Source organism: Peromyscus eremicus, chromosome 16_21 (genome assembly GCF_949786415.1).
Source record: "Peromyscus eremicus chromosome 16_21, PerEre_H2_v1, whole genome shotgun sequence".
Lineage (NCBI taxonomy): Eukaryota > Metazoa > Chordata > Mammalia > Rodentia > Cricetidae > Peromyscus > Peromyscus eremicus.
The window spans coordinates 34421177-34493265 of record NC_081432.1 but is presented as its reverse complement, the minus strand read 5'-3'; the positions used below and the strand labels follow the sequence as shown (position 1 = coordinate 34493265).

General features: G+C 46.3%; 1 protein-coding gene and 1 pseudogene across 1 annotated transcript; both read right to left on the bottom strand.

Moving 5' to 3' along the window:
* Nucleotides 1-1123: 1123 nt before the first annotated feature.
* On the bottom strand, nucleotides 1124-4511 carry LOC131926116 (histone-lysine N-methyltransferase EHMT2-like; annotated as a pseudogene).
* Nucleotides 4512-25542: 21031 nt separating this feature from the next.
* Chst10 (carbohydrate sulfotransferase 10) lies at nucleotides 25543-54628 on the bottom strand. Its single transcript, XM_059281579.1, has 7 exons — nucleotides 54452-54628; nucleotides 52424-52530; nucleotides 42218-42349; nucleotides 35366-35457; nucleotides 33042-33276; nucleotides 29624-29729; nucleotides 25543-27717 (listed from the first exon to the last, which is right to left on the bottom strand). Exons 2-7 carry the CDS (start codon nucleotides 52443-52445, stop codon nucleotides 27180-27182), a joined length of 1125 nt encoding a protein of 374 aa, XP_059137562.1. The 5' UTR covers nucleotides 52446-52530; nucleotides 54452-54628; the 3' UTR covers nucleotides 25543-27179.
* Nucleotides 54629-72089: the final 17461 nt, after the last annotated feature.

Sequence of the window (72089 nt, the reverse complement as noted above, 5' to 3'; positions counted from 1 at the left end):
CATACACAAAGACATTCCACAGCAGTTAGCATTAGTTGGCATGGCCTTTATCTTATGAAGATATGTTTTGTAATTTTCAGAAAAAAAGGTAACCATGAACTCTTGGTGGAAATCTTAAAATGGGGCCTGGAAAGATGACTTAGTGTTTAAGAGAACTTGTTGCTCTTGCAGAAGACCTGAGTTTGGTTCCTAACACCCGCACTGGCTGGCTCATAGCCATCTGTAACTACATCTTCAGAGACCCTGTCATCCTCCTCTGGCTTCCACAGATAGCTGCACTCACGTGCACATATCCTCACACAGATACACAAAATTAAAAAAATAAATTAAAAATATAAAAGATGTGTTAACCTAATGTTTTGCTAATGTATTTATGACTGAATGCACATGGCCAGTGGGTCTTGCCCCACCGGGAACTTAGGTCACCTCTGAAGAGGTGGCCTGGAACGGAGGAAAGGTAAGTGCTCAGCTGGCCAGTTTTCCCAGCCTTCCTCTTACCTGGAGACCATCAGACACAGCGGTGAGTCAATTCAAGCAAGAACTCCTTTATTATTAGGCAGTAAGCCTCTTTTATAGCAGAAAACCTCAGACCCCTTGGAGGGGGTAGAAGGAACCAACCAATCGTTTTAAAGGTCACCCTATGGTCATTTCTTTGTTTACGAGCTGTGTATGCACTGACATCATCTCCTGATCTTTGTATCTAATCTCAGCGTAAACAACTTGGGCTCCATTTGTCTGACTTCCTCTCTGTACCATCTTTGCAGCCCATGTATGCCCACAGATTCCCCCTTTTTGTTTTTAAACAAGCCCACCTTATTTTAAGGTTCAGGCTCAGGGCACTTCTTTACAAAATTTACCCATTTGGCATCCCCTTCTTCTTCTTCTTTTCCCCCCCCCATGTCAAACCCAACATTTATTGAGAACACAGAGAATCAGTTGGCAGAAGCCCAACTTCAATTCAGCAAACTGAGGCCTGGCTCAGTGGAGTGTGGCCAGCCCTGGAATCACACTCCCAGTGAGAAACCAGCTCTGGGAGAAGGGCTGTGGACCTTCCAGGCCTAACTGGGGTCTCTGAGGGAGGAATGTCTGAAAGGCAGTGCCCCAGCCTGGATTTTAAGAGTCCTCAGGTGTTTATGTGGGGAGGGGGGAAAGAACTGAGCTTAGGCAACAGCTCAGGGTGGGGGTCCCGACAAGCCAGGCGACTCTGCTCCAGGGCAATGGCCTCAGCTGAGTGCTTGCACTTTTTGGAGCCACACTGGCAGGTGAAATACTTGCTCTTGATATCCCAGAATCGGTCACCATAGTCAAACCCCAACTCTTCCCCAGTCCAGATGTCCCTGGAACTGAAGAAGACAGTGTGTGGAAACCGCAGGTCTTGGTGTAGTATGAAAACCCGGACAGGAATGATGTTGGGGTCACATAGGTGGTTCACATTGATGAAGTGGCTGATGTTGCCATAGTAATGGGCATCAATGCCATAAACCTCTCTGTCCTTGTTGTCCAAGTCGAAGAGATAAGAATCATCCTCTCTCACATCGGCCTCAGCGTCAGAGATCAGCTCTCCAACATACTCGCAGATGAACGTGCCCTGGAGAATGGTCTGCAGGGCACGGACACCGCGCCCCCCCCCCCCCCCCATCTTGACTGTTTGGTAGAGCGGCAGCTGTACCTTGATGCCGCTCTGCACCACGCGGTTCTTGCAGCTTCTCCAGCAGGAGCATGCCTGGTTACACTCAAAGATGGGGGGAGGGGGGGAGAGGAGGGTTAATCTTATTAAACTCTTGAAGCAACGGGTGCTGAGTGCTGAGCTGGCCACACAGACAGTTGGAACTGGAGCAGTCATCCACACACGTGCAGCGTTGCAGGTGAGTGATGTTTCGGTCAGTGTTCATTGTGGATGTCTCGCAGGGTCAGTGTTCATTGTGGATGTCTCGTAGTTCTCGGAGATGTACTTATAATCCTCGGGGCATGGCTTGCCATCCACACCACTGACGCAGGGGATGGCACATTCTCATAGCCTCTAGCTACATCCCGACAGATGATCTTGGTGCAGACAGCCCGGTTCCCTACCCCGAGCCTAAGCCTGTGGTTGAGCTGCAGTGCAAACCACACGTCAGAACGTTCTGGAGTCAGGTCCCATGCTATGTTTCCTTCCTTGTTCAGAAGCTCAGGGTTGGCTCCACGAGACAGGAACAATAGAACGCAGTCATGGTAGCTCTCCCTGGCAGAGATGTGTAGGGGTACGCCCCCATGGTAGTTGACAGCATGGAGGTCGCACCGGGCATTCAGGAGGACCTCGGCAATGGCAGCACTGCCCTTAAAGGAGGCCCAGTGCAGGCAGATGTTTTCCTCATTGTCAGTTAGGGTGATATCGGCACCCCAGGTCAGCAGCATCTGGATCATGTCAATGTGTTTGTGCTCGGCTGCCCAGATGATGGGCATCCAGCCCCCACTGTCCTGCGCATTCACGTCCACTTGCCTTGTGCTCAGCAGCAGGCTAACCATCTCCAAGTTCCCAGTTTTGGCTGCATGATGGAGACAGGTGCAGCCATCCTTTTCCTTGTTGTAGACACAGCCACCTAGCTGCACCATGTAACGCGCCACCTCCAGGTGGTTGTTCACCATGGCCTCCATCAGTGGCGTGCATTGTGGCTTATTTACTGCATTGATGTTGGCTCCTGCCTGCAGCCGCACATGCCAGATCTCCACGGACCCCTTCTGCGCTACTGCATGCCGGGGCATGTGCTTGCTCTGCTGGTCACTCTGGAAGTTGGGATCCAGGTTGTCTAGCAGCATAAGGATCACCTTCTGCAGCTCTCCCTGCTTCGATGATAAGTACAGCTGCTGTGGGTAGAAATGGAGCTTCTTCCGCCTCTCTGACTCCTGAATGACCAAGGCCTTCTCCAGGGCTTCACGGCCCAGCCCTGAGGGCAGACCCACAGCTGAGAGGTAGCCATTAGGCAGGGTTAGTGAAAGCCCTGAGCTGTCAGATGGTGTCTCAGGGGATCACAGGGCAGGCGCTGGGGCTCTCCATGTCCTCACATTTGAACACTGGGCTGGGAGGTATCGCCCTGGGGTCTCTCTGAACTGCAGGGGGCTGAGGGAAGTGTGGGTCTCCAAGGAAAAGAAATCGAGGGAACCATTAAGCGGAGCAGCTACAATCCTCCTGTCCAGGAAGACAAGGGCTGTGATGCCTGAGGAGACCTTCTCGTTGCTGCAGCAGAGCACCCCTTTAATGGTGTCCCACACCTCCAGCTGGCCGCTGCCTCCCCCAACCATGATGAGGTTGTCCTGCAGCTCTAAGCTCCAGATAGAGCTGGCTGTGCTGGAGGCCCAGGCCAGAGGAGGGGAGGGTGAGTGCAGGGCTAGCATGTGCACGGCAGTCAGGCCCTCCTCCTGGTACACACGCTGCACCAGTCGGCTGATGTCATAGCCAGAGTCTCTAGAACGGCTTGGGCTGAGTAGGCTCTGGGGGCAGCTATACCGAGATGTTGGTGTCAATGAAGCAGGTATGGTCTGGCTGGTCCCCGAAGAGGGAAGGCGGTGGAGGCCCTCGGGGTGGTGTCGCAGCAAGGGCTGTCTCCAGACTCCTCGGGGCTCAGTTTTGCTGCCATCTGACAAGTTTTTTTCCAGTTCTCCCGAGCTTCAAAAGCTCCGTCTCCCTGTCCTGGCGTGGCCTGGGCGCGGGATGCAAGCTCCGTCTCCCTGTCCTGGCGTGGCCTGGGCGCGGGATGCGCGTGAGGCAGTCCCTGGTCTGTGTGTCCCACACGCAGACTTGGCCTGCCAGGCAGCAGCTCACTAGCAGCATCCCATCGCTAGCCAGACACTGGATGTCCATAAGGTGGCCTCACAGCACCAGCTGCACGGTCTCCATCTCAGGCAGTGCATAACCGTAGTTATCACAGCAGGGCAGCTCTTAGTGCCTCCACCTGCTGGGACCACCACGGGGCTGTCCATATTCTAGCGGCAGGGCACCCAGTAGAGGCAGAGCAACAGCAGCGTGAGGCCAATTGCCTGCTGCCTGGCCAAGCGCGGCCACCTTGTACAAGGTAATGTAGCTATGGGCTTGTGCTCCACCTGGCCCCTTAGGTCTGGCCTCCCATGGGTACCATTCTTGTGGCCTATTAGGGCCAGGGACCAGATTAACAGGAAATGTCGGGGAGGGGGGATCTGTTCTGGGGGCCCATGCCTTTCCTCCCTTGGGGCCCTATCTGGGTAATATAGGCCTCTGCATGAGTCAGTTCACTGGCTCCTCGATCCCCGGCTAATGGCCGGTCATAGGTACCCCTGTTACGTAGGTCCCTTCTAAGGGTAGTTTATGGCCAGAAGCATTCCCTTGTTTCAGGGATGGGGGGGGGGGGCTAGTCCTTTGGGGTGTATGGCTCACAAGGTACAGAGAAGGTGACTTTCACTTTTGTGTCAAACTTGGTTTCTTCACCCTCCTGCTCCTCTTTGTCTTCTTTGGCCTCCCCTGGCTCCTGGAGATCTTTCGGAAAAATTGCTTTACCCATACTGAGGGTTTCACTTACCTTGGAAGACTGCTTGGCTCCCGCGGGGAGTCAACTCAAGCAAGAACTCATTTATTATTAGGCAGTAAGCCTCTTTTATAGCAGAAAACCTCAGACCCCTTGGAGGGCATGGAAGGAACCAACCAATAGTTTTAAAGGTCACCCTATGGTCATTTCTTTGTTTACCAGCTGTTTATGCACTGACATCATCTCCTGAACTTTGTATCTAATCTCAGCATAAACAACTTGGGCTCCATTTGTCTAACTTCCTCTCTGTATCATCTTTGCAGCCCATGTATGCCTGACAATCAAGAGGAGGGCTGAAAAATCCTCCTTTCCCTGCTTGAGGCCTGTTGGACTAAAACAGAGAAATATAAAGGATAAAATCTACCTCTAGAGCAGTGGTTCTCAACCTTCCTAATGCTATGACCCTTTGATGCAGTTCCTTATGTCGTGGTGACCCCCACAATTACTTTGTTGCTACTTCATAACTGTAATTTTGCTACTATTATGAATCATAATGTAAGTATCTGATACGGAGGATATCTGATATGAGATCCCCAAAGGGGATCAGGCTTCTTGGAATCCGTTCTTTGTCCTCAAGCTTCTGTGTGTGTCCATTCTTTTTGTTATCAAAACTAAGTACCCCAAGAGTGGAGCCCCGCTCCCCAGGTATCACATGGTGGCTCAATTGGAACTCCCCAGGATTTCTAGTAACACTTCTCTCCTGTCTCTTCACCCGTTTTCCTGCACCCCTAGCCAGCATCAGAACATGGGCTCCGTCATGACTGTGCCCATTACTATGTGACTAGAGACACTGATGGAGGAGCAATGACAGGACTCTACCCAATACCCAGGATTTTTTTCAGGATCAAAAGAAGCTGTAGGCACGGTATGATCTGTAAAGTATAAAGGGCCAGGTAGAAGGGGTGTCGTTTCTAGGGTAGCCAAGATGATATGGTGTTTGAGTATCATCAGATTAGGGGGTGGAGCGTAGGCAGCAAGCTAGATTGTACCTCATGAACACGCTGGGGCTAGCAGGGTGACGGCTCCATATAGATCATCAGGGTAGAGTTGTGGGTCAGCACCTGGAAGTCAGTTGGCAGGAGCCTTCATCTTGTCATGATGGGAGCCTCAAGGGCCCACTTCGATTTATTATACTAAATGCCAGCTCTGTGCTATGTTGGAGTTCATCCGTGGTAGGTTAACTACTTTGAGTTTCCACAGGATGGGAAGGTGCCATGGGTAGACTCAAGACCAGCTCCAGCTCCTCCTGGAGCAGCCTAGGCTGGCTGGGCTCTAGGTCCTCCCTTTTATCGTCCCCTCTTGGCTCCTTGAGACGAGTCTCTCCTTTGACTCCTCGCCCAACCAGCTGGCTTTCTTTTTCTGTACTGTGACACTTAGCAATCCATTGTAATTAACTTCTGCCTAATTACCAACCCAATTAGGAGATTCTTTCCAGGCTCCTTTTTACCTGCCATAGTTAATTTATGTCTTAGTCCGTTTTCTGCGGCTATAATTAAATACCTAAAATTGAGTAATTCATAAAGAACAGAGGTTTATCTGGCTTACAGTTCTGGAGGCTGAGAAGTCCAAGAGCACAGTGCTGGGGGAAGGGCAAGCATGCATTTATGTGACAGAGAGCAAGAAAGGAGGGACACTCACCACCATGACATGGATCTTGATCTGTCACCAGGGGTGACACTCTAATTGTCTAATGGCCTTTAAAGGCCCCAGATTTTAATACTGTTACAACTGAAACAAATCACCAGTGTGAGTTCAAGTGGGGACATCCCAGCCACAGCAACTGGCACCTGGGGAATCAGAACTGTTTTTTAATTTATTTTTATTTTATTTGAGTTACATACATAATGTGTCTATGCACATGTCAGTGTAGGGACCTTAAGAGGATGTTGGGTCCTCTGGAACTAGAGTTACAGGCAGTTGTGAGCCACCCAACATGGATCCAAACTCAGGTCCTCTGAAAGAAGAATGCAGATTCTTAACCATTGAGCAGCCATCTCTCTAGCCCAGGACTGTGTTCTTGTATTAATCATACTGGATATCTTTAAGTCAGCTCCTTCTTGGTCACCTGGGGTCATCAGGTAGAACCTGTGCTATAGGGTCCAGCAGGAACAGGAAGGCGAATTCCTTATATCTCGCTGCTCAAAGGGGATCTACTAACTAGCAGCACTTCGACCTATCGAGTGGGAATATGCATTTGAACCTGAGCCATAGGCAGTTTGCATTTTCATGGGGTTGCTACTCCATCTCCACAGCCCACCAAGCCTTGTTAGTAAACACTAAAGGTACGCTCAGTAGTACAGTTTCTATGTTCTGGATAATTATACTTTCAAATATCAACATTCATCTAAACATATTGAAACCTGTCCAAAGTGGACAAGTCAGAAGGAACCCTAAGGATTTATGTCAAAACCCCAAGTGAGAATCAAATGGAGGCTAAAGCAAATTAAGGAAGTGGTACTTATATATTTCATGGTGAAGAGTTTGCTATGAGAGATGGAAAGGACCAGAAGATGCCATCCAGAGAGAGCATGAGATAAAGAATTAGAAGACCTAAATTTGAATTCTGGTTCCACCTTAACACACAACAATTTCAAAGCTTTAAACCTGTTAATAATCTCTGATAAAAACAAAGCTCTCAAGGACTCTTTGGAGACTTAGCTAGGATAACTGCATAACCCCCTTTCTTGGCTGATCCCTGAGTCATGGAATGGAGTATTAGTTATTCTTCATTTCTTAACCCAAGGTGGTGTACAGGTTCTGGCGGGGTGTAGCTACACACTTCAGCCATACATGGAGATTAACCATGCATGAGCTCTCGGGTAGGAGAGGGCTGGAGGACCAAAGTGCTCCTCTCTTGCAAAACAGCTTTCTCACCCAGACAGAAATCCCTCATGGGACCTCTGAGTGATGCTCTGGTGCATGTGCCCAAGCGTGGGAACCCATCTCAACTCTCATACTGGCCAAAAAGATGCAAGGGAAAAGTGAAAAATCACCTCACCCAGTCAATTCTGAAAGGGACCGCACTGTGTTTATATGCTTTGTGGACTTCTGCTTGATGTACAGACCTTTATTTCAATTAACCCAGCTAAGCCTAGATACCCAGCAGAGGGAACGGGGTAGAGGCGCTAGAATCCCTTCAGCTGTTGTAAAAGAAGAAATAGAAAGCACTCTACTGTGGCTGTGTATGACTCTATAATTCTCAGGTCTTCAAAGGAAGTTCTTGTAGTTTGAATGTGAAAGGTTCCCCCATATGTGTTTGAACCCTTGGTCCCCGGCTGGTGACACTATTTAGGGATGTTATACAACCTTTAGGAGGTGGAGCCTGGATGGAGGAGATGTCACTGGGTGTGGGTCTCGAGGTTTTATAACCTGGCACCACTTCCTGCCCTTTCTCTGCTTCTGGTTCACCAATGCAATGTGACTGGCCAGCATCATGCTCCGGCCACCATGCCTTCCCCACTATAATGGACTGTCTCCCCTTGGAACTGTAGCCCACAATAACCTTTTTCTCCCTTAAGGTGTTTCTGTCCTGGTATTTTTATCACAGCAACCAAAAAGGAACTAAGACAGAAGTTTGCCAAGCACTCTAGGCTATCAGTGGCTACAGGGGGCATGTACACCCGAATGATAGACACTCATTAACTGAAGGGACACACACACACACACACACACACACACACACACACACACACACACTAAGCACTATGGAATACTCATCAGCTACACGGCATGGGACCCCTCCTCCCCTAAGAAACCCCAAATAGGGAATCCCTGCTTAGACCCAGAGGCCTGAACTCTCCTAGGAGTCCCTGCCATGCTGTCTTTCCATAGCATTGACTCCTAACAGATCTCTTACCAAAAGACAAGTCTGCCTCGGTGTCTCCCTCGAAAACCAGAGACCTCTTAATGTAATATTGCCATAATTTCTTCTCTCAAATCTTCAACCACAGTCCTCATTAGTACTTGAACATATTTTAAATGAGTATTTGGAAATCTCTCCCTGCAAAATCCGACGTGCAATCACAATCACAGCCATTTTTTTTTTTTTTTGCCTGTTTCCAATGTCACTTTTCGTTGTTTTGTTAGAAACTGGTCATTGCACGCCGTAGTAACTCTGCTACTAGCCCCCCCCCCCATACACACACTTTTTTTTTTAATTGTTACTCGTTTAGTGACTGGCTGAATTATTTTCGTGAGATCTATTCCTGTCACTGTCCAGCAAGTGTGACACCTCCAATGCTGCTCGATAGAGATTCAGGCTTGGGTATGGTCATGGCCACTTTAGGTCAATGGTGATTATTTCTGGTAGAGCTCTCTTTGTTTGCTTTATTCCACCCAGCTGTGAAGCTTCACTAATTGCCAGTTGCTTTCTCTACTGGATTCATCAATGCCTAGCACACAAATTGCTTCACGGACTAATTGAATCAACTTTAGGATCCCTTAAAAAGACATTTCTTTCAGCCAGTTTTTGAAGTTAGTTCTGGCTCATTCTGTTTTGTGCTCTCTTGAAAACAGCTGATCCACAGCTGACCTATATATGCAGTAAATGCATCTTCTTCTCCCAGATGCCTTTCACCATAACTTGTACCCTCAGCTTCAACTTCACTCTGTTGCTCAGGACATCAATCTTTCTGGAAGCCTTTGCAGCTTCCCACCATAGATATATGAGCAGGATATATATATATATATATATATATATATATATATATATATATATATATACATATATATACATATACATTATATATACATATATAAACACACACATATATGTATATATAATATATGTTCACATATATATTTACACACACACACACACACACACACACACACACACACACCTCCTGCTCATATTCTTGGCAAAATCTCCAAGCCACTGTTCTGGACCTGGGTGTGAGGATGTTGTATGACAGATATGAACGAACATCTTCTCACTCCAGAGAACCAATGACTTACCAAAGTAAGGATACCACCAAAGTCCAATGTGGTAACCCAACAAGTTTTATTGGAGTTGCTTGCTGGAGCAGAAATGATGGAAAGACAGCTGCACCAACAAATGCCAGCATGAGTGACAGCTCACCACAGCTCATACACTGCATGACTTGCAGGCAGTTCAACAGGTCAGAGTGTGTCTTCTAGACAGCTCAGGTGGGCTGAGCCTTTTCCAGGTATGTTGGCTAGTCTCTGTCTCTTTAAGACAGCTTGACTGATCCAGACTTTTTCTAGGCACTTCACCTTCTCTGAGCGTACCTCTCAGCAGTTCTTACTGATTATATAACCTTGTTGAAGAAGGGGGGGGGGTCTAGTGAATCTGATCAGTTTCAAGGACTTCCTGAAGCTACTGTGTTGTGTACTTCCTGAGTTTACAAAGTTTCCCTGCAGGATGGGAAACTGTTTCACTTCCCTTTAGAACTGTCTTGTGTCTTAACAGCTTTCCTCCAAGATGAAATATTTTTGTCTCAGAGGAAACTGCTAGGCAGTTGAAGATAATGGCAAGTTTTACTCTGAGAAAGCTTTAGTGGTTGAGCACATGGCCTCATCTTCTTTAGAGGACAATTTAGATCACTGTTTCCAGTCTTCCTTCTAATTACCTATATGTGCTTTTAAAGCTGTACGTTGTATACCCATTGAAAGGAGCATGGCAAACATGGCTCTGGCAGGTCTTGCCCTTCCTCCATTGCCCTTGCCTTGCTAAAAACAGATTGCATTTCTAAAGCTAGCTCTCATATTTATCTACTTCCTCCTTCTGAGGCTGACTACCAAGGTCCAGCTATCAAAGTATTGAAATCCAGCAATCAAAATCCTCCCTTTGGCCACCTTAATTAACATGCCGGATCAAAATTAACCAACTCATGCTAACACAGAGTTTCTCCTTTCACCTTTCTACACTGCCATTTGCCTATGGGTCATGTCTGTCGCCCTCTCTATCCAGAGGCAATCCTTTGTCTGTCTGAAACAAATATCCCTTTCCCTTTCCCCTCTTTTCCTTCTCCCTCATCCTCTATCTCCTGTCTTTGTCTCTTATTTCCTGCTCTTTGTCCCTCTGGGACAAAGAGATCTCCTTTGTGCTGAGGACTTGGTCTTTGGGTGTTTTGCATCGAATACTGGTCCCTTCAGCAGTGGTGAGAATGAGGGAAGAGGGACAGTGGCTGCTGTAGGTGAGGATGGCCTGAGTCACCCCAGCCCAAACTCAATATGAAGTATAGAGTTCAGTGAGTATAGAGTTATACAAGTACAGACTTCAGTAAGTGTGAGATATAGAGTTCAGTAGGTATAGAGTTATATAAGTACAGAATTCAGTAAGTGTAAAGTATAGAATTCAGTAAGAAGATGGAAACACACACTCACATGTAGAACTTACGGCACTGGAAGGCAAAACCAATGAGCACCTCCCACAGAGCCTGAGCAGTAGATTTGAACTGGCAGAGAAAAGAATCTGAAGAAGGGAGGAAAAATGAAGGGAAGGAAAGAGACCTCAGAGAAACATAGGCTGCCATTAATCACGCCAACATACACTCAATAAAAGAAGCAGAGGGCACAGAACAAACAGCAGGACGTGTATGTGAAGAGATAAAGAATGCAACCCGTCCAAAAGTGATGAAAGTCTTCAGTGTATGAATCCAGGCAGCTCACTGGACTATAAGTGGGGTAAACACAAGGATATCCAAGAATGCACATATCATAGTAAAACTGCTGGAAACAAAGACTGTCCCAAAAGCAGCCAGAGAGAGAGAACTTACCTGGAAATCACAATAAGACTGACAGCAGACTCTTCAGCAAACAGTGGAAGCCAAAGATGGTAGGGTAAGGTATTTAAAGGGCTCAGAGGCAAACAAGATCAGCTGCCAACTCCTATATCCAACGAAGCTATAACTCAACTATTACTCAAAAATGCAGGGGAGGCAAAGTTGGGGACTTCCAGGAAGTTCATGTTATTATAAAATATTGGATAAATACATATTTCACTTTTATTTTCTTTTTAAAAAAGTAGTCGTAGAAGATAATGTATGTGGGATATATTGCTGAGTCCTCTGCAGCATGCAGGAATACTCACCAACAACACAGTCACTAATCTCATAACAAGCAAATAGTGATAGGGATAGGAATTGGGATCCTGTGGATCACAGAATTACTGCTACACAAAACAACGTTTCTAACAAAACAGCCAGTGAATGCAGTAAGAGGAGAGTTGAGTTTAGTGGAGAAAATGATGCCAGATCAATCAAATGCAGAGAAATATTTGAGGAGAACCAGAAGTGAAGAGTAAACATATGGATACAACAGGACACTTTCTTCTTTCTGTCCTTAACTTCTATGTCTGTCTCTCAAGGCACCGCAACAAAGTATCACAAAGTAGGGGACATAAAATCAGAAGTCTCCCTCTTCTGGAAGCCGAAGTCTGAAAGCCAGGTGCTTTCATTCACCCTGGAGGTCTCTGAAAGACAGAGTGGTCCATGTTTCTCTCTTAGCTTTTGGGACTTGGTAATCGTTGACATGATTTGTTTTATTACAATATAATTTTAATTACTTACATTTGAAAACTTAGATAACTCATAGGGTTATAAAAGTGTCCCCAAATTGGTTTAAAGCAATGTAGAAAAATTGCATAGGCTAATATCTGTAGGAAGAGTTTTTTAAAAAGCATTCTAAATGCTTACTCTTTGCCAATATTTTCAGCTTGTAGATAGTTTAAGGTTTGTTTTCCTAAGTTTCTGGAGAATGAATAACTCCATGAACTTCCAGGACGTGGGAAAGGAGAAAAGTAGTGATGGTGGAGCTAGGCAACTCACAGTGAACCCACGTACCCTACGCTGAGATGAGACAGGGGGCCCCATAGCCTTTCTCGCTCTCATGTGCTGGTTAAGTACGCTGGCAGGCTGCTGCACACCCTTGTGATGCTCTGTTCCTTCTTCATGTTGGGGGGCGTGGCGCTTCTGTCTCATTGTGCTGTCTCCCACAGTGCCTGTGGCCTCTTGATCCTGTGTAGATTTATCACTAGGTTTGGGGGCTGTCCTTCTCCATCTGAGGTGTTCTTTGTTCCAGGGAAAGAAGGAAAAGAGGGACTTCCTCTCAAGTCAGGGATGGACTGGCTCATCTCCTTGGAGTGACGCTCCTTGTTCCTTCTCAGGGTCCATGAGTTGTGACATCTGTACACCATGGGCAACCCGGGTATCACTCCAGGCTGACAGCCAAGTCATCTGCTGTGTCTACCTGTCACAAGCTGGGCAGAGGGCCAGCCCCACCAGGCTACTCTGAGTGTTGCCCGAATTCCCGTTGCTCCTCTGTCTGATGCCCTTGAACCTGGAGCATCCCCTCAAGAGTGCACACCCTCTGCCACACTTCTTGGTGTGCGTGGGGACTATCGTTGCCTTCCTTTGTCTCATTTCATCTGTTTTCAGTGGTTACTCAGAACCTATGGCCATCTGATAATAAGCTCTCCTCTCTCAGCTTTGCTATGGGGCTGCTCCGTAAAGGTAATTTTCTGTTATTACTAGGGAATTATCTTTCTGCGCCATTACCGGTGATGCTCTTTTATCATCGTGAGGTTTGGTGTGCCCTTTTCACACAACAGTAGCTGCTGTTCTTATTTGTTATGTTGATGGGATAATGGGAGGTGTTACTGAATGGGAAGGCGAGAAGGAAACAAATGGAAAGAGGTAATGAAAGCAGATGGAAGGAGGTGTGTGTGTGTGTGTGTGTGTGTGTGTGTGTGTGTGTGTGTGCTCAGCCTTCTCTCTTTATCCAATTTTTACATCATCTAATTTCAGCTACCTTTGCCATTTCAGACGCTGCACTGCTCCTGATCATGCATTACATGTCTCGCTAAGCAAATTGGGAAATTTATGGATTAGTAAAATAAGTCCTATGCTAGTATTTAGTGAGTTTTGTTTTGTTTTGTCCCAAGACAGGGTTTCTCTGTGTAGTTTTGGTGCCTGTCCTGGAACTCACTCTGTAAACCAAGCTGGCCTTGAACTCACAGAGATCCGCCTGGCTCCGCCTCCCGAGTGCTGGGATTAAAGATGTGCATCACCGCTATGTATTTAAATATGCTAGTATTTAAATAATAATAACACAAGTAATATTATTACTGCTTGTTGGCTATCACAGCTGTCGGTTGGGCTCATCTTACTCGTTTCAAAACTGCCCATCTCTTTCTTCTCCCCGTTCAGTGCTCTCGACCTCTGCAGTGAGATTCCAGTTGTTGTACAACTCACTCATCAAGACCCTCAGCTGAACACGGCCGCTCTCAAATGAATTCCCAGTCTGACCTCTTACTCCTTACGTAGCCACGGATGACTTTGAACTCTTGAGTCCCAGTGCTGGGACTGCCGGTGTGGGCCACCATACCCAGCTTAAAGGAAAACATTGAGAGGTTGGTTTCAGAGTGTGTATTCTATTCCCAGAATATAGAAACTTCCTGTCACAAGCTACCAGCTCTCCATGGCTCATGTGTTGACCCTTGAACAAGTTCTTGCCTAATGGTGGTATTGTCCTTTATTTATCACATCCTTCTTTCTTACAGGTGTGCTGCTTTTGAAGACCCAGTTGTACCCACTTACCATCCACAAAATGGAGAAGGAAACCACACTATTTTACTGCCATCATTGAATCTATAGCCTTATTATTTACTAAGACACCCAAGGTCTTTTGGTGATAGGGGGATATTTCTTCTTTTTTTTTTTTTTTTTAAAAAAAATGTAGTTATTATTTATTCTTCTGTCATATAGTACAGCCTGACTACAGTTTCTTCTCCCTCCTCACCTCCCAGTCCCTCCCTCCCCTCTCCCCCAGATCCATGCCTCATCTGTTTCCCTTCAGAAAAGAGCAGGAAGAGTACTAGAAGAGACATCTGGAACTGGGGGGCATTTAGGGGGTAAGGTAGAAGCCTAGTGCAATGGAAACTCCCCGGAATCGACGAGGGTGACCCTAGCAAAGATTCCTAGTAATGGGGGACATGGAGCCTGAACCGACCTGATCATCTTTTGTAATCAGGCAATGCTGTGGGATGGGCTGTATGTCAAGTGTGTTGCTGATTGGTCAATAAATAAATCACTGATTGGCCAGTGGCCAGGCAGGAAGTATAGGCGGGACAAGGAGGAGAATAAAGCTGGGAAGTGGAAGGCTGAGTGAGAGACACTGCCAGCCACCATGATGACAAACAGCATGTGAAGATACCGGTAAGCCACGAGCCATGTGGCAAGGTATAGATTTATAGAAATGGATTAATTTAAGCTGTAAGAACAGTTAGCAAGAAGCCTGCCACGGCCATACAGTTTGTAACCAATATAAGTCTCTGTGTTTACTTGGTCGGGTCTGAGCGGCTGTGGGACTGGCAGGTGAGAAAGATTTGTCCTGACTGTGGGCCAGGCAGGAAAACTCTAGCTACAAGGCAAGGCTTCCAGTGGAGAGATTGGGACACTAACCCTGGGCACAAAACCTTCTACCTACAATTTGTCCTGCCTGCAAGATGTGCTGGGGTAATGATGGCACAGAACTTGTGGGAGTTGCCAACTAATTACTGGTTCAACTTGAGATCCATGCCAGGAGAGGAATCCCACCCTGACATTACCTGGAGGGCCAAGACCCAGAGCTGGATAGTCCAGAGACCTAGGATAGAACCAAACATGATAGGCAAAAAAAAGAAAAAAAAAAAAAAGAAAAAAAAAGGCAATGAAATGATTCCTAATGATATTCTGCTATACTCACTGATGGGAGCCTAGCACAATTGTCATCAGAGAGGCTTCATCTAGCAACTGATGGAAACAGATGCAGAGACCCACAGCCAAACATTAGGTGGAGGTTGGGCAAGCCTCTGGAAGATGGGGAGGAAAGATTGTAGGAGCCAGACACCACATGAACACATCCTACAGAATCAACTAATTAGGGTCCATAGGAGCTCACAGAGACTGAACTGGCAATTAGGGAGCCTGTATGGGTCTGATCTAGGTCTTCTGTGTATATGTTATGGTTGTATAGCTTGATGTTCCTGTGGGACTCCTAACAGTGGGAGCAGGAGCTGTCTCTGACTCTTTTGCCTGCTCTGGGGACTCTTTCCTCCCACGGTGTTGCCTTGCACAAGATCTCAAGAGCATTTTTAGCTTATGACATTTCATAAACACTGAAATTTAAGGAAATATCATTGGTTCTGTAGTACAGCATCTCAAGCTAGCAGGCAGTGTTGCTGTGCCTACAGAAAAGCCACCGGAGCACACCAGAGAGAAGAGATTAGTCACCTGTCAAGACAGTGAAAGAACAGAGAAGCTATGTCCTGTTGTATGAGTCAGCTCCTGTTGCTATGACAACATACAGAGAAATGAGCATAAAGGAGTAAAGGTTGTGTTTGAAGTCTAAGAGGGTTTCAGTCTATAGCTGATTGGTGTTTGGTTTTGGGGCTTACAATAAGACAAAAATATGGCAAAATATTTGGCTGTGATGTCAGGAAAGAGGAAGAGGAGACTGCAGGAGGAGGAAGAAGAGGAGAGATGTGCATGGAAAGGGAAGCGATAAGAAGAGACAGAAAAGAAAGAAAGATATGAAGGGGGATGGAGGAGAGATACACATAGACATAGCTGAATCTGTAAATGGATTGATCCGTTGGTATGGTCTGAGCCATCATAATCTAATTACCTCCCAAAGGCCCCATCTCTGAACACTGTTGCATTGGACCCTAATGTCTACCCATGAGCCTTTGGGGTCATTTAAGATCTACCCCTAATAGCCTTTAGACAATGATGTAATCCATTGGTGGTGCTTCTTAATTTTGCAATTGTTTCTGTATCACTATTTTGTCAAGGAAACACACTGATGCCCAAACCAAGCATCAACAGTGGATGGACAAGGAGCCCCGTTGGAGGACGATGAGAATACCATTGTAATCACTTCCTCTACTGAGTGGCCTTTGGCAGACACTTTTTTAAAATTCAGGTGTGGAGTTCACAGGACTGAGAGCACATAAAAAACCAACTCTAGAGAACACTCTGACCACCTAACACATGCACTGTACGTGGAAGAGTGTCGCTGTCTGTGCGAAGCGATCGCTAGTCACTCTCTGTGCTCAGAACTTGTTGCAGGAGCCGATCTTGGCCTTTATTAGGGGCAGATAAAGTAATCTTGGCTGAGTGGTAATGAGGCTATAAGTCAAAGCTCCTTGGCCTCCTCTTACCTTTAGACTCTCCCAGTCTGAGCCTGTACAGCATCACAGAGGGACACACGCTTATGACCCTAGTACATTTTCATTGCAAAGTAGCTCAGACCTCAGCTTCAGAGACTTCCTAGACTTTGGTTTCCATTCTCCAGAACCATCTGGCGATGAAGCAAGCAGGCAGGCACACACACACACACACACACACACACAAAGTAGACACAAAGTAGTCCTACTCACACCTACTCTACACACACACACACACAAAGTAGACACAAAGTAGTCCTACTCACACCTACTCTACACACACACACACACACACACACACACACACACACACACACACACGGTCCTTTCTGAACCTAGCTAGGACTTTTTCTAAGTTTTCCTCATCATTCATTTTTCTTGTATTATTGTACCTACCAAGGTCCCTCCAGCTCATCTCCCATGGGGATTTTCAAGTCACCTGTCATTAAGATTGTAAAAGCAGAATCAGGAGGCTTCTCTATGTAGGTGACCAAAAGCTCAGGTGGTTCAGGCTGAGGGTTATTAGTAAATGCCATTCCAATAATAAGGGGAAGCAAGAAAATGATCTCTACAGAGTGCACAGGGTTTAAAGGGGGAAAAACACAAAGACAAAGGGTCCATGCGTTTTATATCTCTTTGCCATGAATGGAAGCTGCTGGCTTACTGATATCACAGACACATACAGATACGTACACACATGAAGCTTTTTAAAGACATCTTGATTTTTCTGTTTACTGCGTTCCCCCCCCCCCCCCCGTAAAATAATTATCCACAACTTGAATAGAAAAATTGCTCACTAGTGCAAAATGCTTAATCATAGTCCTGGTTGGGAGGCTTTTGTGTGACTCTGTTGAATATGCAATTCCAGATGGGTACAGAGAGACCACTTTTCCTGACTCTCCTCCAAAATCCTGGGAAGATCCGTTCAGGCTGAGAAAGGCTGAGCACTGCATGCGGGAAGACTGTTTGCCGGGAGACCATTCTTCCCTAACAGAACAGCTGCTACGAGCCCACAGCTTGCCTCTGTTCCTTTCAGAGCAAGATACGGAGTGTTTGTGACTCAGCCCGGTTGTTTCTGGGCTGCTCCACGAGGGCTGTGAAAACAGAGTAAAATTGTATAAAGACCAATGATACCCCGCCATCATCCCCGACAAAATCCTGCAGGTGCTGCCTGCCTTGTGCTGGGGATTACCTTGTGAGAAGGGAAGCTTTCTGCTGTTTGCTTTAGGAATTTGCGATCCGATAAACAGACGGAATTCCCACTCTCACAGCTCAGAGATTTTCAGCCATCACTGTAAACTTGGCTTCCTTTCTATTTCTACCTTCCCTTAAGCAAAGAAATTCTAACCCCACAGATCCTGGGCCTAATCTCAAATAGCGGTGTTTTCTTACTGTTATCCTTAGAGCTTTCAACAAGATCTTAGTGATTTTTCCCCCAAAGAGAGTGAATTTACAGAGGGAGCCAGGGTTTAATAGGAGCCAGCTAAGGAAGAGCAGCGCCCCCTGGAGGAAAATGGGGGCATGCAGCTGGCTGGGAAACTGACCATTCACAGGTTGTAAGCTTGAGGACTCCGTTAACAAAATACCCCGAGGAGTAAGAAGATGGAATCTAATATAATGTACAGATTTGAAATCCTCAACCACTTTTATCTAAAACTGTATGAGTGTCCATATTTGGCTTGGTTCTTTATATGACCAGTGAGAACTAGTGGGGACACTGGAATTGTGAAACACTATGTAATTAAAACGAATCACAGCGGGTTATATAGGCTTTATGGGGAGAAAAGAAGGGGTGTCACTCTCTCGTCACATAGAGCAGTTGTCTCTGGGTCTTCCTGGCCCTTCTGTGAAATGGCCTCTGGCCTAATTGCTTACAACCTTGGAGTACCTACCAAATAACTGAAAACTAGAAAATGTGTCCCTGAAATTTTTAATGATACTCATATTTTAAGTTTTCAAGGTATGGTAATACTTACTTTATTTTCATTAGTTTTTTTCTTTAATTTTTTTTATGTGTATGGGTATTTTGCCTGCATGTATGTCTGTGTGTGCAGTGCCTTCACTGGGACTGGAGTCACAGCAGATGGTTGTGAGCTGCCATGTGGGTGCTGGGAATCAAACCTGGGTCCTTTACAGGAGCAGCCAGTGCTCTTTAATTGCTGAACCATCTCTCCAGCCCTTATTTTTATTAGTTTTTTAAAAGCACACAAAGTAACGGGCTTCACTGTAGCATGATAATTTTTATACCAGTTCCCAGAGAATTTATTCATGTAATTTGCCTATATCCAACTCTTTTTTTAATCCTCTGTGTAATATTGATGTTGCTTCTAGTTTTGTACATTAGTAATTTCCTCCAAGTCATAATATTGATTTTTTTTCTTTCCATCCAAAAATATCTAGAGCTGGAGTGCAGTGAGTGGTAAAAGGCTTGGCTAGCATGTGGTAGCCCTGGGCTCAATCTCCAGCACCACATACATAGAATAAAAATCTATGACCCAGCAGCTAGCATAATATGATAACCTATTATCCACACAAAGATTTGTACGTGTAATCACAACCACGTTAGCCACTGGAATAAAGCCCAACACTGGAAACACCTGAAATATTTATCAAGGACTGAATGGATAAGCAAAATGAAATACCCAACTATCTTTAGATGCACAACACGAGTGACCCTAAGGGACTATGAATATGAAGGGAGAGTCCGTTCTCAGAATTTATAACCCTAGGTACATGAAATTTCTGGAAAAGACAAGATTCCACACACTGAAAGGTATGTGATTTTTGGGGGGAAGGGTGCTGATGTTTATGGGAATCAGATAGGATTCTGCCTAGAGGGGAGGAGGGAATACAGAGGGTAACAGATGGTACGCATCTCTAGAGAAAGCAGGGAAATCCCAGGTGGCAGAAAAACCTAGAGCCAGGAAAGATAGATAATGTTGGTAACCCACTTCCCATCTGAACCCCAGGTCTGGAGGCTGAGGGTGAACCTTCAGAACCTGCTGGAGCTCTGAGAAAGGCAAGATCCAGATGACACGTGCCTGGGCAACAAGAAGCCAGAGGTCCATCCACAGAGCTAGCTCCATAGAAAAGGAGAATGCTAGGTTTATGATGACTCTGTCTCAGTCAGTTGAAGCATTTATCTAATTATTCTTCGTCCATAAAACCTTGGGAGTCAGATATCTCGGTAAGAACCTGATTGATCAGAGAAGTGGCAGGGAAGCCACCTGTGACCTTCTCCTCGCTCTCTCTTGTTCCTTGATCCAAAAGGGTCAAGACCCTCTCTAAGCCCCGCCCTACTACTTCCTGAGTCTCTCCATCTGTTCTCAGTCCTCTGAAACTGTCTACAGTTAATTGTGGTCAGCTAGTAGCTAGCTCCACCCTCTGATTTAAAGCAAATTTTATTGGCGGTCTTGGGAGCATCAGAATGCGATCAAAATACCACATAACAGTCAGTGTCCCATTGCTATGAAGAGACACCAGGACCACGGCAACTCTTATAAAGGAAAGCATTTAATTGGGGCTGGCTTACAGTTTCAGAGGTTTGGTCTGTGGTCATGGTGGGGAGCATGGTGGTACACAGGCAGCCATGGTGCTGGAGAAGGAGCTGAGAGTTCTACACCCAGATCCGCAGGCAGCAGGAAGAGAGAGCTACAGGGCCTGGCTTGAGCATTTGAAACCCCAAGGCCCACCCCCAGTGACATACTTCCTCCAACAAGGCCACACCTACACCAACAAGGCCACACCTCCTAATCCCTCTCAAGTAGCTCTACTTACCAATAACCAAATGTTTAAATACATGAACCTGTAGTGGGTAGCCATTCCAACCTTGATCTGGAAGTTCCAACCCCCATTGAGGCTTCGGTAACTGTCACGCCTACAAGGCGGGGCCAAGAGAGGACCCTGAAGACCTGAGATCCAGATGCGCTCTCTTGGTTCCTGGACCCTGGACGCTGGAGGTAGACTGAGCAGAGTTCTCCAGAGAACACCACCGGACTGCACTACATCTTTCCCAGACCCTGCAACCTACCTATCCCTTCATTTGCAAGTTACGCCACTAAATAAACCTCCCTTTTAACTACGTGGAGTGGCCTTAATAATTTCACCAATATGAGCCTATGGGGGTCATCCTTATTCAAACCACTATAGAACATGGTTGAAATGTCCAAATTTCAGCAAATTATAGTCTGTTATTGTCTGTGAATATACAAATCCATGTGGGTTCTTGAGGAGTGTGAATTGACTCCTGTATTGATATGAAGCTGTTCTGTTTGAGTCAGGCACTGCAAATCTGTTTATCATGTGCAAACCAAGGAGGAACCCAGAAGGGATACTTTCCTCAGGCAACTAGATATTCAGCAAGAATTCTGCAATACCTCTGGGTGTCTCACTCAGGCACTAAGAACTGCATCTTGCTTATGTGTACAGACAAACATCATTACCAGGACAGTGTTTGTGGTGGTTTATGGACTATGGGGACTTTTAAGGTTGGACTGAATGCATTTCTGCATTATGATATGGCTACAAGCCTATGGAGGCCAGCGAATGGAATGTGGTGGTTTGAAATGGGCCCCCATAGGCTCCTAGGGAGTGGCACTATTAGGAGTTGTGGCCTTGTTGGAGTAGGTGTGACATTGTTGGAGGAAGTATGTCACTAGGGGGTGGGCTTTGGAATCTCAGATGTTCAAGCCAGGCCAGTGGCTCATAGTCTCTTCCTGCAGATCCAGAGGTAGAACTCTCAGCTCCTTCTCCAGCACCATGTCTGCCTGAATGCCATCATGCTTCTCAGCATGATGATAATGGACTAACCCTCTGAAATATAAACCAGCCGCAATTAAATGTTTTCCTGTATAAGGGTTGGTGTGATGACGGTGTCTCTTCACAGCAGTAGGAACCCCAAGACAGTGTTGGCATGAGTAGTCACATTTCTTTCCTTCTGCCCTGCTCAATTAAGTTTCCACATGGAGGAGTATAGACTTCTTCCTTCTTTTAAGCAGTTAGAGGAACTCATCCGGGTCTCAGTTTTAATTCCAGCCAGGACTGGCTGGAGAGGAGATTCCTGTGCCCTAATTTCCAAAGCAGTGTGATGTGAGGTTAAGCTGCCCAGTGCTTAGAACATGTACGCATATCCCAAAGTGTATATTAAACTCATTAGTGTAAGAAACTGCAGGAAGTGTAGACTGTGTTTTCTCTCTGGTGTTTTTTGAAGGAAAAGAGTAACAAGTGAAAAGAAGAGAATCCACATTAGAAAGTAGCAACTATCGGGCCAGTGAGGGGGCTCAGCCAGCGAGGGGGGTTGTTGCCAAACCCGATTACCCGAGTTCTGTCCCTGGAAGCCACCCAATGGGAGGTGAGACCCTGCTCCTCTGATCACCACGTGCCCATGTGTGCACACAGACACCCACACTGTGGTGGTTTGGATGGGAAACGTCCCCCACAGGTGCCTGTATTTGAACCCTTGGTCCCAGCTGATGTGTTGTTTGGGAGGCTATGGAACTTTTAGGAGGTGCAACCTTGCTGAGAAGTAAGTCACTGGGGGTGGGCTTTGGGGTTTATAGTCTCCTATTATCTCCTTTTACTTCAGTGTTCAGTCCAAATGTGACCTGTGAGCTTTCCAGCCCTGCCACTGTGCTAAGACTTTACCTTCTCTCCCACGATGGACTCTCTTGGGAACTGTAAGCTAAAGTAAACTCTTTCTTCCTGAACTTGCTCTTGGTTGTGATGTTTTTGTCACAGCAACAGAAAAGTGACTAATACACACTAAGTGGATGAAAAAAATTTTCTTTTAGGGGCTAGAGATGTCATTTTACACGACATCCCCATTCTCAACTGAAAAGATAAAGAAGATAGAAAACAGAAGGGTTGTTTCGAATTGGGGAGATGCAGTGGAAGTAGACGGGGCTTCGGTTCATGGCTCACGCTCCAGCTGAATGCTGGAAGCCAGGGAGAGAGGAGGGAAGTCCAATGTGTTACAGCCATGCCAATATAAAGGGAGTGCCAAGGGAGTCAACGAGGCCCCCCATAGAAAACACCAGACTGTGTATGACCCTACCCGGTCATCTCACTGTTTCCAGATCATCAGAGTTGGAAGCTGCAGTGATAAACGCAGAGTCTGTGCCCTGTGCATCAATGTTAAGACTTAAATCCTCTTTCCCTCTAAAATTCATACATTGAAGCCCCGATCCCCAAGAGGATGGTGTATGGAGATGGGGACCCCTGGGAGATTGATTTAGAAGAGGTCATGACTGTGGGGTGAGCATGTCTGAAGTGAGATGAGCGTCCTTTAAAGGAGTGAGGAGATCAGAATGTTCCCCTTCCTTTTGCCTTTTGTGGCCTGCAAGTCACCAAGAGTGGGATCTGTCTGCACTTCATCTGGAATGTCCGAGCCTCCAGAACAGTGAAAAACAAACTGCTTTGGGTAAGCCTCCCAGGCTATCGTGATTTATTCCACTACCCCAGGCAGAGTAAGAGAGAAATTGGCACTGAGATTGCTGCTGAATTAAATACTTAAAAAAGTGGGAGCAGCTATAGAAATAGGTAACGAGGATGGAGGAGTTGTGGGGTGCCTACAAGAAATATGGACACTATAGGCAGTTCTAGTGAGGGTTCAGGAAACAGAGTGAGCTGTAGAGACATCTCTGTCATCTTAGAGAATAGACCACAAAGATTGGGGCCTGGAGAGATGGCTCAGGGCTAAAAGCATCTGCTGTTCTTGCAGAGTATCTGGGTTCAGTTCCCAGCACCCACATGATGGCTCCACTTCCAGAGGATCTGACACCCTCTTCTGGCCCTCAAGGACACTTACACATACATATGTGGGTGCACAGACATACTCAGGCATGCACGAGTGCGTGCATATGTGTGTGTGCGTGTGTGTGTATGTGTGCACACACACACATCTTTTAAAGAAAAGAGCAAAATATTAGTAGGAGAGAAAGTGGTGTAAAGGCCATTCTGGGGTGGTCTCAGAAAGACCTTAGGAACACATTGTTGAAAAGAAGACATTGTACAGAGTGGTAAAGAACCTGGTTGGAGTGTACTGTGTTGGTGTTTTGGGTCGCAAGCAGAACTTGCAAGTGAAGAAATCAAGTATTTCACTGAGATTTCTGGGCAGTGTGCTGGAGGAGTGGTGTGGCTTTTTCCTGACTAGGTATACAGACAGCTCCCAACTTAGGATACTTTGGCTTTTTTTTGCTTTCTGATGGTGTGAAACCAATATGCATTCAGTGGAAATTGTATTTTGAAATGTAGTCCTTTCCCCCAGACTAGCAATCGGCAATGCTGAGCAGCAACAGTGAGCTGTCAGTGTGCTGTGTTGCTAAGCAACCGTGCCCATGGGTTAAGGTGCTCGATACATCTTTGACTCAGACTTCATTGGGAAGTAACCACTGCAAATTGAGGACCATCTGTGCGATAAAATGTGAGCACAGAGAAGGGAGTTCGAGGCTTAGTTATTAAGCAAAAGGGTACCAGAATATGAAGGCTCTGAACATTCTCAGTCTGTCAGGATGGCAAGGAATGGGAGACTAAATGGAGACAGAATCTGATGGTGTGGCTCCTCAACCATGACAAATGAGTGTGGGTGTAAACCATGATCCTGAAATTGCTCATCTCTACAGAAGCTGTGATGGCCATTCTTGGTTGTCACCTTGACTACATCTGGAATGAACTAAACCCCAAGCAGCTGGATACACCCGTGAAGGATTTTTTTTTTTTAAATTAAATCATCTGAAGTGGGAAGACTTACTTTTAATTCAGGTCTTTTGAGGTGGAAAGATCCATCTTCAATCTGGGCCACACCTGCTGCAGACAGCCTATATAAAGGGCATGGAAGAAGGAAGCTTTTGCCCTTTGCCTGCTTGCTCTTTCTGGCAAGTCCATTCCTTGGATGGCATTAGAGCCTGCTTCTTCAGGACTCAGTTATATCCTGAAGATCATCTGAGACATCCAGCCTCGTGTACTCAACAACTTCTGGGGCCTTGCATTGGTAAGACAACCACAGCTTGCAAGCCATCCTAGGAAATGCCATCTATGTATTTATTTACTCTATCAGTTCTGTTCCTGTAGAGAACTCTAATACAGAGGCCAGGAAGAGAGGCGAGAGTATTCCAGCAGAATGCTGCCTGCTGGCCCCAAAGGAAAGAGAAAATCTGGCAGAAGGGAAGAAGGCAGGGCTGCAAACACCCAGCATGCATTGGGACAAACAGGGTTCCACAGGCTCTTTTGGAGATCGGAGCTGCTTCTCTTTCTACAGCCTCAAGGGAACCAGGTGAGGCTGCCAACACCAGAGGGCAGGACCAGGGTCTAGCGGAGTCTGGGCACCTTCCAGAGCTTTAAGCTGAAGGTGAAGGATCAAGCCCAAGGGATGGTAGGGTCCACTGCAGAGCTGTGAGCGTGAGTCTACTACCCAATGGGTCTAGAAGGTGGATCTGCTGCCTCCTTCCTGCAAAGGATGGCTTCTGAACCGTGAGACCCAGTGTCTGTTCAGGTGGGCTGATGAAAAGGCTGAGGGCAGACAGGCTTGGCAGTGTGGGCAACCGCAGCCCCAACTGTAATGAATCTGTCAGTGGTTCAAGGGACACGAGGAGAGGGATTGCCTCCTTGAATGAAGAGGAAGAGGAATGTGATTTTGAAGATAAGAAGGGCCTTCCAAGACTTGGGAGAAGGGTATCGGGCTAAGCCTCTCTGGGGAGGCTGGTTGTCTGGGATCAGGTGTGTGGAGGTGGGCCTGTTCCAGAAGTACTGTGGTAGAAATATTTACTTGTTTGGCAAAGTATGTTAGGAAAATAACCAGAATGCCAGAACAGAGGGAAAGAGAAAAAAACCAAAGCAACCCGGTCAGCCACAGGAGAGAAAATGCCGCTTTAATCAAGACTAACTTGAAGGCCTTAACTCCACACACACTATTAACACTGTTGCCTGTCAAAAGCAGGAAAGAGGTCATGGACCAGCAGTTCAGGTCTGAAGTGGTTTTATGAAAGCTTTGCCAAAACTTCATTAAAAATAACCCAATGTCATGTTCTTGGCATGTCGGTCGGCCAGGAAAGGCTGAGCCTCTTTCCAGTCTACAGCCCCATCTCTGTTCTCAGCCCGCAGCCCTCAGGAACTACTGTGGCCCTGCAGCCCCCTCTCCACTGGTCAGATTTGGCACACATTTTAAATTTTATTTTACTTTCACATTTACATGTTCAGGAAGGCTTTTTGAGACTAAAGGAGGACTGTGGTCTTTAGGAAAAGCTAGCACAATTTCACCCGGCCCTGGGCAGATGTGTATGTGCCAGGGACTCCCTCAGGGAGACCATTCTGTCATCTTTAGCAGCGCGTTGCTGCCCATTGGCAGCCAACATGGCTGCTGGGGCTTTCTTCTTGCCCGGGCTGGCCTCAATGCCTGGATGACATGTTGCCAGAACTGGCTTCACCCGAGATTTTATTGCTGATGAATCTGGTTAGCCGACGCGTGGTCTTTGAGTCCAGAATGGTGGCACTATTAGAACCAGGGCTGGAGGATCCTGTCTGTCGACATGTGTGGACATGGCAGTGTGTAAACAGCACTGGATTCTGCAATGCGGGCATGACGTGCCTGCCTGTTGTCAGCAGGGGCTTGTATCCTTTCAGGACAGTGAGGTTCATGGAGGGGACAGGTGGAAAAGCCCCCGCTGCTCACTCCAAGGGCAGTCCAAGATAAAAGCAGGAGCCAAGACGAAGGCACCCAATTCCAACAGCAGCCTGAGTTCCCAGGACCGTCCAGTTCTTTCTTCCCTGTGCCAAGTTCCAAGTCCCCAAAGATGTCCCTACATACCCCCCTCACTTGCCAGAAGGGTATCTCTTCTGTAGAATGAAACAGATGCTTATAGGGTCAGAGGACCTGAGGGGGAAAAAAAAAAGGGCTAGCCTGGAACTTGAAAGGACAGACTGCTCAAATGGTTCTGTGACTATCACCACCAAATGTCACTGGGCCTCACGCTCGAGGAACATATATGATCTGCGTCAGTGGCTATAGTTGTGCCGAGATGGAAGAGAGAGGCATCATTCTGACTTAGATTTGAGCCTGCATGGGCCCCAGTAACTTCTGCAACCATTCAGCATCTCCATCTCTCTTGAAAGTGCTGGGTTTGTACAATCCACAGGTCGCGGGCGACACCATCCAGCCACTGGTTAGCTGCTAGTGCCATTGGAAGGGAACAGCTCCTAACACTGTATCCTCAGGGTCTGCCCACCGGTCTGCAAACAGTCTTTCTTAACCTCTCATGGGTTAAGAAAGGATCAATGGCTAGTGACCTAATGATACAGGTTCGGGCTGGGGCACAGGGTGGGGGTGGGGGGGGCTCAGAGCATCTGACATCCAAGCTCAGATAATCAGAGCCCAACACCATCTGTTCACAGAACTATGGGGATGATGGAGAAAGTCTCATATCTGTGCTCAGACCTCCACCTCGTCAGCCCCTGATCTAGCAGGAATTCACGGGCCCTGTGCATTAATTTAGCAAAAAATCTGGTTTCTGATACCCAAAGAGCTTGAAGTCCCCTTCAAAACGCGCATACAGGCGCCGGATGTCTCGTTTGCTGATGCCCAGGAAGTAGTGTTCCACTTTAGTTCTATTGTACAAGGTGATGCCTGGAGGGATGGTGGGGTATGACACCAGGTGGTCTATGCCAGCTTCCTTCAGGATGTACGGGGCATCCTCCTCCAGGGTTTCATGGTGTCCGATCACACTGTACTTGATCTCACAGGGCGCACAGAGTTCTACGTAGGTCACCCAGTGGATGATATGGTCCCCAAACTGAAGGTCTAACCATCTGCGGTTTGGGTCACCCAGGTAGCGCACAAAATCTTCAAACTGGATCCCCCGGGTCTCTGTTCGGTCCTTCCGGTACTTCCTGATAATGCCAGGGGCGATCTCATGCCTGTACCAAGGCTCAAAGCGCGGATTGTGCACGAACTTATCCTTAAAGGCCGAAATCAGTCTTTCGAAGGGATCTCTCACAATAAAGAACTTGAAGTATGTTTTCAATCTGAGGAAAGACAAATAAGAGATGAAACTGATGCTCTGGGAGGGTGGAGAGGGCAGGAGCAGGGCAACACCAGGCTGGGCCCTGTGGAAGGTATGTCCCATACACGGTGGACACTGTGTACTGTGCACTCAACACTGCGATCAACCCATTCTACAGGTGAGGAAACAGAGACCTAAAAAACCCAAACTGGGCTAGAGAGATGGCCCAGTGGTTAAGAGCATTGGCAGCTCTTCCAGGGGTTCTGAGTTCAATTCTCAGCAACCATATGGTGGCTTACAGCCATCTATAATGGGATCTGATGCCCTCTTTTGGCGTGCAGGTGTACATGCAGATAGAGTACCATAGACATAAAAGAAGTAAATCTTAAAAAATTAATGTGTAGCCGGGCGGTGGTGGCGCACGCCTTTAATCCCAGCACTCGAGAGGCAGAGGCAGGTGGATCTCTGTGAGTTCGAGGCCAGCCTGGTCTACAAAGTGAGTTCCAGGAAAGGCACAAAACTGCACATAGAAACCCTGTCTCAAAAAAAACCAAAAAAAAAAAAATTAATGTGTGAGCACATAAAAAGGAAAGAAAGAAGGAAGGAAAGAAGGAAGGAAGGGAGGAAGGAAGGAAGGAAGGAAGGAAGGAAAGAAAGAAAGAAAGAAAGAAAGAAAGAAAGAAAGAAAGAAAGAAAGAAAGAAAGAAAGAAAGGAAACCCAAACTGCTCAAAGCTCTTGCATTCATCCTCTGGGACTGATGAGAAACTGTTTAATCAAGGGTTTGTTTTATTTTCCTAATTCAAAACTTCAAAAACTTTTACAAGTTTTGTTCCTGAGCAGGAAATCACAAGGACTAGATCTGTGAGTTGGTATTAACCGAGGCCAGAGACTTATTTTATGGGCATAGCTTTAAAGAGGGCACCTCAAGCTGCCGGAGGGGATCAAACTAAGAGGAAAGAATGGGAAGAAGGACTGGAAGCCAGGCTGTACACTTCCAACAGGGAAGGCACCCAGGCGAGCTGCCCCCGGGGGGCTGCAGCAGAGCAGGGCACGGGCTTGAAGCGCTTGTGACGGTGCAGACGGCGACAAGAAGGACAGTGATGACCCTGTATCTGTGGCCATACTATGCTCACAGTGCGCTTACCTGAAAGCCAGAAACTGCTGTCCACGACCTGCCTATCTTAACTCATGGGACCTCACAAAGCCCCGTGAAGAAGCGCTTAGAGCCCAGGAGGACAGTCCACACCCAGGACGACGTCTGACCAAAGTTTGTAGAGTGGTGACGACTGAGTCACCCAAGGCCAGTGGCAATAAAAAAACAAAGGGCTGAAAGCCAGGAGGGCCCAGCCCAGGCTCCACCTGGCCCTGAGGGGCAGCTCTTGTATTCTGACCCCTTCAGTGCGGCTCTCTGAAGTCACTTCACTGCGAAATGGGAGTGCTTTCTCACTCATTAGCTGTTGACTCTACTGCTGCCACAGTCACGGAGGCTCGTCTCCTGCACCCCCTGTGATGGGACCTGCTCACACGACCGCCCCAGCGGGAAGCACGTGCAGAAGTGGGCACGGTGCCTTGGCAAAGTGCACAGCACTTTCTTTATAACGGAGGAATGATCCTCTTTGGTAAGGAATCCATAAAACTTAACAAAACCCAAAGTGCTGTCCACTTCTGGCAATAAGCTGATGCCCACCTTAATGGCCTCTGTGACAAGGCTGGGAAAGGTATTCTGAAATTCTCAGGAGGGCTGCCGAGCTGTAGGGAGCAGGACACACTGAGGACACCGTTGGCCGCTGCACGCCAACCCAAAACGGTTGACCTCACAGTCTTTGGAGCCGAGTGGCTCACGCTGCAAGGACAAACCGAGCCTGGGTGGGGCTTTGCTGGAAGAGCTTTTGCCCTCCCTCTTCCCCGCTGAAGAAGCTGCCCTTACCGCTTCTGAATTCCCGTTTTGCTGAAGGAGGAGAGGCGCGGAAGGCCATTTTTCTCGTGGTCGTGGACCACGTTTTCGGGGATCTCTTCAATGGAAGAAAACGCTCCTGGGGGAAACAAGGGGAAACAAGTGCATGAACTGCCTCAGCATGACCTTTACAGGAGTGCATGTCAGGATTATGTCCTTGATTACGTCACTAGCCGTGACAGCATCCCAGCCTAAAAAGCAGGCCGGCCCTCTGTGCCCTCTCTTTTTCCATACTCTCTCCTTCCATATTCTCTCTTCCCTCTGCGTGGTGTCTCTCTCTCTCTCTCTCTCTCTCTCTCTCTCTCTCTCTCTCTCTCTCTCTCTCTCTCTCTCTCCAAATAAAGCCCTAGAAAGGTAACCATGGCTCATGACTCTTCCGTCACCGATACATCTAGCACTCTCCTCTGTCGGCACGGCCGCCGTGGGCGGCAGCCAGCACCATGAGCACCACCGCTTAACCAACAATGCATCTATGTCGTCTCAGGCCTCATAACCTCCACAGCACACAGGAGAAGCCCACCCTCAATGTCCACGCGTGCACCTTTGGATTCCAGCCGTTTCTGCTGGAAGGAGAAACAGGAGCTGCTTTTCCTTCCTATCCATCAGCTAACGGGAAGAAAGAAGGTTATGTAGGGGATGGGGAAGGAAACAGACCGAATATTGACAGCACACAGCCCCGGTACTGTACCTCGAGGCTAAATCTTCCCTAAAAAAAAAATGAAAGAGCTTGTTCTCCTCTGAGATGACAGGAGATGCTGGAGGGGCATGACACGGAGCGCAGTATCCACCTATGCCCACAGGACTGCCGAGTCCTCGTCTCCATGGCAGACTGTGCTCCTGCGGCACAACACTACTAGACCAATGGTGTTTCTCACAGAACACCATGGTAGCCCACCCGGCAAATGGCAAAGACATTTGGTGATGAGAAACCCTGGCTAAAGTTTGGGGATCAAAGGCAAGGAGGACTTAACCAAAGACGCAGTGGGACCGGGGGTGTTTGTAGGGAGTCTGGGGGCTGGACAGACTTTTCTTTTCCCTGTGTAGACAAATGGAAAGAAACGGTGATGGGACCCTGAGGGCTTAGCCAGCTTCTGTGAACTCTAAGGCCGTGTGCTGACTCTGTGCTGTGAAGCCTTGTGTCCCTGAGAGGAGGAAACTCTCCTGGGTCACTCGCGCAAGAGGCACAGCCTTCACTCATGTATTCATTTCTCCTCCAACTACTTATGCCCTAGCCCAGAGGACTGAAATGTGCCCAGGTTGGCACATTTGACCAAGATGAGGGTGTCAGGTCCAAAGGCAATTCCATCTCCCCAAATTCTGGCAGTTAGACAGAAGCCAGCATTCCTCAGGAACTTGTGGAGCACTTCCCCCACACTACCCTGATTCCTGACAGAGGGACAAATGGCTGTCTGTGGTGCCTACTAGCATACCAGAGAACATGCTGGCCTTCAGGCTCCTTTAGTGTCACAAGTGCCTGTTACACATTTCAGAGTCCATGCTGGCATCCTGGCTCTTCTCACCTTTTCCCCTGCCTTAAACTTCTCTAGCTCATGGGCTTCCCTTCCTCATAGCTACTCATTCTCCTTATAACCCTGCTATTTCAGCCATGCTCTCTCTCTCTCTGTCTCCCTCTCTTTGTCTCTCCGCCCTCGCCACCTCTGCTCTGCCCCTGCCTCTCTTATGACCAGGGTCAGTCTGCTGGCCATGTTCAGTCTGCTGCTTTCTGCTCTGGACTCCTCCAGATGCCTGTGGCTGTTTTCTCTCTCCTATCCACAATACCCACCTCCCCCTTAACCACATTATGGAACAGTCAGGGCATCAGTTTATACAAGAGGATGATGGAGGACCCAGGGCTTTGGATCTGGGCCTGGGCACACTGGGGATCAGCTGAGGATGCTCACTAGGACTTCCCAGCTTTATATGACCTGGCAAGCCCATGCCTATGCTTTTTAATTTTATTTGTTTTTTCTTTTCTTTTTTAGGAAATAAGGTTATATGAGTATACATTGTTTTAGAAATAAACAAGCTGACTTTCTCTACTAAACAAAGTAATGAGTTAGATAATAAAAGCCTTCTTAAAATAAGTTTAATTGCTTATTCTCGCTAAACATTTGATGGGTATTGATGTCAAGGGGGTTGTTTTCTTAAATAACTTGTAATGATACATGAAAACATAGCATGTGACTCCGAGAAACACAGTCTGTTGTGATCTTGTGAGGTGTTTTGACGCACACATTCACGTAGCTTACTTCCATCTCATCCTGCCGTTGTGAGTCAGGATGCTTCCCTCTGCCCCGGCCCATCTGGGAGCCTTTTCGGTGTGCTTTGTTTTCAACTTGATTTGTACGGAGCCTTGAGCTCCCACTAAAAAATCCAGCACACTGGCGCATTACTTCAGGAGCACACTCACTTTAACTGTGTATCCAGAGGATGAGGCCTTGTCCTTTCTGTCTGCCAGCTGACCTGGACAAAGGGCAAATGGCGGCCAGCGCTGGCCAGTGTTGCCAGGAGTGGGCTTGGGACCTGTGGGCATGATGCTGAACCACAAGAACCGGTCCCAAGGTACCTAGGGTGTGATTTCTGACCAGAAGCGCCCCTGCTTGGAACTCAGTCAGTTGGAGCTGAATTTTAATAGACAGAGCCTATAATTATTTTAGGTCAGTTTAGACTAATTGGGATTTAAATAAACCTGGTGTCTAAACAGAGTGGTGAATAATCGAATCCACATTGTATGAACTCATTTTTCTGTGATTTAATTTGTTCCCCAGTGAACATTAGATTTTCAGAAGCAAGCTAATGTGACACTTTGAGTCCACAGCAGACAAGGTGCAGCAGTTTCTGTCTACACAGCCAGGCACAGCAGACTTGGTCTACAAGTGAAGCTGCCTGAGGCCCGGGAGGCCGGAGTCTCCTCCCAGGCTCTGGCTGTGGGCCCTGTGACTACAGAATGCCTCAGGGAGTGTGGTGGCCGGGAATGAGAAGAAGGGCTGATGGGGGTGGATGATCTGAGTGAAGATGGTAAGTTATATCTGCGAAAACTCTGGAAATCCTGCTCTTGGCTCTGTGATCAAAGCATCTCAGGTGGCGCCACCAGTGGCTGGCTGGGATTGGAGCTCAGCAGCAGAACGCTTGCTGGGCACACACACAGCCCTGGGTTCCATGGCCAACAGTGTAAAACCAAAACAGAGTTAACCCCGCCAACTTTTAAAGAGAGCCTTCAGGAAGACTGTGGGTCTTTTCGAAAGAAACCATCGCCTCCTTGGATGCCACCGTCACCCATCACAGGTGGACCTCCCCCTATCCCCCGGACGCCATCACCCATCACAGGTGGACGTCCCCCCAACACTGTCACCCATCACAGGTGGATGTGCCCCCCCCACGCCACACGCACCGTTCAGGACGATCAGCACTTTCTTCCACTGGGTGTTGCCCACTTTGGGAGTCTGACAGAAAAGAATCTTGTGCTTGTCACAGACAAATATTCGGTCGAGGACGAACTTAGAGACCTCCGTGTGCGAGAGGTTCTTCAAGGCCTCTTCCCGGCAGGCGTTTCTGACAAGCTCCAGCCGCTCCAGATAAACTGGGGGCTGGTCAGGCCGGCCTTCCGAAAGCATCTTCCCAGTTGGCTGCCAGTGAGAGGGACAGAAGAGGCAGAGGGATCATGGGCATGCAGCAGAGGGGAACCTCTGAAGCCCCCTTCTCGTTTTCTCTCCATTTCTAGAGTGACGGCCACCATTCCCTGCCACTGCGCAGGGCCGTTCTCAGCCCCCTCTCCACTGCCTTGCCGAGTTCTAAAGATGGACGGCTGACAGGTGGCTCCTGTGACTTTCCTAGAAGGCTGACCCGATGGATGAATCGACAAGATGAGAGCACTGGAGTTCCAAGAGAAGAGGCAGTGTATGGGGCCCTTTCACAACCCGGAAGAACATCCCTAAGATGAGCAGTCCTGGACTCAAGCTCACCCCCATCTTCCACAGCTCTGAAGGTTAGCGGGACCATTCACTCCACAGCTACTAAGTCTTGACTGGGTGTGTGACAGCTACAAGGTCTTATGGAGATACCCAAGAAAGCCTTCGCTGACTAAAGTGTGTGTGTGTGTGTGCACACGTGTGCACAGTCCCTGTATGTGTCGGGGAGGAGGGGTGCTGAACAGGAAGAGCAGAGGGGTCTGGGTGGGACAGAAGGAGCTGTACAAGTAACATATGGACTAGTGTTTCAGGAACCCTTACTGACCATGACTTGGGTGTGCGCATGAGTGTGTATGTGGTATTTGGGGGTCTGCCCCAGAAGGTGTGTGCTTTCTAAAAGGCATCTTGAAATAGCAAGGGACCACTACAGGTTAAGCTCTTTTTACCCCAGAGGTAGTAACTTCTCAATGGGGCCCTTGAACTGCTTTGCAAATAGCTCATCTGCCCTTGTGGTATTCTCCGTTCACGTGTTTAAATATTTCCTATTAAAGATGCCCCTTGGGTTATCACAGAAGAGCACTGCAGACCTGACCTTTATTACAGGAATGTCTTGCTGTCAAGAAACCACAATGGCCACCTGCTCTGATTGGGATGTCTCTGTTCTTACTGGGTTCTAATCTGCCGTGTTCACACTGGGAACCAGGCAGCAATCTGCCCTTTTCCCTAGGCTAGTCCCGGACTGACGAACATCTTCAGCGATGGACACTTCATCCTTTCAGTCCTAATTGTGACCTTTCAGACCCAGCATGAGGACTGGCAAAGGGAGGGACCTTCCTGGGTATATCCCTCTCCCTGGACAGGGAACAAAGGGAGTTATGTGTGAAAGTGGCCCCGCAGAGGAACACATGGAGTCAGTACCCAGACGTTCAGAACTCCACAAAAGCTGACTGCATGGGCTGAGCCTATAATCTGCCATGCCATCTGGGGGCCTCTCCCTTACCCTGGGTTCAGCTGCTCATCCATACAGTTTGGAGGCTGGTCCCCTGTTCCCTGTCACCCCCAAATTTCACTCTGGGTCAGAAATCTTTTCACATTCTCAGTTTCTGCCTGACTCTATTCAACACACTCCACTCTCCCAGAGAAGCCAGCATTCCATCCATCAGGAAGGAATTCAGAACAACCAGCACTTACAGAGGGCCGGTGAGGAGGGATGCAGCACAGAAGACCACCGGCCTTACCAACTCCAAGCTAAAATGATGGAGGGACACAGAAAGCGAAGGAACTCCAGCTTGAGTAACCCTTGCTATCCCTTATCCAAAGTGCTCAGGGACAGAAGTGCATCGGATGTGGAACTTTTTTGAATTTTGGAATATTTTCCATCCATAAAATGATACTGCAAAACTCCAGTCTAAACCTGAACTTCATTTGTATTTTATATACACCTGGAGGAAATTTTATACAATTTTGGGGCATTGAGTCCGGGGCCTTCTCCATGTTAGGTAGGAGCATGGCATTAAGCAATAACCTTGGCAATATAGAATATTTTAGCTAATTCGATGCATAAAACAAAGCTTCATGGCATGGAAATTTCCACCGTGTGGGATCAAACAATTTCAGATTGTGTAGCTTTCATATATTCGATTTTCAGATTAGGAATTCTCAACCTGCACTATAAACCTGGCTGCAATGGCATAGGTGGGAACCTGCGAGAGCCGCTGGGGGAAGCTGCTCCCATGTGATGGGGCCACTGTGCAGTGTGTCCTAAGGAAAGCAGTGTCTTTGACAGAGGAACAGGGCTTACGCTCACCTTCGTATCCTCAGGAAAATGCTTCTCTCCTCTTGGCTTCCCTGGTTCCGGCATGGTCGTCAGGGACACAAACTCCTGTTTGGCACTATACCCTGGAAGACAAATGGTTCAGCTATCTCCTCACAGAGCACGGGACACAGAAATTGGTGGCATGGAATGCCACTCTGGGAAAGGCTGCACCCACCCAGCCACGCCCGCCTGGCTCTTGGCAAAGGCAACCCAAGTGGAGGTCAGTCTGTTTAAGAAAGGGAGATGGAGCAAGCGAACCTCAACCAACAGAAGGAGCCGTTACCTAATCCTCACACCTTCTTCCAAAATGAACTTAGCCGTAAAATAAAAAGCCTTGGAAACTGTAGTGGGTAGCCATTCCAGCTTCGATCTGGAAGTTCCAACCCCCATTGAGACTTTGGCAACTGTCACGCCTACAAGGCGGGGCCAAGGGAGGCGCCTGGAGACCGGAGATCTGGATGGGCCAGCACTCTCTGTTCTGGGACCCTGGATGGTGGAGGTGGGCGAAGCAGAGCTCCAGAGAACACCGCTGGACTGCGATACACCTTCCCCAGACCCCGCGACCTACCTATCCCTTAATTTGTAAGTTACGCCATTAAATAAATCTCCTTTTAACTACGTGGAGTGGCCTTAATAATTTCCCCAACAGGAAACTTAGAAGAAGAACACACAGGACAAAAATCCTTAGAAAACTGAACTCCATCGAAGCTCAAAACCTGTGCCCATTTGAAGAGGAGGAAAAGAGAAGCTTTGGGCTAGGAAAAGCATTTGCAAGCCACACTCAGAGAGCAGGCATCTAGAAGACATGAGGAAGTCGACAGACGCAGCACTTAAGAAACTATAAACAAGCCCTTCTGCAAAGGAACAAGATATGCAGACACACCTCACCGAAGATGCTCACCGCCACTGGCCACGAGGCAAACGGAAATCAACATCACAGGAAGACAGACAGTACCACAGCCCCATCAGAATATGTGAGAAGGACCGGCGGCCACATCCAAGGCTGGAATGTGGAGAAACCAGGTCATGTAAACAATGCCGCAGAAATGAAATAGCTACTCTGGAAAACCGCCTAGCAATTTTCCCTGGGAGGGCGGGGGCGGGGGGGGGGGAGCAGTGTGGTAACAAGAACAAGCAATTGTGTTTCCTAGAATTTATTACAGGGAAGTAAACATCTATGTTCACACAAAAAAACTATATACAAATGTTCACAGCACCTTCATTTGTCATGACCTCAAACCGGAAGGGGCCCACATGCCCTTCAACAGGTGGGTGGCTAATGAACAGGGGCACATCTATACAGCGGAATACAACTGAGCAATAAAAAAGGCAAGAATCACTGATAGCCCTATGAACACGCTGGATGAATGCTCTAGGGATTATGTGTGTGAGCAAAGTCAAAAGGTCACAGGCTACAAGGTATTTTTGAAATGACACAACTATATAGAGGTTCAGGAGCCGAGGCTCAGGAAGTGGGGGGGAGGGGGGGATGGACGGACGGACATGGATGTGACCAGAAAGGACAACACAGCCAGGCATAGTGGAACATACCTGGACCATCCCCATGCTTCAGAGGCTGAGGCAGGAGCAATGCAAGTTGGTAGTCAACCTGGGCTAGGTGATGAAATTTGGATCTAGATTTCAAAAACATCTAAACCCAAACCAAGGGACAGCAATCACCAAGGGTGACATGATGAACCCTCACGGTGACAGACAGAGGTGTTCTGCATATGTGCCAGGATCCTAACTGTGATACTGCAGTGTAGCTCTGTACCTTATGAGGACAGGTGGTAATGGAACACAGGGTCTCCCTGTCCTATGCTACTTCTTTTTATTAAAAAGTTATATCACACACACACACACACACACACACACACACACACACACATCCTGCCTGAATGTATGTCTGTGTACCATGTGTGCTCTTGGTGCCTGGGGAGGCCAGAAGAGGGCCCTGGATATCCTGGAACTGGAGTTACAGATGGTTGTGGGTTGCCATGTGAGTGCTGGGAATCAAACCTGTGTGGTGATATTTTGTTTGTGCTTTAACAAATAAATCTTGCTTGGAGATCAGAGTGTGGAGCTAGCCACTAGAGGCCAGGCAGTGGTGGCACACACCTTTAATCCCAGCACTTGGGAGGAGGAAACAGGAAGTGATATGGCTGGGCAGAGAGAGGAAGTGATAAGGCGGGGTGGGGACAGGAGCTTGGACCCTTTCAGGCTGAGGATTCGGTAGAGGTAAGAAGTCCCTCTAGTGGCTGGCTCCTTTACTGACCTTTCAGCATTTACCCTGATATCTGGATCTGGGCTTTTATTATTAAGACCAATTAGGATTTGTGCTCTAAACCTGGGTCCTCTACAAGAGCAGCCAGTGCTCTTAACCTGATGAGTCAGGTCTCCAGTCCCTCAGTGGTATTTCTTATAATTGCATGCCACCCCTCAGTGATCTCCAGAGCACCCTCCCCCCCCCAATTTAATTTACAAACAAAAAACAAAAACATAACTCCAGCAGTCAGGCTAGAGTTGCCATGTTCACGTCAGAAGTCACATGATTGTAAGTCAGACTAGAGGACAGTTTACAAGCCACTCAGCTGAGCAAAACTTGAAATGAACAGATTTTGTAGAAACCTTTCAAATAGAATCTGGACATAATCTATCACTTCCTGAAAACAAACGTACATATAATGTCTCACAGAAACATAAGGATACAATAAAAGCACACAACATATAAAAGTATTACTTCATTTAATAAAAATGTCCCTCGTCTTGGTTCAGTGATGCCTACATGTTGCCTGCTTTTCTACAGCCCCAGGCCACCCCAGTCTAGCTATTCTTTTCAATTTATTTGATTATCTTTATGTGATTTTACTTTGTATGTGTACCTGTACCACATACGTGCCAGGCACCCCACGGAGGCCAGAAGAACTGGTGTTACAGACAGGTGTGAGCTGCCATGTGGGTGTTGGGAATTGAACCTGGATCCTCTGGAAGAGCATCCAGTGCTCTTAACTGCAGCGCCACCCGCCTCCCCTCTCAGGCTACTGAACAGCTGCCTCCCTGCTGCAAGCCGAGCATCTGCATACTCTGCTTTGGCTCTCCTCTGCACAAGGAGAAAGGAGGCACCTCACTGTGCCCTAATAATACCACTGTGCTCCCACACCTCAGTGACTGGGCTCGACTACAGCCCCTGCTTCATGAACCCCACAGCCATCTTTGTCTACACTGGAGTAACAGTGCAAACCTGGCTGGAGCTACAGACCCAAGCTGTTCTGAGCCTGCCAAAGGATAAAGAACATGATGCTTGGTGGCTGAAGTCATGTAGCCACCACCCCAGCTGCACTCCAGGGGCTCTGACACCTACACTGATTGGTCCAATTGCCACTAACAAAACCTGTCACTGGTGGGTGTTGACAGGCTAAATGGATTTGTGAAACCCGTGTTTCCTTACATTTCGGGTAGAGGGAAATGTGTTCTGAATACTAAATCACCGACTTGCCACTGGCTTCTGGAAAACCACCTAATTTCCATGCTTGGAGCACATAGAAGGCCATGGCCACGGAGGAACCTCACCGTCCAGCCCCAGCTCGCCTGTCGGTCATTACCCTGGTGTGAACATTTTTGTGATTTCTAAGCTCCCCAGAGTCTCTCCCTAGCTAACCCAACCCTAACTAACTACAGACAGAGGAGGCAGCAGAGTGGCCTAGTTTTTGCTTTCTGTCTTTGTTCTGCTGGTGGGGAGCTCTCTTCAGCAGCTGCCAGCGTCCCTGCTGTGACCAGAGGTCAGCCCCCCTTTCCATTCTGCCCATCAGAAGCAAGTCTCCAGCTTCAGGGTGAAGGGCTGTGATCCCCCAAGGCATGGTTGGGCACCTGAGCTCACGGCTAAGATTATGTTTACTAACAGTCATAGTGATGGCTGTTTATGGGTTTGTACAAAACGTCTACAGTTGTGAAGAGAGTACCTCTTTGTTTTGCCTTTCTAAAAGCGATCACACTTGTCCCCTAGCTGCCTCTGTGCTAGGTAATGATGTCTCCTCCTGCCTCACAGCTCAGCCACAAACCCATGCTACGGGCAGAGGGTAGAGACAACGCGAAGTCATGGGGTTCTGCCCGTCAGCCATGAGAAGGAACCTGAGGGGCTGAGGTCAGGCCAAAGACTGACTGAAAGAGCAAGTGTGACAGATAAAAGAAAACCGTGTACAACTATCACAGACCAACGTGAGGGTTGTTCATTATTTCAAATCTTGACACATCATGCCACTAAATACCTATCACTGGGTTGGATTTATTTTCCTTGATACAATCCGGTCATACACACTTGGTTCTTGCTCAATAGAAATTGGCTAAGGATAGATCACTGCACAGACTGCTGAGCTGACATAAACCACAGTAGCATCAAAAGCGGCAAACATGGATACGCAGCAGGTCGGGGCAGATGAGCTCTTGGCTCAGCTCGGGTGGCCGGGGAAATCATGTCGGACAGGTAGACATGAAGAAAACACACACACACTGTGGTTGGGATTCCACACCAGGGACCCAGCTCCAAGAGAAGAGAGGCAGCAGGAAAGATTAACTCCCAGGGCAGCTAGCCGTGTTCCTGTGTTCCCTGAACGCCAAGGGAACTACTCCTACAAGCTGTCCTCTGTAAGGGTCATTGGCTTTCTTTTGGCTTTTTACCTTCAATGTCTCTTAAGTTTTGGCAGTTCCGGTGTCTATGCCCTTCTGAGAGCAGTGAGCGTAAAACCTGTGACCTCCCAGTACAGTGACATTGTCTTTACCAGAGTCTACCGGGAAGGTGTTCTTTAAAAGCTCCTGTCAGAGAACATTAAAATGCAAGAGCAGCTGGGCGGTGGTGGCGCACGCCTTTAATCCCAGCACTCAGGAGGCAGAGGCAGGCGAATCTTTGTGAGTTTGAGGTCAGCCTGGGCTACAGAGTGAGTTCCAGGAATGGCGCAAAGCTACACAGAGAAACCCTGTCTCAAAAAACAAAACAAAATGCAAGAGTGTATTTTTCAATTCTTGTTTTTGCTTTTTTTTTTTGAGATGGGGCTTCACTTGTGGTCCATCTGGTCTCTAATTCCCAGGCTCACTCAGTCCCCAGCATGAGCTTCCAGAGTGGCAAGAGTGGAAGGTGTGTGTCCCCAGACTTAAATTATTTACCTATGACTGACAGAAGTCTCACTGAGATATAGTACACACTGTCCTGGTTTTTAAAACAAACTAAACCACAAACAATTTCATCTCGGGACCCTCCCTGGCATGCCCGTGCCTTCCTTACTAAGAGATCTATCTAGGGATCAGAAGTCACATGTTCTCAGCCTTTTAGCTGTTCTACATTTGGGGCTGGTCCATCTCAGAACTCTGAATTTTATCTGTGCCATCAGCAGAAGGTGACAGAGCCCGGCAGCTGACTTTCAGGAAGTGCCTCCAAGATGAAAACCGTTCTCTGACTTCACGAGAGATCACCCTATTGACTGTGCTGTCACTGCTAAAAATCTCCAAACTCGGACACTGAGATCACTGCTCAAACTCCAACCTTGCTCTAAGATTTGAAGCTCATGCTTCTGACAGAGCCCCTGGTCCTGAGCACCCCATGATGGCTCTGGGTGTCCAATACAGCAAGTGTAACCCCCCTAGCCCAGGCCATGCAAACCTCATCAACTTTCTCCCAGGGACTTCAGGAAGATGAGGATGGACCTTGTGATGAAGCCAGGTGGTGCCCGATGGAAGTGCCTGTAAGGATTATCTGCCAACCATGGTGAGGGGAACCATCACATGGGCTAACTCTGGGGTTTCCTCCTCCTCCCATATCCCCCATACCTGCTTCGTTTTGACTCTCTGTTGTAATATGGGACAGAGAGGATGGAGAAGCATGGGATATTAGATGCCCTTAGAATAGCCACGCACATACCCAGAGTTCTTGGTGGTATAGAAGGAGCCTATAGCCAACTGGTCAAACTACTATGTCACAGTTAGTACAGCCACTAGACGTAAGTGGTGAACACTGCTGGTCGAGACACACCTCTAATGAGCTGGGTACCACAGAAGGACGCACAAAGCTCTCTGCTCAGTTCCTAGGACCTGCTTCTCGGGCCAGTCTACCGCACTAATGAACTGTCCCCACATGAGCTATGTCCCTCCTCTCCTCAGCTCCTCCCCTTGGCCCTGGAGGAAGTGGTACAGAACCTCCATGCACATGACAGCCCTTCACTAACCTGACTCTCAGCTGCTAATGTCAGAGCAGGGTGTGTGTCCGTTTTGTAGGTGAACACCGAGGCGTAGGTTAACAGATGGCAAGACCGTGAAGCAGAACCAGCTTGCCTGAGACCTAATCTGGCACTGTTCTTCATCAGCTTCCTCTGAAAGTCTCTGGCTAGTCAAGGGAGATGAAATCCTACAACACAGCCTCACAAGGCCCATTTAAACAACCCCGCTTCCACTACGCCGAGGAAAAAAAAATCCATCATCACACGTCGCCAGTATGAAATGGCTGGTACCCTAGCTGAGCAACCACAGCTGTGTTTCTTCGGACATGAGGCAGAGCCCTGTGACATTCCTTGCAGCCAGGCACTCAGAGGCACTGCAGGAAGGAAGCATCTCTATCCCGAAGGTGACACAGTGGCTTCAGACACAAAGAAAGCACCTCTCTAGGAGAGTAGGAGGGACTCAACATAGCCATCTCCCCTCCCCTCCCCTCCTCCATCTGGTTTCCGGTCTACGAAGACTTTGGAAGCCCACTCGTACCCTTTGGTCAGGACAGCGGTCCTTTATGCTTGGTGCCTGGGAACAGTGCTGCAGGAGAACTCCACCAGCCCATAAATCCATCCTGCCGTGAAGCATACCTACCGTCCGGGTCTTTAAAAGTCAACGTGATGAACTTGCTGGCCACCATGAACATGAAAATCACCCAGAAGCATGCAGCCAGCAGAAGCCACTGGTGGTGCATGTTGTCAAGCAGGAGCCATTCAATGATCCTTCCTGGAAGACACAAGTGAGAGGCCTCGGCCATTCAAGCAATTAAAAAAAAAAAAATGATAACGCAGGTGATTTCAATGAACAGAACCAATATCCTCAAGAACATTTCTTCTTTGCTACGGTGGGTATTCTGACTTGACATTTAATTTAACATTTCATATTTAATGAATACCACTGAAGGGGCTATAATCTTATAATTAAATCAACTTCCAACACCCAATGGAGGGGAATAACAATGAACAAATATCATCCCGGAATCCAGGAGATTTTGATGCGGCAGATCTGCCTCCTGATTCCTGTCCCCCAGGGCAGTGTCATAAGAAGCTCCTGGAAGAGCCTGGAAGGAGGAGGGGTCCAGCAAGAGGCCTGCCAAGGACTTGACTAGACCTTTGTTGGGCAATTCCTGGAGGGCAGACACCAGGCTGAGGCAGTCACAAGATGCTGTGTTTAAAATGCTGACTGGCGGACAAGGTGTATCCACACTGAGAAAATCTAAGTAAAAAAATAAAAATAAAAAAATAAACACCTGTGCTTCTATAACCTCAGGTCATTTGCCTCAAGGACCTGTGTAGAAGTTTGGGGGTGGGTGCTCTTCATGTTATCGCCTGGGAGGGATATACGGCCTATCTGTTGGTCCTCAGCCTGTCACAGAAAGTCACACTCTGCTGCAAGGACACACAAGGAACCAGGAAGTCACTGTCAATCCTCAGCAGGAGGGACAAACAAGTACGTTTTAGTCAAGTGGCACTTCTTGAAGCAGGATTAGACCATGTAAAGAGATCAAACTCGGCTGTCTGCCACCAGCTGACAAAGGTCAGCCACGACTCCAGACAAGAGAACTGGTCTCCCCGTCTGCGGCTGCTAACAGTGGGTGATTTCAGAAAGGAGCTTCCTAGCCCTGCCTGGTCAGAGGCCAGCCAAGACCCAGAAAATAATAACCCTCCTCATTCCCCAAACACCGTGGTCTAGAGTGTCATTGGAAACCCATTCCTTCCACAGCACCTAGTGAGTGGTTCTCCGACGTACCTGTCTGAACACAGTTTGCCAGGGAGCTTGCCACCTCCCACACTGCATATACTTTCCAGAGTGTCTTGTGGGTACGCTCAGGCACCCACAAGTGAGGCCCAGTGTGTTTTCACTGGGGTCTCCAAGTATGGTGGCCAAATTATGTACAAAAATAGGAGCCCAGTTTAGTTTAAATTTCGCATAAACAAATACATTTACAGGATCTACTCAAACAAACAAAAATCTCTATATTTTTCTGTGCTTATATATTGGGCCTAGTGTTTCCTGCGCATCCCTAGGCAAGGCTGCCAGAGTAAATACATAGAAATGGGATGTGCCTCATTACGTTTCTAGGAAACAACACATAAATTTTTGACATGTCTTAAATGTTGCATGGGACATACCTAGAGTGAAAAAGCTATTTGCCACTTCTGAAACAGAGATTTAACTGAGTGTTTGCAGTTTACCTGTTAGAAGACATGCTAAATCCCTCAACTGCCTAAGGTAGGCTGCCCCATGTCTCCGGGAAGTCTCATGAAGCCTCATTCTCTCTTCCCTCCTCAATGGGGAAGCTCAGTGCAATGTGCAATTTTAAACTTCCCTCTAATCTCAGCCTGGGCCTGACTTCAGACTGCCTCTCAGGCCACCAGCTCTGTGACTTAACCTCCATAGTCCACCTCAGACATGAGGCCTTCATCCTCGCAAGGACACACAAAATGAAACTATGTCAGCAAAGGACTAGTACATGTTGTGAGCTAGATCACCCGAGGGCTTTCCCTGAGGCCTTGATGTATGGAGACAGAAAGTAGTTCCTTCTCTAAACCAGGAACATGCAGAGCCAGAAATGGCCTGCTGCCAGGGCCTTGGGGGAGCTGTGACTTGCGGATTTTGAGAACCTCTTTCTACCCTAAGGGGCTATTGGTTATCAGTCCCCAAATAGCTGCATGTTCCTCTCTGACATTCTTGAGGTATCCTGTGTTCCCCTTGTGCAACACTGATCAGCTACCTGCTGGCTTTGTCCCAGGATGGCTTTTTGCTGACTCTATCCCATTTTTTCTCCCCAAAATAGTATATAAGATGCTGTACTTCTTAACAAGCTTGCTTGGCATAAGACACCGTTTGGGCAGGAAGCCCTGACCCCAGCTTTCTGTCTTTATCATTCTCATCTCCTGGCCCTCTCACTTAGGACCCCATCACTGAAGAATGACCTGTTGGTTCAGGTCAAGCAACCCACTCCCTACTGTAGACCCTGGTAAAAGCGGGTTGGCCAACCCCGCGGCCCCCTCCACAGCAATGTAGTGTGTCCCAAAGAGACAGGAAAGGAGGGTAGAGATGCCATCTCAGATGATGTCTTGCTTTGCCCTCCTACAGACAGGTGAGGGTCAGGCTGTGCTAGATCCTGCAGTCCCAAGTTCATTCAATGTGTCCCCAAGACAGTGACTCTTGGAGGAGGCACCCCCATGGGTTGGATGGGAGTGGCCTGCTGAGAAATCCTGCAGCAGAGAGGCTGGTGGGGTAGCAGAGGAGTAAAGTGGCCAGACTGAGTCTCAGGGAGCTGGGTGCAGTTCCGAACAAAGAGGCCCTTGTGCTGAATGGCCCACTCTCTCCTGAGCTGTGTTCTGTGAGCGAGGGCACACAGAGGCGGCCTGGGATGCTCCCTCACACAGATTTGCTCACTCTGCACAGCCGCTGACAGGGGACACCCAGGCACTGACCCCTCTGTTCATTTCCCATGAACATTCTGGTCCCTGAGCACCCTTGTGCCTGGCTTTGGGCTCTGGGGGTTTTTATATTAACGAATCTAATTTCAGTGGGAACTGGTCTTCTGAGGGGATCTGATTGGGTGTACCCACTGGGCACACCCACCTCTACAGGAAGCTGAAAGGGATTGATAAATAGTTCTCTGAAACTGAGCCTCACAGACACTGCAGGAAGCATGGTGTGGCAGGGAGGAACTTCAGAGTCAGAGGCTGGAAAGTCCAGCCATGCTTGCCCTGAAGCTTCCTTAAACCAGGGACTCCCAGGCGCTCTCCACTGGGCTGGTACCAAGGCAGGGCTGGTACCAGAGCATGTCTATCCTCCTTGCCCTCTAGCTGGGTGGCTGCAGACTTCTTGTGAATAGCTGTCTGGGCCCCAAATTTCTCAGTTCTACGGATAAAACTACCATCTGCACACGTGCCAATCTGTTGATGTTCCCACAGAAGAGTCTGTTGAGATATCTCAACATTCACACAGCTTATAGTAACATCCAGTGTGTACTTTATTTTCCAAAAAGTTTAATTTTCAATGCAATGTGTGTAAAATGTCCTCAGAGCTGATATTTAGACAGTCCTTTTCTTTCCCAGCCCAGCTCCTGTGCAGGCTTAGGGGAGGTAGAGAAGTAATTTCCAAGGCTCCTACTTCTCTCCTACCCACTCTACAACTCATTTACTGCCCTTCTTAAGATACAAGGATCTCCTGTGGGGCATGAGGACTTAGAAAGCCTATGTGCACAAACACTAGCTCCTGTTCAAACCGGTCCTCTGAAAAGAACGGCAATGCCAAGTCCTTACCGGTGTCTCAAGACCAGCCCAGGCTAGACTGCTGCTGACCCCATATCCTGCTATGGGCTCTTTACCGCTGATGTTCAAAGTGCTCCCACACCATGAGGAGAGGGAGGGTCAGTTTCCCTCATCACAGCACGGTTGGTGTCCCAACATTGGTCTCTCTCATCTGGCAGCCCTGGGCTCTTGCAAAGCACTGCCTGTTGCCCCTCCATTCGTGTGAGCCCATGCCAGCTGGTTCGCATACCAAGGACTAGAACAGCAAGCACCTCATGCACACAGACCTCAGGAAGCAGCTTGCCAATGTTTCTATCTTCCTAAAGCAGGATGCCACCATGAAGACTCAGAGGATTCCGGCCTCTACATGAGGGACACTACTAATTTAACACCCAATAACTGACACCAGGAAATAGCAAAACTCTTAGCACTTCAGCGTTACTTGAAATCAGGTATTTTCTAAGTCGCAGTGTGTGCGTGTTCTTGAATTGCCATTGAACTTAAAACATGCTGCTGTGTTGAAGAGACGGCTCAGTGGTCAAGAGCTTTTGCTGTTCCTCCAGAAGACTGGATGAGGTTGGCTCCCCACACCCACGTCTGGCAGCTCACAACTGTCTGTAACCCCAGCTCCAGAAGATTCTACCAATGCCCTCTTCTGGCCTCTGTGAACACCTGCACTCACATGCATATACCCATATGGACCCAGACATATATATAAATAAAAATAAAATAAATCTTTTTAAAAATGTTGATGGAAGAGTTAAGAAATCATGCTGGGGTCCAAGAACTTTAAGTTTAAAAGAAAACACTAATACACTAAAAGGCAAGCCTATTGGATAGACCCAGCGTCAACATGTATCATCAGTACATAGAAAAGGGAGTTACAGGACTGGCGTCTGATCCTATTTGTTAATAAAAATAATAGGCATACATACTGTACTTGAGAATATGACTATGTGCACATGCATACCCATAATATACAGAGTTATACCCGAGAAGATGGAGAAGCAGTCACTTTCACTTTAGACATATTTGTTTTAAAAGTTTTTTTTTCCTACAGCACATAGCCTTCTCACAATAAAAACGAAGAAAATGTCAAAGAATGCCACCTACACACACACACCCTGATGCTTTTAGCTGCTGTTTAATTTTTTTTCTACATCACTAGTATTAGCCACAGTTTCTTTACCACATGCAGTTTGGGGAAAGGAGGTATGGACTTTTCTAGCCAGGAAAAACTGATGAGCGGGCCAATGTGCCAATGCGCTTTGGAACATTGGGCAAACGCATATTTCTCTTCCTTGGTTAATTCTTATTTGCTTTAAAAAAGTGTAACTAAGCATAAACTGCAGAGAATAATATAGCAAAGACCCTTTCCTAAGAGTCCACTGTGGTTTTGTTGAATTGGGGTTTTCTTTCATGGAAACGGGGCTATAAGCGTGGTTGGAGCTCCTCCCTCCACTTGTCTGAGCTGCTGTACTTCAACCAGAGCAGACACAAAACCTCTGACAGAGGAAGCAGGTAGTTCTTTCCCTGTGACAGGACAGGGGGTGGGGGTGGAGCGGGGCAGTTAAATCGGGCTGGCAGAGAAGACCGCGTTGCCCATGGTGCTCACCAGACAGACTCACCACAGCTGGTGAAACCAGGCCGGGGAGACACACAATGTTTAAGCATTTAGCGTCCCCGCTCATGGCCTATAGTGAGACAATAGAGTGGTTAACATAGGCACAAGGGGAAAAGCTGTAACTCAAGGGAACATGGTTCAAACACAAGCCAGACCTTGGCTTCCAAGTTGCATACAGTGTGAGCCAACTAGTGAGACTCTAGCCTAGTCCTCTCTCAAAACACCCACTCCCCTCGGTTCCTACAGTACTCCTCTTTATAACACAGGACCCCCAGAAGCGAGGAGGCTAGAACGTTCACAGAAAAGAAAAGCCACACCAATGTTAAATGTTCTGACTTAAAAGTTCCATGAGAGGCTGGGGAGATGGCTCAGCTGTGAAGAGTACTTGCTTCTCCTTCAGAGGATCAGCGTTCAGTTCCTAGCACCCATGCTGGGTAGCTCCCAACCACCGATAACTCTAACTCCAGGGAATCCAAGGCCATCTTCTGGCTTTCGTGGGCACCTGCACCTGCACATACACATGCGTGCACACACACACACATACACAAACAATAAATCTTTACACAATGATAAACTCTAGTGATTGTGGAGAGCTAGACTGTGACGGGTCTGCAGGCCAATTCTCTCGGGCTATCTTCAGCATGCTAAATATTCATTTACTGCCCAGCTCTGTGGGTGGCCTAACATCCTTGTGACTACGTGATAAATTCATTTAGAATGTATGAACAGACCCCTAGCTTCCACCAACTGGAAGACTAAGCCTGTCACCAGACAGTATCTGAGGCCTACAGCAGAGACTGCCCTACTTTGCTGTAGCCCACATACCCGATGTTAATGTATTTGGAAACTGAGTAGTTTTCTTTGCTCTGTTACTATAAAACTTGATGAAATTGCTATCAGTTAGAATGTGGTATCTGAATCCACGTTCCCAGGCCATGATCATTCACATTCATCCCCAGAACAACCATTTCTTATTTCCTTTGAAGTGACATTGTGCTTTATTTTTTTTTTTAATTTTTATTTTTGGCATGGACGTATACATGTGTAGCTAAATTGAATGGACAACGTAATTAAAAATTAATCATTTATCAAACTCACCATGAAAATGTATGTTCTTTCATCAGATAGGATAGGTGTTGGAGACACAACAGTCTCGTTTGTCCTTATAGACTCTCAAGTCTAATAAACCCACAGGAACCTTCTCCTGCTGCCGCAGGCCCAGGGGTCTGGTTAAAATGCAGATTCTTGGCACATTCCAGAGCAATAGGTACTCTTCTTCCATTTTAAGAGGACTGGCTACAAAATCTTACGGAGCCATGGCAGTCCAAGGAGACTCTGAACTACACGTGCTCTCGATAAGCAGCTGAAGAAGTTTAATTAGAATCTAAGCCCATCTTCCATCAGTGTCTCTGTTCCACCCCTTTGTTGCTCTTCCATCTACGGGGAACAAGTCTCTGCATACAGAGTTAAGACTCGCTGCCCACAGGGAAAGAAACCCTGTGACAATGTACCCTATTTTCTAAACAAAAAGCACCCCCAATTCTCCCAACTTCACTTCTCTAAGCATGCCCTATCCTCTGCACCGTGTCCCTAAATATAAATCTTCTCCAAGGGGCTTGCCACCATGCCAGGGTGTTAAGGTCCAGGCTCACAATGTCCAGCTGCAAGGGGACTGGAGGCTGGCATGCCATTCTTCCTTCAGGGTTCCATTAAAGGCCACCGCTTCCCGGTAACCAGGTGATAAATAGCCTTTAAAAAGCCTGACATTTTCTGAAATTAACTCCCCATTGGTCAAGGAGCCAATACAGCCCCACCATGCCACTTCCAGCTAATGGTGGGGGCAGAGCTGAATGTGCCCACACCTCCCTGGTCACAGTGTGCTCCTGCACACACAGCCCCAGCCCCCAGGAGCTGGCCTATCCATCTTCAGTCTTTCCTCTCCTTCCAGTCATTAAGTGGTACTTACACATGTCAAGATGCCAACATCTGATTCCCAGCCAGAGGGTGGGCTCTGAAAACCCACAGACAGAACTAGACTAGATGGAGACAGCCAGGGCTGAACCCACAAGAAGCCGAAGCCTCTCCTTTCTCTTTCGAACAAAAGAGAGGCAGTGCACATCTGAATGTCTGTAATTACTAACGACAGCCACAGTGCAGGTACTGTCTTTCGATGCAACTCTTCCCTCTCCTGCATTTTAAAAAAGGAATGCCTGTAGATTCATTTTTCTCAACTGTCCATGCTTTTCCCCTGCTGAAGCGGGAAGTCTTTCCCGCTCTGTGATCAAGTCTAATCCCATCCATCACTCTGCTTTTAATATGTGCACATGGGTTTAGGAAAGGCTCCGGAAAAAAAAAAAAATCCTGTGGCACGCAAGCCCCATCAACTCTGTTTAAACAGGCTTTAGGCATTCACTCGCTCAGTAATAGTCACCAAGTGCTGATCTGAGCCCCTGAGAACACAGCAACGCGTGTTCCCTGCTCCAATACTGAATGCTAATAGATTGGTGTGCTAGGTGAAAGACCTGTGCTTAGCAACAGAGGAAGGTAAGAGCATGAAGCCTGGGGTCTCCGGGGGAGAAAGCTGTTAAAAGTGGTGAGCATTTTAGCAAGGTGGATACGGCAGAGCACATGCCTGCCACCACACTCAGCACTGGACACGACCCCTTGTCTTCCACAAGCATGGTGGTGTCTTTCCAGTACCGCCAACTGCTAAGTGACTATAGGCCACCATTGCTGGGCCCCACCCAGGGAACTGGGATCAGCTAGGTGCCTTGGAGCAAATATGCAGAGCTCCTGGTTACATCGTTCAAGAGTGGGGCAAAGAGACAGTCCTGTAAGTGCAGGGAGCAAGCCCTCCCTGGAGAGACTAAAAGGAGGCGTCATCATTCTTACTGGTAGCACCAGGACACAAGACACAAGGCCAGATCCCGGGCTCCCTGTTGGTCCTCCAGGGTAGGAGGGGACAGTTCATTTCTCTAGCTGAGACAAGACTCCTGTTTTCAGAATGCTAACAGTTGATTTTTTTTTCCTTCTGCCATGGTTCACTAGTTCTGAATGTATATTCTCAAAGATTGGGAGGCGTGGATTTTGCAGTTAATCAATTAAGATGTATATTTTAAGAAGTTATGAATGGCCTAACTTTTTTTTTAATCACTAGTTTAAAAGACATGAAGTTACTTTTCAGCAGACTATTGTTTGCCCACAAACACCAGTGTCTCCCTCCAAACTTGAGTATATTTCTATCACCCAGTCGCTGAGGACTTCCGGTACCAGCAATTTTCACTTAGCTGGGGCTGGCTTTGTCATACACTGTAGGTCCTGCTCTATGTGGCTTCTTTGCTTAAGCGTTTCTATGACTCTGAATTCGTTTACGCCAATCTTAAAAATGCTCAAATTGGATCTGTGAGATGGTTCAGGCGTAAATGTGATTGCTGCCAGGCCTGAGGACCTGAATTTAATCCTTGGTATCCACATGGTGGAAGGAAAGGACTGACTCCCAAAAGTTGTCCTCTGACCTCCACATGCTGTATCCTGCCACACACATGCTTGTAAACACACACACACTGTATTTGTAGATAGATATAGATAGTGTGTGTGTATATGTATATATATACATACATAGTATATGTATGTGAGAGTGCAAAATAAATAAACGTAAAAACAGGCACAAATTATAAACACTGAAAAGAACAATCCACCTGCCCTCCTGACCAGGACCCTGGACGTTCTCGTACCAAGACTGTACGCAGATTTCAGTTCCTTGTTTACAATGAGTTGATCAAAACATCTGGAAGAAAAATGACTGAAACTGTATTTTGAATGTATAATTTGATATAATAAAGATTATGTTTTATTAAAAACAAAACTAGTAAAAAAAAAAAGCTGGGGGGGGGGTTGGGAATGGAGCACATCAGGAAGAGTTTGACTAAACCACAGTCTAGGTTCTGGAATCCTGAAAGCTACAAGGAGGCTGGTGTCTCTGGTATAATATGAGCAAAAGGGGTTAGAGGGGAGCCTGGGAGCAGAGCTGCTGATTGCCCTCTGGGGCTGAGGTGGAAGCCCTGGTCCTCACCCTATCACACATACCTCAGGCTTCGCAGATACAGTGTTCAACTTCTGTAATACTTCCAGACACAAAGGAAACGTCTTACAGTTTAGTAATAACAAGGAGCTGTCACCCCTAGGACGACACTGGGAGAAGAGAACCAGCCCCCAAGGCTGGTATAATGAGGGGGTATCATCTGTCTGTCAGACTATTGGATTTTTTGTTTTGTTTTGTTTTTGTTTTTGTTTTTTGAGACAGGGTTTCTCTGTAGTTTTGGTGTCTGTCCTGGATCTTGCTCTGTAGGGCAGGCTGGCCTCTGCCTCCCGAGTGCTGGGATTAAAGGCGTGAGCCACCACTGCCTGGTCAGACTTTTTGATTTTTGAATTGCGGTGTAGCAACAAATTTATTAAACTACAACTTAATAAAGCACAGAACAGCATACAAATTAGCCATATAGACTTGTATTATAGACCACTGAGCTTTTACGTTCAGAGCGTCTGTTTCTCTGGATCAGAGTTCAGAATTTTTCTGCTGCAGTCCTTCCAACCCCATCTTAGAAGGTTGGGCTGTCCTTGGTTAGCAGGATGAAAACACATCCTAACTCTGGCCAGTGAGAAATACAACGACGGTCAAGACAGGAGCTTTGAGTAATAGAGTATAGTGAACACCTGCACAGGACAGTCTATGCACCCACCAGGCACCAGCTCAGTGTTAGCTGCTGAGGGTTTGCCCCTACTGTATTTAAGGAGACATTTCTAAGTATGCATGTATATATTCATCATCAGATGCTTAAGTTCTCTCAAATCTCTATACAAGCGAGACAGGAAGCACTATGGATATTGAATAGCAATGACCTTAAATACCTGGTGGGTTCACATTTTCCATCACGGACCATCAGAGGCCTGGGGTTGGAGGTGTCACATTCTCATGCCGTACTTGCTCTGCTTGAGGTCTGTGGCTCCTCTTGTCCCTGTGTAGGATGATTTAAAACAACAGTTGAGAATTCTAGGCCATCCTCAGCTGCAGAGTTCAAAGCCAGACCGGGCTATATGAAAACCCATCTCAAAACAAAAAGACCAAAACCAAAACCTAGTAACAAAACCACCACTGAAAGTTAGGTCAATTTTCTTAACATAACTTAGTTTCTACTGGAAATATTCGCTTGGAATATTCAACTGTATTTTGTATAACAGGTCCCTCACAGGAAGCAGGTAGCACTTGAAATTTTTTAATAAACAAGAACATATTCCACGTGTGCCAAAGAGCCAGCTATTTAAAAGCCACCCTTGTGATTTAGTATGAAAATTAAAATTATTAATGAAATATTTTTACAAAGAAAATAATCCAATCCCATTGTTTCCTTTGTTTGACATTGGGTAAATAATTTTTATATAGCACCATCCATTATTCCAATGACAGATACACTCTGGGTTCTGGATTCCTTCAGGCTTTAGTACCTGACAGATTCTGGACAAAAGCCATTTGATAAATGAATAACCAAAAAAAAAAGTCATTACAGAGACCACAGATTTAAGAGGGTTATTGGCAGAATAAACAAACAATGGCCTTTATTCTAAAAGAAAAACAAAACACCTCAATGTTAAAATTAAAGGCAATCTCACGTCACGTATCTTGAACAATTCAGATTGTGTGAAGAGAAAACAGACTGGATCTGAAGTCTCTAAGGTCTCCCATAGTCCTCTCCCTGCTATATTCCTGACTCTCATAATTCTTTATTGTATAATTTCCTGAAGCTTAAAAAAATGACCCAACTATTACTGAAAATGGTCCAGAATATTTACAAATTCTTTCCGATGCTCTTTGTTCCGCTTTACAGGAATCCCTATTTTTGTTTCCGGGAAGTAGAGACTTTCTCAGGTTATTTCCTTAAGATTCTGTTCTTCAGGATCAAGAAAAAACATCTAAAGATGTTCTTTTCATCTTGAATTTCAATTCTGCTTCAAGATGAATTATGTCCTAATTATCCTGGGGACCCGAAGGTAGAAAGCCATTTATTTCTCTTTGTGTCTTTTCTTTTTAACCCACTCACCTAAAAAAGATGAAGTCCTGGCTGGTGATCAGCAAGCCAGAACAAAGCTGAGCTGCCTCGTTTTTAAGAATATCTCAAGACGTTCCCCACTCTGGCAATTCAAAGGGACCAACGCAGTGACCCAACTCCTTGTGGCCCAGAGCCTCTGTCTGGTTCGGACAAATTTTTAGACAAATCCCGCTGCTCAGCTAACCAGAACCTGGCTGCGCTAGCTACTTTGTATTCACTGCCCAGCCCTTTTCCTGCCTGGAGTAGACTTGGAGAGCGAAAAGGCAACAGCCTTTGGAAAACCTGTTTCATCTGTTCAGCCAGAAAGTGCAGAAATTGACGTCTAGACCTCCAACTTCTGACAGGCCTCTTGGTGGAGAAAGTCTGAGGTGGAGCACGCTGGACCTGCTGGCAGCGCTCCTGCGGTTCCAGTCGGTCCTTCCCCCGGCGCCACAGGAGCCGCGCTCAACCGTGCGCTCACTCGGACAAGCTGCACAGGTTTCCTCCCTCTCCGTCCTCCTTCCCCGCACGCCCCGGGGACCCAAGAGGGAAAATGTTCTCCTCTTTCCAGCCCCCAATTACAAATGCAAATTCCCAGCCCAGGATGGCAGAGGTAGATGATGGATGGTACACAAGTATTACTGATTCCATTCATCACTGCATCCCGCACAAGGACGTCGCCTCGTTGCATAATTAAGTGATGAAAGCTCTTCCCGGAAAGACATCCAAGGGATGTCTTTAAGTCGCCCCAGTACACACTGAGGTGGCTCGCCAAGGAAAACCGATTCCATCACCCTTCTGTCCACCCGGGATGGGGGTGGGGGACCCCGCGGTCCCCGGGTTCCCAGCTCACCCCTGTGCAGCCGGCGATCGCGATCTCCTCCCCGGCTGCCAGCACTCTGCTCCAGCCTCCCCGGGCCTGTGGGCGTCCCTGGTGTCCCGGAGGCCAGCCCCGCCCCAAGCCTTCGCGCCGCTACCCGCTGGCGGCGGCAGGGGTGCAGGGATGTAGCGGCGCCGGAAGGAGGAAGGAAGCCGGGTGCGCGCTGGCTCCGGGGCGCGAGGCCGCCGCCCACCGTGGCCCCCGAGCGCGGGCCTGGCCCTGCGCGTCGCCGCCCCGCGCGCGCCCGGCCGCCGCCGTGCTTGCGCGCGCGTCCGCGTCGCAGGAAGCTTGGAGGAGGCATGGCGCAGCCATCATCTCAGGCCCCTTGGTCCCCATTGGCCCCCACCTACCCTCCCGTGGAGAAATTGGACAGATGCACCAACAGCAGAAAACACCTCTGAGAAGGCAAACAAAATCCACAACTAAAAAAAAGGCAATGCAAACAAACAAACAAAAACCATATAAATAGATCAATAATCATTCTTTAATTTTTTTAAACTTGGGAAATGGTCAGAGCACATGAGCTTTGGTACAGCACAAATCTGCATTTTTTCCTTAGATAGTTTTTATTCTGCTTTAAAAAAAATTTTTTTTTAAAGACCGTACCTCACACTGTAGCACAGACTGACCTAGAAATTACTATGAAGCTCAGGTGGGCCTCCAGCATGAGGCAATCTTCCTGTCCCTGCCTCAGTGTAGGACAGGATAAGCACTGGGCATCATACCTTCCTCCACCCATAATTTCCTTTTAATTATTCTTACTATTTTTAATTATGTGAATGTGTGTCTGTGTGTGAGTATGTGTACTTGAGTACCGGGGCCAACCGAGTCCAGAAGAGTGCGAGATCCCTTCCAGCTAGAACTAGGAGGGAGTTGTGAGTTACCCAATGTGGGCGCTAGGAACTGAACTCAGATCCTCTGCAGAGATGGTACCAGCTCATAAACACTGAACCATCTCTCCAGCCCCATCCGTAGTTTCTTAACTGGCCTGATGGGAATTTTGTTAGGTCTTATTAAAGCCTGATTAAGAAGCAGGGCTAGCTAGCTGGGCATGGTGGCACACACCTTGAATCCCAGCACTAGAGCACTAGGGAGGCAGGCAGGCAGGCAGGCAAATCCTTGAGTTCGAAGCCAGCCTGGTCTACAGAACAAGTTCCAGGACAGCCAGGGCTATGCAGAGAAACCCTGTCAAAAAAAAAAGGGAAGAAGGGTTGTGGTTGGTACAAAACTGATGCCAGTGGTGACCTCAGGTTTCTGGGTTAGTATTTTACGCAGAGCCAGCTGTTTTGAATTAACCTTTACTGGTTTGGCAGTTAGGTAGTCCCGCTTGCCTCTGTGACGGAGAGAAGGGTAGGATAGTTACTTTTCTTTTCCTTCTTTCTTTCCTTTTTCTCCCCACCCCAACCCCCCAGCTACATAAGGTTAAGACGCTTCTGCAGAAAATCCTTCGCAAAGTGGGCAGGGCTGGTGAACTTATCTCAGAAGGAATCGTCTGCAGACTAGCAGTTCCCCATGAACTCAACACAGACAGTGAATGCGGAAACTGGACCCCTCGCCCCCCCCCCAATCTGTGACATTAGCTCAAGAGCTGTAGGGGTGACTCAGAGGCTGTTCTCCTGCCCACAAGTGCTGAACTGGGCTCTTGAGTACTGGACTGAGCCTCTGTGCGACAAAAAAAAAAAAAAAAAAAAAAAAAAGTAGTTCTTTCTCTGTAGCTTTAACTTGGAAGCTGAGAGTTTAAAAGGCCCAGTTTATTGATTGTGACTGACCACGGACAGGCGTTTGTTCTGACAAGGGCTGCCCACCAGCCCTTGCCTTCCTCGTGTTCTGGTTCTTATGCCACTTGCCTCCTCCCTAACTCCCTCCCTCATCTCTCCACCCCCACCTCTGTTCCCCCATACCTCCCCTTGAAACTTCTCCCTCCAGCCGGCCTCCCACGGGCAGATTTTTCCGGAACCTGCTCTCTCTTTTCTACTATATCCCTCAACCAGACTCCCCCACATCCATTCTCTCCAGATAGACAGAAGCCTCTCAGGCCGACCCAATCAGGTTTGATTGCTGGGTCTAAAAGGGGGTCCAGCCAAGGCCAAATTGGCAAATCACCTTTGAGTTCCCTCCCTTATAGGAAGCTGCTCCCCTACTTCAATAAAGACTTGCTAGCTTTTCATCTACTCTCCTTGCTTGTCACTCTTTGCAAGGAATCCGGGATCCCACTGGCTCAGAGTGACATGATCCACTGGCTCAGAGTGACATGATCCACTGGCTCAGAGTGACATGATCCACTGGCTCAGAGTGACATGATCCATTGGCTCAGAGTGACATGATCCACTGGCTCAGAGTGACATGATCCACTGGCTCAGAGTGACATGGGTGGATGTTGAGTTTCTGGGACCTTAACTCTTTGAGTTAAGACTGCCTGAACCAAGAAGTCAGCTCTGCCTCATTCAAAGACCCCAGTGAGACCTGTGCTCGTGTTGCACTCAAGATATTCTCAGGGACAGTCTCTGACCCTCTTGGTGGCGATCTGGAGCGTCATGATGGGCTCAGCTCCTCGATCCCTCCACTCCGCCATACAGTTACTAGTGCAGTTGCATTTCCATACAGCACTGCTGTGAGTGAATAGTTCCCATGGTTCAGCTACAGGTCCCTCTAAAGACAAGAGCAGGCCACCCAGGAGAACACAGAAACTGGCTCTTTAAAGCCTTTGAATCCACTTCCCAGGTCAGAGGCTGGCCAAACCATGTGTTTCTCCCCTTTCCCAATACATTCCTTCCCAAGTTCATCTCTAAAGTGTTCTCACGGGATCTACAATGACAATTTTTTTTTTTTGGTAAAGCATAAAAGGATTATTTGTCATGTTCACCGTCAAACAATCAATCTGGCGGCACAAGAGTGATGGGGTATAAAATTGATAACATAGCCTGTATCCTAGCAGTGGGGGGGGGGGAATCAATCAGTAGAGAGTTCACCCCACCACACCATATTCTTGCAGTAAAAACCAATGTGAGATTGTCCTTTAGGAGGCAGAAATATCTCTTGTGCTCTGTGGTGCTTTTGTGCCTTTTTTTTTTTTTCTGTGACATAAATATCCTAATAAAAAGCAACTTAAGGGAGCCTCCTGCTAGCACCAGGAGATGGACTTCCCAAATGGTGACCCAGCTGCTGCCACATCTGCACCGGAGCCCAGCCCAGCTGGAGCACTTCCCAATCCCTGCAGACCACAGGCTACAGCAGGAATCAATCAGATAATCTTTCCAAATGAATAGAGACCATCTGTGAAGACGCTGACATAATGAATGAAGATCTGAGGAATAAACTCTCCCTAGAGTCCCCCAGTGGCTGCCCTTACCATGTATCCACAGTCAAGTTCCTCATACCTGCAACAACTCCACTTTGGAAACTCAGGGTAACATCTGCCCATCATCCTCAGAGATAAGTGGTCTGTATGACATCAGGACCATCTTGTTCTCTATCCAGAGCATACTAAGAGAACCTGCCATTGATAGCCCCTTGTACATACGTTCTGCTAAGGGAAACCTTGTGGCTTGTAGGAAGTACCTGCAAGAAATCTACTCAAAGCACATCTCCAGTTAAGAGCCCTGGCCCAAGCTGTCCAGCCTGTCTTCTGTGTCATCATTTTATTTTTTGCTTAGATGGTCATTCCTTCCCTTGGTTTATATATATGACTCTGTATCTTGAACTGTATTTTTGTTTTTATTAAGTCTACTTGAGCCCTTAACAGTGTATGGTAAATAAATTTTGATTGTCTTTGTACTAAAAAAATCAACAGTTTAGAGGAGTGCTGTGGTTCAAATGAGAATGGTCTCTCAAATGTTTGAATTATTCGTCCCTGGTTGGCAGAACTATTTGGAAAGGATTAAGAGGTGTGGCTTTGTTGGAGGAGGTGTGTCACTGAGGGGTGGGCTTTGGGATTTCAAAAGCCCACACCATTCTCAATCATCTCTTCCTCTGTGCCTTGTACTTGTGGGTCAGATGTGAGCTCTCAGCTACTGTTCGAATGCCATGCCGGCCTGACTGCTGCGATGCTCCCCGTCATGATGGTCATGACCTCTAACCCCCTGGAACTAGGAGTCCCCAATTAAATGTTTGTTTTGCAAGTGGCCTGGTTGTGGTGTTTTATCACGGCGACAGAGAAGCAATTAAGATAAGGAAGAAGTCTTTACGATGACTTACTGTTCTGGAGGGACAGAATGGAGAGAGAAGCAGGAGGCTGGCTGGTCACACAGCATCAGCAGTCTAGAAGCAGAGAGAGGATGAAGTTATGAATGCTTACTCGTGTTCATTGTCTTCTTTATGTTCATTACCGTTCAGGACTCAAACCCAGAGAAGAGTACTGCTTGCAATGGGTGCGTCTTCGCCCCTCAATTAGCACAATCCAGACAGTCCATTACAGACATACCCACAATGTCGGGAGGCAACGCATGTCAGGGATTCTTTGCAATGTAAAAACTCTTTTGGAGCTGGAATTTGAGCCCAGGGCATCATGTAATGCCTCCCCTCCTTTTTTACCCAAAAGAACAAATGATTCATAAACTGTAGCTACTGAATCTGAGCAATTGACACTGTTTTCCCCCAAAGTGAATGAAATGAGCCTGTTACTTCAAAGGAAATGAGTGGTAATATTTCTTGCCAATGATAAAATTTAGTATCTTGTGTACAAATTCAAACTTTTGGAATACTGTCATTCACCACTGTGAATTTAACAACATTCCAAAATTGAAAGGTATTTTTTCTGATGAGACTGACTGGTGGTATTACAGCTATTACTCTTTTTAGAAATATTATATAACGATAGAACAATGGTAGCATGCAAGAAATGTATGCGTGGCCCTTGAGTGCTTTCTGGCATAGAGATCCTAACTCCCTTAGGACCTCCTGGGAAACAGGAATGCCTTTTGTTCTACTTCGACAACTCCAGACAGGCTCAAGGGGAGTTGACTTCCAGAAAGATTGCCTTGAGCAGAAGGCAGGGGCTGTGAGCTTGATCTTTTCAGATGCTGAGTGGAGCTGAAGATTGCATTAATAACAGATGGAGCCTCCATTATGGAATCTCCACGAAAATCTCTAAGCAACTGGCTTCAGAGTTTCCAGGCTGCAGAGCATATCTAAGGGTTGGAGAACGAGTTGTCTGGAAAAGGCATGGAAGCTGCTGTCCTTCCCTCCAAGCTTGCGCCGTGCATCACCTCCACTTGGCAGCTGCTGAGTTACAATGAATCCAGTATAGTTAGTAAACCTGTTTTCCTGAGTTCTATGAGATGTCCTAGTAAGTCGTCAAACACGGGGTTGTAGTGTTATGGTTTGAATAGGAAGTGCTCAGGATACTCTCGAAAGTTTTGGTCCCCAACTGGTGGTGCTATTTTGAGAGGTAGTGGAAACTTGGGGAGGTGTGGCCTTGCTGGAGGAAGTGAGTACTGACAGAAAAGTAAAGGCAGTCTTGTGAGACCAAAATGTCAACCTGAGCTGTTGAACCTTCACCCCAGATCATTAGTTCATGGATACATTGAGTTGGAGGATGCCCATCAGTGTCTCGGGAATCAGAGAATTAGTTGTGTTAGGAAACACCCCTGCATTGATGATTGAATGTCGCAGAGTACAAATGTACTCATTGATAAACATCTGGTTTCTGTGTTGCACTAACGTCTAAGAAACTGGACCTGCTGAGTGTGAATGTTAAGGAAGAATAGCCCAAATTGCCTAGAAATACCAACATATTTCCTTTTTTGTTCTTCTTGTCTATGTGAAGAATTTTCTTCATATTCCTGGACTAAAATAACATGTTGTAACAGACAACACGCAGAGAGAAGTATATAAATCCATCTGTTTTGTAATATTAACCATTAAAGAGATTTGTAAAATTGTAAACAGTGAAAATCTAGCTATTTTCTTTTAAAATGAATTATTTGTAATAATGGGCATAATGGGGATATTCATTTTTAAGTGAGTTAATAGCTGTTTTAATCTTGCAGCTTTGACTTCTAGTACTCTTAAGCATATGTGGATTTAACTGAGATGATCAAGAGCTTTGGGGTGTCCTTGAACATTTTCAAGAGTGGAAATGGGTCTTTAGACCTTAATATTTAGGAACTGCTATTCTGAAAGAAACTCAAATTCTTACTTGTAAAAGAAAAAAAAAAGGTCTGTATTAGATTCTTTTTTGTTTTGTTTTGTTTTGTTTTTGAGACAGGGTTTCTCTGCATAGTTTTGGTGCCTGTCCTGGATCTTGCTCTGTGGACCACGCTGGCCTCAAACTCACAGAGATCCACCTGGCTCTGCCTTCCAAGTGTTGAGATTAAAGGTGTGCACCACCACTGCCCGGCTCTGTACTGGATTCTTTAATCATGTTTGCAAATTTAAAGTTGGAGGTATCTGGTTTGGGGGTGGTACTAGGGAATTCACCTGGTGAGTTTGTGGTTGCCTGCATCAGCAGTGGTGGGAGTTACTTACTGGAGCCAGGACAAGGTACCAGCACCTGCATCACGATGACCCCTTCCTTTTCTCCAGGAAAGCACGAACTGCCTTTAACACAGAGACCTTTGAGGAAATATTTAAGACTGAAAATCGAATGCCAGCTGAGTGTTAAATAACCCACTAATTTTGCCTAGCTCTCATTCGCCTCTCCTGTAAATCAGACAGAGTAACTATCTATAGTATATCTCACTCTAGAACAGCAGAGTGTGCACTGTTCTCCTTAGGACAGAACTGTCTTTATGATGTACCTGCCATGTGATAAGCCAACCCTGGGAAATTCACAAACACACAGGGATTGAACAACACACACACTAGTAAGTAACCACAGAGTCAAAAGAGAATTCACAAGTGAAATTGAAAAATACTTTCAAGAGAATGAAAATGAAAGTGCAACAGACCCAAACCAGAATGCACCCAAGTAGTTCTCCGGTCCTGCAGTGTGGCTGAATTCATTTATTCTAATATTTTTTTCATGAAGATCTGGGCATTTCCTACATGAAGTATTGTGTCCTCTGCAAATAGTTTCACTTCTGTCTTCAATGTGATGACTTCTATTTCTTTTTCTTGCCTACCTAGCCTCGCTGGCACCCCAGGAAAGTGATGACAAAAGCTGGTGAAAATGATGTGGAATGACAGTGCAGGCCTAGAATCCCAACCACTCAGGAGACTGAGACTGGAGTCGTAAGTTCAAGGCCTGCCCATGCTTCAAAACTTGTCAGACCCTATTGAAGGCTCAGCAATGGTTTTTAGGGTTGGCGTTGAAAGCACAAACCACAAAAGAAAACACAAACAGATTTCATTTAAGTTATAGTCTTTTTCCCCCAAGAAGATGTGTCGTGTCTTCATCTGTTTTCTGATGCTGTAAGTGCATATTACAGGTTGGGTAATGTATAAAGACAAGATACTTCTTTTTATCACAATTCTAGTTCCTAAGACAATATTAAGAGCATGGGACTGGCATCTGCCTGCTTTGCGTCTGGCAAGAACCTTCTTACTGTGCCGCAACACAGTAGAGAGGTTCACAATCAAGCTAGAAAGAATGGGAGCTTGCTCTTATAATAAAATCAACTTCTCAAGAACCTATTCATTCACAATGGATCCATTTATGGGTGTGTAGGTAATTATTACCCTATTCATGAAGACTTCCAGTCACTTCCCTATGGACCCAACTCCAAATATTATTAACATATGACTTTTAGGATTAAGGTTCTAACCCATGAGTTCTGGGGTACATACATCCAAGCTATAACAAAAGATGAAGAGACAAACCAAAGAGAAACATTTTTCAAATCTCTCTATCGCTATCTATCTATCTATCTATCTATCTATCTATCTATCTATCTATCTTATAAATACAGAGAGACACATGATAAAGAACTATGTGATCGCATTCTGTGGTTGTGAATATAATACATGAGAAAATCAGCATTAAAGGAAGAATCATTTCAGAGGATTCTGTCCATGGTCACTTGGCTTTGTTGTTTCTGGGCCTGTGGTGAGGTAAAACATCATGACAAAGAAATTGTGGTTGTGTAAGTCTCAGTTTATGAATGGGTCAAGAGAGGGTGGAGAGGAAGGAGGGGAGAGAGAGAACCAGAGAAAGAGAATGAGAGGGAGTGAACAGAAAAGGGGAAGAACAAGAGGAAGAATGATAAATGGAGGAGGGAGTTGGAGACAAGGACCAGAATAAGATGTATCCTCAAGGCCATGGTCCCTGCTTCCTCCAGCTGCACATCCACCTCCTAATAGCTGTTGACCCCTCCACAGACTGGCAACTAAGCCTTCAGGGGACATTTGAGATCCAAACCATGACAGACTAATATCTAAACTATCTGCAGATTTCTTAAATTTAATAATAAAAATGCAAATAGCCTAATTTAAATGTGGTCAAAAGTTCTGCATAGACATTTGTTCAGCTGTATAAATACCCGATAACCATGAAAAGATGATCATCATCATTATTAGCAGGAGAATGAAAATCAAAATCTTAATGAGCTATCATTTCACATCCACTAAAATGACGATAAAAACCATAGAAGCAACTATTAGCAAGTCGTGGGGGAAAGCTTTTATATGTGACTGGTGAGAATGTACAATGGTAGCTGTTTTAGAAAACTGTTTTCACGTTGCTAAAAAGAGAGTTCCCAATAATCCAGCAAATCAGTCCTTAGTATATACTCAAAATACTCAAGAGAAATAAAAACATGTCTGTGCAAAAATGCATGAATGCTTACATAATTACCCACAGTACTCAAGGAAACAATCCAAATGTTCATCGAACAATGAGTGCATTTTAAAAGTAGTGTGCCCATACAATAGAATATCTTTTGGCATCCAAAAGAAATGCAGTACTGATGCATGCTGTAACGAATGTGAACCTTAAATATTGTGCTAATTGGAGAAAACAACCACAGAGGACCACATATTTTTTTATTAAATTTTTAAAGTTATTTTTCATACCAACCACAGTTTCCCCTCCTTCCTCTCTTCCTGTTCCCTCCCCCACCTCCTTTCTACTCCCACCCCAAACACTCCTAAGAAAGGGTTGAGGCAGGACTAAACTCCTCCCTGCTGCATCAAGGCTGAGCTAGGCATCTTATCATAGGGAATAGGTTCCAAAAAGCCAGCTCATGCACCAGGGACAGATCCTGGTCCTACTGCTAGGGGCCCCACAAACAAACCAAGCCATACAACTGTCACCCCCATGCAGAGGGCCTAGGTCGGTCCCATGCAGCCTCCCTAGCTGTCGAGGACTGTATATTTTATGTATCTGTATCAAATGTCGAGAGAAAGAAAATCTATAGAGACAAGAAATATGAGCATCCATGAGGGTTGGAAATTGGGAACGGCTACCAATGATGTGTCAATCAAGGCTATATTGTTTGGTTTTATCACCTGTTTAGGACTAGCTTTATTTTGCAAAATTTCTGCTTAGGAAATTGTTCTTGATTTTTTTCCTTTGCTCAGAAAATTTCTAGAATCACAACAAACAAAATCCTGTTAAGTGACTGAGATCTTTACTAGAGGCAAATGCTTCAGAAAAGGGACAAATGCTTCAGAAAGGGGAAAGCATTGGTCTCCAGACATTCTCACAGTAATCTATCATTAGTTTCTCAGAGGCTGAAACATCTGGTGATGCTTAAGTACTATCATAGTATGGGTCAAGAACTTGCTATTCCTATTATCCAATTAAAATAAAAATAATGACTTTATCTAAAAGCTACGAGTGTGGCACAGGAGACAACGGCCATTTGTCTAGACTGAAGAGAAAGAAAAACGACATCTGAGGAACAAAGATGGTTTGGGGGCCTAGATGCATGCAAGACTCAAGCAGGGAGACGCTCTGCCTATCTTCTCACTGCATTTCTCTTCCAGTTAGCTTCAGCTATCAACTTGTCCCAGACCAGAGTTAGTGAAGGGAGTCTCCATTGGGGCACGGTCTCCATCAGACTGGCCTGTGAGCATGTATGTGGGGCATTCTCTTGATTGCTAATTTGATATAGGACGGCACAACCCACCATGAGAGGCACTGTTCCCAGGCAGGTGGTCCTGGGCTATAAGAAAGTTAGCTAAGGAGACGTTAGGGAGCAAGCCAGTGAGTAGCCCTCATCCATGATTCCTGCCTTGAGTTTCCTGCCCTGTCTGCCTCAAGAGTCTTCAGGAGCTGTGATTCCCATTCTGGCTCAGCTGGGGATTCTGGTACATCACCTAACTTACGGGACCCAATTTTCTAATAGGAAATCGGTCTGCCATTTTGAATGACTGTTGTGTTCCTTTCTGGCTTTACGTTGTCTGCTACTCTGTGGAAGCTGGATGTGAAACCACAGCCACTGTAAGTTGCATACATTTATATTTATGTAAGAAGAGGAGGATATCATACAAGAAAAATGTAGAAGTGTTTATCTAAGAAGAAAATAACAAGAAATGAGCACACTGATTTTGTATAAGTGGCATATAGTTAGGTGATTAATATCTCTCTAGTTGATTGAAAATATAATTACCATGTCTCTCTAATCATGGAAGAATAGAACCTACTTCTTCTGTCCCTTAACTTATAAGAGGAATGAAAATCGAGGTAACATTACCAGAGCAAGGGGTAGTGTTACATACCTATAATCTGGTACTTGGGAGGCAGAGGCAAGAACATTGTGAGCTCCAGGCTAGCCTGCACTACATAGAGCGACTCTGTTTCAAACAAAGAAAATAAAAGAGATAAAGTTCACACACACACACACACACACACACACACACACACACACACGGTGTGCAGAGTGTGTTGCTCAGAATGCAACAGTGGGTTCTGCTGTGGGATGTATGGCAAATGTGTTGCTAATTAATCAATAAAACACTGATTGGCCGTTGGCTAGGCAGGAAGTATAGGCGGGGCAAGGAGGAGAATAAAGCTGGGAAGTGGAAGGCTGAGTCAGAGAGACACTGCCAGCCGCCACGATGAGAAACAGCTTGTGAAGATGCGGCAAGCCACGAGCCATGTGGCAAGGTATAGATTAATGGAAATGGATTAATTTAAGCTATAAGAACAGTTAGCAAGAAGCCTGCCACGGCCATACAGTATGAAAGCAATATAAGTCTCTGTGTGTGTTTACTTGGTCGGGTCTGAGAGGCTGTGGGACTGGCAGGTGAGAGAGATTTGCCTTGACTGTGGGCCAGGCAGGAAAACTCTAGCTACAGGGTTCATTTCTTATAGTGAAGTATTTCTGGGTTGACACTTTGAAAAATTGCTTCTATTTCTTTTCTAATACTGAGTTCATATAGCTTGGAAAAATGGAACCCTCACAGATAAGGCCTATTAATAATAAAGCGTGCACAGACGTGAGTAACAGCCCTGCTGTCTTAGGGCTGAACATTCTTTTAGGGCTCTTGTCAGAATGGCTCTACATGGAGTGGGAAGCTGGAAACTTACCGTGAGCATGCTCCGTGTTCTTTACCACCCAGGACTCTCCCTGGCGGAAATGTTATCTGTGAGGAACCATGAGGACACCACCTTGGGTGTGCAAAGCCAAAGTGAATCTCTGTGTTCTGTTCTCTGGTTGATCTGACTCTAGCAGGTTCTGGTTTAGCCTGGGCACTCTCAGATTAAAAAACAAACAGCAAACCTCCCCCTACGTAAGTCCAATAAGAACACCGTTTGGAATGCTGATTCAGTCAGAGCTCTGAGTTACTGGATGCTCCCAGTACTAGACATCTCCAATTGTAAAATGCTATACTAAATTAAGAACAGCCATTGTGGGGATAAAACAGAGAAATTCTATAATAATTGTCCTGAAACTCTTTTTTTGCTCAGTGAAGACAGTCATCATATATCCCCTACAATTCCACTATTCTTTGTTGTCAGGGTCACATTCAGAGTTTTGGGCTGAGCTTTCTTGGTTTCCTGTCTAAAGACTTCCCTGATTCTCTGGCAATAGTACAGAATGTCTTGGAAACAACTGCCATTAGTAACCTGGTGCTGGTTCCTGTCTGCTTGAGAGCTCTTAGGACGAGAGACTCTGAAACACACACAGGGATGGTGACATTTCATCTGTGTTTTCTATGGAAACATTTTATTTCCCCAAACTACCTCTTCATTGGATCACATTACTGGATGCTCAAAACGCTTTTCAAAGTCAGCTAGAGGATTTTGATGGCGTAGTCCAATTTATTGGAACAGACAATTTCAAATTATACACTGATTATAATAACCTGCCCTCGTTTTGGAAATCCTGTGGTAGACGAGGTTTGCTGGTCACTCCTGCTCTTAAACTGCTTTGATTGACATACCCAAAGACACCGTTTTCAATGCTACATTGTGTCTATAAGCCTTTGGTAATGAAAAGCAGGATTCAAATTCAAGGTAAAATCCAGCCACCAATAGGCCATCCAGGTAATTCCCTTGACAAAGTGACAGTGGTATGAGAGGTGCCTTGCATGCATGAGCAAGCGGGCATATGTGCAGGCAATGGTAATTACACCTGAGCTTCTCTTCCTGCTGGTGGCTGACAGATTTATTTTACTATTAATTTTAAGAAGCAAAGATGGGCCTAGGTGATACCCTCATTCATTATGAATCAAGGAGAAGAATGCCCTTCAAGTGCACACTACGCTGAACCCTCTACTGAAAGCACTCAGCTGAAGGCATTGATCATCAAATATCTTTATTCACAGACGCTTATCAGATGCCACATGTCAAGCATTGTTCGAGGTGCTGGAGATCACAGGTTAATAATAGTAACAGCAACAATAACAGCATGTGCCTATCTAGTGCATATGACATGCAAGCTGTGTTTTTTCAAGCCATGCATGACATTGGTAGAAGAATTGAATTTAATACTTCGCTGCCACCATTTAAAATAATAGAAGGGCACTGGATAGGAAATAGTGCCTCTTTTCTATTAAAGGCAGCAACCCTTTCATAAACTATTACTGTGCACACACACAGACCCATGCATCCATGCACACTGGGTCACAGTATAATATGCATTTCCTATGGCATGTGTCTAAACATCTTTCAAACCAATGGTCTGGATCCTTATTACAGGGAACAATAGATGCATCCTTGAGAACATTTTTAACTGTTCTCAAACCAATGCTATTAGGTTGCAGGTCCTCTAGCTTCCAGCGATCAGGCCACGCCCACTGCTGCCACTTCCTGGATAGAGAGTTGATGAATGAAGTGTGCTGTGCCCTTGCAGACTTCCTTCCCTTACAGCTGTAAGCCTAGCTATTCCCCACACCTGGACCCAAGACGACTGTTATGACTTTATGTTTATCCAGTGACTTCCTACCTTGTGATTCCTGGTATGTAGGCAAGGTCACAAGATCTGACGCCCCAACCCCTCTCTGGTCCAGAAAACTACAAGAAAAAGAAACCCTCTTTACTCCTAGAATTGAAGGATGTCTCCCTTTTGGTATCTGGTCACGTACTCCCTGATTGCTGTCTCTCCTAATAAAGCTCCTATTTGGAATAAAAGGCTCTGTCTCCCTCTTCAGGACCCCATCATGGCTGTCATGAATATGATGCTATAGTCTCCCTCCAATAAAGCTCTAACAAATCATTAAAAATGTATTATATTTACAGCACTGTGAACCTCACATTACAAAAGATAAAATTATAGATCAATATTTCTCAAAAACACTAGAAAATATCAACAAATTAACGACAAGCTAAATCCTGTAGTACATAAAAATGATAATGCAACAAGAACAATGGACATTGCATTGCAGGAATATAGCACAGAATTAATATATTAATTATATATTACATATATATGGTTTTTAAAAAAGATTTATTTATTTATTTAGTATACAGTGCTGTTCCTGCAGGCCAGAAGAGGGCACCAGATCTCATTACAGATGGTTGTGAGCCACCATGTGTTTAGTGGGAATTGAACTCAGAACTTCTGGAAGAACAGCTAGAGCTCTTAATCTCTGAGCCATCTCTCCAGCCGTATATATGTTATGTTGAGACAGTGTTTCTCTGTGTAACAGAGCTCTGGATGTCCTGGAACTCACTTTGTAGACCAGACTGGCCTCAAACTCAGAGAGCCGTCTGCTTCTGCCTCCCAAGTGATGGGATTAAAGGTGTGCATCACCATGCCCAGCCAAAATTAATATTTTTAGTATTTGAAGAAACAACCTAATTCACATAGAAAGAATAAAAAACAAAATAGTATGATCACCTCAGTAAATAAAGAAGACATTTCCTAGAATTTGCTAGAATTCATTGTTCACTCGGACAGCAGCTATGTATAGTGCTCCAACATCAACATTAATACTCACTCCTGGTAAAAAATTCTAGGCAAACATGACAGAAAAGAGAATTTCAATAATCTAATCAAGATCATCACCAAAAATCTCCCCAATCCCAAAGACAACACACAAAAGTTTTATAGCAAACAGCAGCATCACTGAATGAATAGGCGAAGATTTATACATTATCATGTGTCTGTGGCAAAGAAGAAGTCAAATTGTCTTTACTCATGGATGGAATGGGTATAGAGAAAAATCCGAAAGATTATATATACTGCGCTGTAATCCTCACAACACCCTGCAAGGTAAGTGGGGATTTTATAATATTAATACCATCTTTTCTTTATATGGTTAAAGAGAGAACTGTACATTAGTTTATTTTTTCTTATTGCTGTGACCAAATACCTGACAAGAAGCAACTTAAAGTTGTGATTTATTCTGGCTTGAAGTGCAGGGGCTGCTGCCTGTCATGGCACTGACAGCATCATGTCAGGAAGGCTCCCAGCTGTGACCATAGTAACAGAAGGCTACTTGCTCACATCTAGTGGGATGGGAAGCAGAGAGAGATGGATCCTAGCTCATCAGGCTTTCTCCTGTTGTTTCATCTGGGTCCCCAGCACATTGGATGTTGCCATTCCATCAAGGGTGTGTTTTCCATCCTCCATTAAGTCTCTCTGGAAATGCCTTCAAAGACATGCTCAGAGGTGTGTCTCTGAGGGCATTCTAAATTCAGTCAAGTTGAGAATGAAAACTAATCATACAAGCTTACCCCTTGTCAACCTGACACTGAAACACATCACTTTTAAACCATAACATTTCTCTCTTGGTCCTCAAAGCTCATGGCCATTTTGTGATGCAAAGGCATTCAGAATCTCCTAAGACTTAACTGTTGTTATTTTTTTCTCTTTAGGTGGGGCTTGCCACCCAGCTCCCAAATAAATCACACACAGAGGCTTATTCTTAATTATAAATGTCCATCCTTAGTTTGGCTTGTTGCTAGCCAGCTTTACTTAAATTATCCCATCTAGCTTTTACCTTTGGGCTTTTACCTTTTTCTATTTCTGTATAATGTTCATTATTTCTTACTCTGTGGCTTGCTGTGTAGCTGAGTGATTGGCCCCTAATGTCCTCCTTCTCCTCTCTTGCTCCTTTCTTTTCCCCCAGATTTTTCCTATATATTCTCCCTGCCTGCCAGCCCTGTCTATCCTTTCTCCTGCCTTGCTATTGGCCATTCAGTTTTTTATTAGACCATCAGGTGTTTTAGACAGACAAAATAACACAGCTTCAAAGAGTTAAACAAATGCAACATAAACAAAAGTAAAACATCTTAAAATAATATTCTCCAATGCTTAACAATTCCAACACTGTTGAAAAGTCTAAGTTCAAATCTGTTCTCAGACTCAAGGCAATCTCTTAACTGTGATCACCTTTAATACAGTTTCATCTTTCTAAGATACAATAGCAGAGTAGATATTAATATTCCAAATGGGAAGGACAGGAGGATTATAATGAAAGAGTGAACCAAAGCAAGACCCCAACATAGCAGAGCCAACAGCAAATGCTTTAGCTATACATAGGGGCTCTTGTTGGCATCATCTGGGCCAACTTTGGTGCAAGTCTCTGTGAACCCCTCATTCTTGCATCTTTCACATTTACAGAAACTAGTTCTACGTGAATGGTGCCAACTTATTCTGTCACAGCCACAGGATCTCTGACCCTCGGTAACCCTGCTCAAGAAAGAAACCTTAGAGTCTCTCTTTGTTCAAATAGTTTTCTTCTAGTATTTCAAAGAATATCTATCTATCTGTCTGTCTGTCTATCTATCTACCTATCTATAGATATAAATATGTGTGTATTATTTGGAAAATTATCTCTTTTATTTCTGAGATTATAATATAATCATATCATTTCCCCCTTCCCTTTCCTCCTTCCTTCAAACTCTCCCATATACCCTTTCTTACTCTGTTTCAAATTTATAGCCTTGCTTTTCATTAATTGCTGTTACACACACACACACACACACACACACACACACACACATACCCGACATTCTTAAATCCATGAGTACCTGTTCAGTCTATACAATGTTACTAGTATGTATATTTTGGGGGATGACAGTTTGGTATTGGATAGTCAACTGGTGTGTGTTTCTCTGGGGAAGACTCCCTCTCCTAGTATTTCTTTGTTTCCTGTTGCTCTTTGTGTAGATTTGAGGTTCCTGGTGCTTTCCTCTGCCCACATCAGCTTGTCTGTTGTTGTTGTCCTTGTTCAACTCGTGTTTAGGCAATCATGTTGGTGAAAGCCTATGAGTGGAGCTTCCGACATTCCTAGGAGACACCAACCATCTCTTAGCAAACTCCATGTTCCTCTGGCTCTTAGGATCTTTCTACCCATACACCCCTAATTTTGCAGTGATCTCTGAGCTTTAGGTCAAAACCCCCAACACCAGGTACGAGAAACCCTCTTTTGAGTTGTTGGTCAGGGTTGTCCAAGTGACTCCCCAAGCATTACAAGTTCTTGCTGCTGCCCTTGCTTGTCCCCTAGAGGTGGAAGGTAAGTCTCGATGCTAAAGACACCGTGTACTCTGGACACAAGGCCCAGAGGACTCTGAGTTGGAACTGACCTGAAAGCCTTGTCCCTGAGGACTAGATTTCATGGTAACAGAAGGACCATGCAAACATCCAAAGGAGAAAAGCAACCAATAGTGGATGGTGTCTGTGAACCATATCAATGACAAGAATGGCACAATAATCCTAGGACTGCAATAGTGGCCACATATACCTTGGCAGTAACCAACGGCTCTCTAATTGAACTTATGGCCTGCTCAACAAGAAGAAATCATGCCTGATACTGGAAACCTAGCTAACCACCCTGGGCTGGTGAAGTTGTGGATCCTGAAGGAGAACCTACAACCACCACTTTTCTAAACCAGCATAATCCCTAATGACATTCTAAATATTTTCCCTTATACCCATAGATAATCGTAGTCCTCACTCCTCACCAAGGAAACTTCTCTTTACAACAGACAGAGACCATTCTAGAGAACCACAACCAATCAAAGTGCAGAATTGTGGAACCCAGTCTCAACAGATATGTTAAATGCTTTATTATTATTATTATTATTATTATTATTATTATTATTTATGAAAGTTTTTCAAATGGGTTTGCATTTTTATACAGTAGAGCTTTCAGTGGGTCAGGTCTTATTCTCAGGGTACCTTCTCTGTGGTCCCAAGGCAAAGTCCCTTGTTTTCCATTAATGACAACAATCTCTCTAACAATTAATGCTGGTCTGTCCTTAGAGCCAGCTCTCCATCTTTAGTTTGGCTCAGGCTCCTTCACTCATTGAGCTGCATGAATAGTTTTCAGTCTTTCA

Bases quoted from the DNA above. Each gene is read 5' to 3' on its own strand.
- Chst10 (XM_059281579.1), bottom strand. From the start codon at position 52,445: ATGGAAAATGTGAACCCACCAG. The intron at 35,458-42,217 runs GTAGGTATGCTT...TTTGTCTTCCAG, and splicing joins GACTTTTAAAGACCCGGACG to GGTATAGTGCCAAACAGGAG. The intron at 27,718-29,623 runs GTAAGGGCAGCT...GTCTTTCCTCAG, and splicing joins AAAACGGGAATTCAGAAGCG to ATTGAAAACATACTTCAAGT.